The sequence below is a fragment of the Thalia democratica genome, unplaced genomic scaffold (assembly GCF_965202585.1).
Source record: "Thalia democratica unplaced genomic scaffold, ktThaDemo2.hap1.1 HAP1_SCAFFOLD_111, whole genome shotgun sequence".
NCBI classification, from domain to species: Eukaryota; Metazoa; Chordata; class Thaliacea; order Salpida; family Salpidae; genus Thalia; species Thalia democratica.
The window spans coordinates 1-57,588 of NW_028139272.1; the positions used below are offsets into that span (position 1 = coordinate 1).

General features: G+C 26.5%; 1 protein-coding gene across 1 annotated transcript; it reads right to left on the minus strand.

Annotated features, from left to right (window-relative positions):
* Positions 1-8,766: 8,766 nt before the first annotated feature.
* LOC145845656 (tyrosine-protein phosphatase non-receptor type 5-like) lies at positions 8,767-37,405 on the minus strand. The gene is made up of 12 exons (XM_082952773.1): positions 37,363-37,405; positions 22,128-22,251; positions 21,371-21,717; positions 14,774-14,894; positions 14,554-14,628; positions 12,833-13,017; positions 12,516-12,688; positions 11,542-11,640; positions 11,261-11,368; positions 10,949-11,115; positions 10,766-10,879; positions 8,767-10,685 (listed from the first exon to the last, which is right to left on the minus strand). The coding sequence occupies exons 2-12, from the start codon at positions 22,148-22,150 to the stop codon at positions 10,136-10,138; spliced, it is 1,962 nt and encodes a 653-aa protein (XP_082808899.1). The 5' UTR covers positions 22,151-22,251; positions 37,363-37,405; the 3' UTR covers positions 8,767-10,135.
* Positions 37,406-57,588: the final 20,183 nt, after the last annotated feature.

Genomic DNA, 57,588 nt, shown 5'->3' on the forward strand with positions numbered 1-57,588 from the left:
AATCTTTGGCCTTTTGCTGCTGATTACTCCTTAACGCTATGTTATGGATCGCTGTGGGAAACCCTTCTTTTAATTCATAAACTTCTTTTTTTTTTCGTTGTACAAGTTCCTTAGCTTTATAGTCCTCGAATAAGAAAAAATTGAAGCTTAAATTTCTTAGTGCACAAAATACTTACTAATAAAACCACAGCTACACTGAGCAAATCATGTAAATGTAAAGGCTATTAGTTAATACAAATAGTGTTGCTTAAAAGATACCAAGCGAAGTATTTAAAACATGTACAAATTTATTTTAAACGATCGTCTAAGAACCTGCAACATCGACCACCTTAATTTGTAGAAAAAGCTTCAGTCAGGTAATCTTAAACTTAACAAGATACACTTTATTCGGTTTAACTTTTATCTGTGCCTTATAAGAGGAAGAAAAATCATGTTTCTAAAATCAATTGTAACACTTTCGTTGAACACTTTTACTATCATAACTTCATTGTTACTGCCCTTAGTATGTATCGTCATTCTTACCCAAGACAAAAACTATAGACATTTTGTAAAATAAAAACGCTGTTAGACCAATTATATTATTGCTATCAAAGAGTTCTGAACAGGTTAATGGTTTAGTATGATTAATGGGTAAAGGATCTAACTTATTATAATGATATTCCTTAAACTTAAACTGATATTCTACTAGTATCCTGCTACTAGATCCTCTAAAGACTATGTCCTTATTTGATTCTAGTAGACTCGTGTTTGTTAAACTAACCTAATTTTGTAATACATAAACTAGTTTATAAACTAAATACAAGCAGTTCGTAAACAGGTTGTAATAACGATTTTATTACACCAAACATAAATGTATACTAACATTACAAAGCTACTAAACATAACTTCATAACTAAGTTCAAACCTACTATAAACTCATGAATCCCCACCCGAATCTGTTTCCTACCTTTCAATTTTAAACCGATTAATTTCTACCTGAGCTGATTCCCATCCGAGTAATTCCCATTAAACTAATTCCTACCCAAATTAATCATCTTTTTTGCACGGTTGGATTTTGCGAAACTAAAATAAAACTAAACTCAAAAATATATTAATTTAAGGTTAAATTCTAATTTTATCAATCTAAAAAAAAAATTAAGTCAATTAAGAGTATACTTAAAGTTCTACTGTACAAACTTTTAAATATATTTAAAATCGATTTTAATCTAAATAAAACAAAGCTAATACTAAATTTTAGAACTTATTTCTATTTATTAAAATTTAAAATAAAAAAATTTGATTAAGATTTATTCAAATACAATAAAAATATTTCATTACCATTCGGATAAATAATTTTCAAAGTATAACTTTTTAAAATAATTACTTTGATGTTCCTTATTTGTCTACTACAGGGGTCGGCAGCCTTATGTAACTCGCGGGCCAATTTTCTCGCGAAAAATTGCTCGCGGGCCGCACTATTTAGAAAAACACCTTCGAGGGCCGCATTTATTTAAAAAGGGTTCTAGTAATTAGCATAAAAATATTATTTAAGATTAAAATTATGACAAAATAAGAAATATTAGAGCATAAAAAGGAGTATTTTATGAAGTAAGAGCCTAATTTTAACTTCTTATTACAAAATCTTTAATTTTTATTGTTTAAAAAATGTATACTCTAGGCTAAAAAGGAGCTCGCGGGCCGCAGATTTTGACTTTGAGGGCCGCATTTGGCCCGCGGGCCGCAGTTTGCCGAACCCTGGTCTACTACAAGGTCCGAATATCCACAATGTGCTTCGCAAAGCTTTGGAAAAACTTTAATGACTTTTCAAAAAAAAATGTTATTTTTTCAACTCGAACATAATTAAAAAGTCCTAATCATTGCTTCAAAGTTAGTTTTAATTTAAAATTAAAACTTAATACTTCTTAAAACATTTATATAAAAAATAAAATACGCATATAAACTTTTTACAAGACCATTACGTACATGCTTGTTTTTTTTTTAATTCTTTCAATATAAATCAATTTAAAAAAACTCTAGTATGCTTTTAAAACAAAAATACAAAATAATAAAGAAAAACCATAAAAATACTAGTTTTGGAAACAGAAGTTAATTTTTATTCTTTTAAGTTCAACCAGACAAATGTCAATAATTGCATTTTATATTTTTTAAAAACACAACTTTACAAAAAAAAATATGTAAAAATTACTATTGGCTAGAAGAAAGAAAACTAAACTTAAGTTATAGTATATTCTATGTTCTAAATAAACAACAAATACTTCTATAATTACTTTTGACTTAAAAAAAGTGGACATAATATTATATGCAAGTAAAGTGTTTGAAGATCTTGGAGATTTTATTGCTTAAAATTTAAATTGAAGTACCATATTATTTAATTTAACCAAATTGCATCAACTTTATCTTTTCAAGTTTTTTCAGAATTTTAATTTTACGGATATAAACATCCTTAAAAATACACTTTCGTCCTAAGTTGGAGTAAAACACATCAATATGGGCTCGATACTTAAAAAATTATATTAACCATATAGAATCTATTCAAAGAAAGTGTATCAGAATAGTCTTCAACCGCTGCAATAATTCTTAATATGTTGTACCTTGATTGACTAACAAAACTTAATATTGGATATTTAAAATACAAATGACTTGAGTTTGACCTAATTACTTTTTTAAACTAATCAACGGTAAAAATACAATTAATTTACAAACCATTTTTGAATATTGTAAAAGTAAATATTTGCTGAGAGGTAATAACAAAAAAATTACATGCATACATCATTTCAATAATGATGTTTGGCATGTTTTTTTAATTCAGTTAAAATGTAAAACAAACTTAAAAACGAATTAGTTTCTTGCATAAAAGTTCAACAATTTCAATTAAAGTTTAAAACCTTTGATTTTATCAGAAAATTATCAGTAAAGCTTATAAGTAAACTGTTTTGTATACTTTTTATCAATTATTGATTTAATTTATATAAATTAGTTTTTAATCTGGTTTGGTTTAATTAAATAGCATTAGATTAATTAGCATCTTTTTTAGTGTGTTCGATAAATATTTCTTGGCAAGCTTATTATTAATGCAGTTGGGGCTTTAGATTTTGAATAATTTGGTTAATCAATGCATTTAAATTGCAAATTTTGATGTTTAGTAGAAAAAATTTTATTGAACGATGAAAAAAAGCGCTCAAAAAGTTCGGTCTAAGGACCTTCTGTACAAAGGAACCTTTCGGTTATCGAGTCTTACACCACATGCTTATAAAGTTTGTTACGAGCTATTACACATAGTTTTTTTTTTATCATTTAAAGATTTAAATCTTTAGTAATAAAACAATCAGTTAAAAAATAAGAAAAATGAAAGAAAATTAACTGAATTTTGTGTTTAATAATGAACTATGAATCTTGTTTAGTAACATAAGAACTAGAAAATATAAACAACTTTAAATTAATTTTTAAAAGAAGATAAACAATACTAATAACAAACGTGTGAATACTTGAATTATAGGTTACTATTCTTTAAAGAAAGTAAAATGTAACACGTTGAAATATTTTTACGAAAAAAATTCTATAACTATTTGTGCTAAAATGGTAGTTTTTACTTTATTTAATGGTTTAACTTGAGCAGTAAAAACAATTTCACATTTGAATAGCTAAATTATTTTTTTTTAATGAATAATTTTTACAATAACTGAACTTTACTTTTATAAATGACAATATGAAGATAAGTACTGTAAAATTTATGCTTTTAATAAGAAAAAAACAATACTAATTTTAACAATAATGATATTAAAAACAACTAATTTCCTTCTATTTTAAAATATAAAGTTTTTTTTTGAATACTTGTCCAAGTCTAAAACTGTAATAATAGAAAGCAAGCAAAATTTGCAAACATAAAAAGAAATATTTTTTTCTTTGATTTCCTCAAAAAAATATGATTTTTCAGCTTAACATTGCTTGAAACAGTTATCTTAGCTTACTATTTAGATACTTTATTTTCTGCTAAAGTAAATCTACAACTATTTTTTTTACATTTGCATGCTAAAAAAATTGTAAGCATTAGAAAAAAAAGTTTGTAAGTATTCTGAACTTTATTCAAAATAGTAATCTTAAAGAATAATCTTTAAAAATAACTAGATAGAAAATGCTAAAACCTAGACTAAACCAATGTTAATGTCACCAAGAAAATCAACTTTCGAACAAAAAATTCACAAAAATAGAACAAAATAAATAAAAACTTGGGTATTTAGTGAGAAATACTATTTACTCCTTAAACAAAAGTAAATAAACGAGTAGGTATGATCACTAATGACCTTGAGAATTACTATTTAAAAGATAACTTTTAAGTTCATCCTGGAACATTCCAAAATGACTTTTATTTTATAAACATAATGGTAGCTTAATTCATAACTTACTTTCTTGGTAGGATAGCGATTTATGACCTAAATTGCTGTTGAATCTACGTAGGAAAAAAATGTTTCTGAAGACTTCGTATGATAACTATGGACATTTTTTACACTTTTATAATAATTTTTAAAGTTATCTTGTAACAAGTTATTGTTAAACTAAACATAAACAGACGTATTTCATATAGATACAGACTTTTAACATCTATTTTTTTTGAGTTTTTAATTCTCTTACACTATAATCATATTTCTTAAAATGTTAGCATCTAAGTGCTCTGTTTATGAGAACATTGATACAATTTATACATTTTCTATTTGCTCTTCCCCAGCACAACAAGTCATATCTAACATTGCTCATAAACGAAGAAATAAAGATTAAATAAAACGCTTTTTCCTTTAAGAAGTGTCTTGTTTTATATAATACACTTAATGTTTTTTGTAGTTTTGTTTTTATAGCTTCTATGTTTTCTGTCTATTTTAAATTTTTTGCTAAAATTTTTCCCAAATATTTATAGCTTTCTGTGATTGTTATAACTGTTTTACTTATTCTAACATTAAGTTTTATATTTTTCCAAAGACTATTTTTTGATTGATGTAGAATCATGCTTCTGATTTTATTTAGGTTTGGTTCAAGTTTGTTTCCCATAAGACAATCTGATACCTTTTTTAGTTCTGTGTCAAAATTTTTACTGTCATTTGGGTATGTGTCTTTTGTGAATGTTTTGTATAACATTTTATTATCTGCAAAGTTGAGGACTTTAAGACTACTATTATTTTGTAAGTCATTTATGTGTATTAAGAATAACAACGGTCCTAATACTGAGCTTTGTGGTACCCCAACTTCATTTTTTTTTTCACAGGTTGATTCATATCCTCCAAAGCTGACGAACTGTTTCCTTCCATCTAGATATGAACTGATTAGTAGATGCATATTTCCTCTCACACCATAACATTCTGATTTCCTTAATAAGATATTTCTATCTACACTATCAAATGCTTTACTTTAAACCAAAAAGACTGCACAAACTGCGTTTCATTTATCAAAATTGGACTGAGCACCTTCAACAAATTGAGACAAAGCTAAAGTGGTGGAATGATTCTGTCGGAAGCCAAACTGAAAACTAGAACTGAGAGTATGACTTTTATGTGTTTTTTTTTTAATGTTAATTTATAAATTTTAAGTTTATTAATTAATGTTTTCTGATTTTAAACAATATGAGTTTTATGCGTTATTTTATTTTTTTGTGAGTTTTTTAGTTTAAGTGACCAAGGATTTGATAACACTATATAAGTAAAAAAATAAAGAGAAATGAGTATCAATTAACAACGTAAAATTCAAATGAACTATTATATCGGATTTTTAACGCTTCTATACAAATTAAAGTCAGGCTCAATAGCGGCATTCTAATAGCCTGTATTGCAAAAGTGTCTTAAATTTTTTCTGCCTATTTTTAAAGACTCTGATTTCTCTATTTTTCCTTTGTTTAAGGTTAATAATGCAAACTTAGATTATATTTAACTACTTAAAAAGAGATGTAAGACTTTCCTAGATGGTGTATCAGATCTACAAAAACCATTCTTTTGCGGTTCGGACTAATTAAAAATACCTCGCGGGCTGCATATTTTAAAAAAGTAATGATACAAAATAAAGTAAAAAAAAATATTTTAGAGCAACATTACCTTTTAATTATTAAGTATCATTAACTTTTTATAAACACTACTGTGTAGCAAAATTCAAGTTATTAACATGTTTTAATATAAGGTTTTATAATTGGATTACTTTTACTTGTTTTGCACAAACAGTTTTCAAGCTAAAAAACACATTGCGTGCAAAAATTTCTGACATAAAAAAATTATCTAAGATCCTTATTATTTTTACTGTAAGTGTATCTAAAACTGACTTTAAAAACAATAGAAATAATGAACAAATATTCTAATATTTAAATACTTAGCTATTAAACAAACTTATTTAAAATTTTAACAAAATTTTTTTTTTGAAGTACAAAACAGAACTATCGTAATATAAAAAAAGCCTTTGAAAGAGATTAATTATTTAGTTAGAACTAAAAAGTAAGTTATTTAAAAACAAGTACAAACAGAATGAACTTAGATTAATTTAAGTACTTTATCTAATCAACAATATAACAAAACAAGAGAAAACAGTCATTAAACTAGCCTGTGTTATTCAAAGAATATCAAAGAACCGACCTGATTAGCTATAGTAAATACAGGTTGGCCACTTGTTTTTGAGAAATTTGTTTCAGGTTTTTGAAGGTACACGTTTTTAGGTCTATTTTCAGTTTAAGGTAAAAAACTGTGTTAAATAGTATAACAACATTGAAAAGATACTGTAAAGCTATTTTAAATTTGTTTTTTAATAAAAAATTTTTTGATGATGACAAATTTTTTTTATCTACTTGGTAGATTTTTTGTTTTAAATCGAAATCTTACTACTTAACTTGTAAAAATTGTTTAAAATTACAGGTTTTTTAGTGATTTTTGTCAAATTCCAGTTTTTGTAACCACCCTGTGAATAGTTAACTATCTATAACTTATCTTAGAATTTTTTTAATAGTTTTCGAACAATTTGGTTTGTAAAAATTTCATACACTATGACTTATCTTCAATTAAGGAAATTTTTACAGCATATCTATAAACATGGAAATATTTGATTTTGTAATGAAATGATAGCAAATTAGTTGACTAATATGCACTGGGTTATATCTTTAGTACAGCGTACATCCATAGAAAATTTAAATACAGTAACCTCTTGCATCTTTACGCACTCGTGACGTTACGCACTCGTGACGTTACGCACTCTCGTTTAGTTACGCATTTTAGAATTCTAAAAAACTTAAAAAATAGAAACTTTAAATTTTTAAATATTGCACAAATTAGGTTTATTGTATATTTTTAATTTAAAATATGTTTTTGAATGCTAATTCACTTCTCTATATCTTTAGACTTTGTAAACTTATGTTCCTTGATTGATTGAAAAACATTTAGTTATACCTCAGTATATCAGAAATGTTTTTAACAATGAGAGATTAAATTAAAATTCTGAAAGAAATATGACTGTGTTAAATAATGAAATAATGAGAGTTTAAAACATAAATAAATAATTCAGCACTCTTGCCCTATATATGAATAAACATCTAAAAAAGAAATCTAATGAAACATAAACAATTTTTATTAAACATTTTTCCTATACTTTATATATTTTGTTCAAAAGTAGAAATCCATTACAGCACCAAATGCATATTTTTGTAAAAGGCTATAGAAACAAAGTTTAATATAGACATCGCACCATTTCTTAATTGTAAACAGATGCTTACTTATAAATTAAATTTGCTAAGTAGAATAGATTATAAATGTTAAGTATCAAATAAGTCATGTATAAATAAAGATAAAATCTTTTTATCATTGAAATTACTAAAATTTTTCTACAAGTATTATTATTTTATATAAATCTGTTTTTTAATATATGTATAGTTTTACCTTTTGTTTTCATATTTATAAATAAAGTAAACAACTTGTTAAAAGTAAGAAAGTCTCCAGTCTGCTTTTAACTAGAAGCAATATCAAAAAACAGCCATTAAAGTAAGTATATTTGATAGCTCTCGTATCTTTACGATCTCTTGTATCTTTACGCATTTTTTTTGTGGACACAATGTGCGTAAATAAGCGAGAGGTAACTGTACTAACTTTAGTGAAGGCAGTACATTTTTTAGAAGATGTTGAGTATTTAGAAGGTTGATGAGTATTCTTAAACTTAGTCATTAAATGTCAAATGCATAAAATGTACTTTAAATTTTAAAACTGTCTAATGTAAATAGTTTAATTTAAAAATATACTCCACAATAACCTTTACAGCATGTATTGTATGAATCGCAAAAAACATTTAAAATTCCATTCACTTGATTAACGTCTTAAAAATTATCAAAGGTGAAAAAATATAAAATATTTTAATGTATGCAAGTTTTTGTAATTCTCTGTATCAAAATAAAACTATATATAAATGACTAGATACAAAATTTTGAAACATATGTTTAAGGTATTTATTAACTTTCTAACAAAAAAGTTCATTTAAAATTATCAAACTTAAGTTTTACTTAATATAAAATTTTACCCTTTGTTAATGTGTTAAAATTGAAGCTTAAAGCTTTATTTAAAACAAATCATATTTAAACTTTAATAATTAGATATTATTACTTACATAAAACCTAATCATTTATAGTTAATTTGTATTAAGTATTTCATTTATTTAAATAATCAAAATAAAAACAACTAAGAAGCAATTATTTATTGTTAATAAAAACGAAATATTCAAAATAAAAAGGTCAAGCAAAACAAAATGGATTTCGTTTGACATAAGTGAAATGTTATTACGATGAATTACAAAATTTTACTTAACTTCTTGCTAAGACAACTAAATTATTTCAAACTTTTAACTTGATTATGCATCGACAATAAACTTTTTTTTTTAAGTTTTTTCTACGACAATTTGATTAATTTTTAGATTAATGACTTTTACTTATTCCAAAACTGTAAAAATGTTCAAAAAACTACGGTTAAAAGCTGGTTTAGATGTTTAAGAAGTAAACTAGCTTTTTCACTTTAAAGCAATGATTGAATTAAAATTTATGAGATAGTTTTGTATCATTTAAGCTATACTTAAAGTAAAACGATGAAAAATATTTTACAGCTAACTCCTTATACTAAACCTAATATCATCTTTTTCATGGTTTCTAAAATGTGAATTGAACAAATTCAAGGCTTAAAAACTAAAAAAAAAACACAATTTTAAAGATTTACAATGATGAGATTATTCTATATTAAAAGTTAATTTAGATTTACACTAATTTTAACTTTACCGAAAGATACCTTTTAGTTATCAATAAGCATTAAAAAATCGTCAACAAATACTTTAAGTGCACTTGTGTAAAAAAACTTTTCTTATAGACTTATTAACAAAAAAAAAATAGTAGGCTAGCTGTAAAATTAATAGCATCTTTGAATAGTGAAAGAAACTTAAAACAAGACAAATAAAACCTAAGGAGAAACACATAAGAAAAAAGCTAAGACAGCATGAAACGCCAAACAAGGTTACTTTCTTCCAAATAGAAAAGTGTTTGTCATATTGATTATGCTAAAAACAAAATATTTGGTCTGATAATTTCGTAAGTTACAACACAATTTCGTTGTTCTTTTGCAGTTTGCCAAATTTTTTAGTGCTAGTAACTAACTAAAAAATATAGTTATAAAACAAAAATTTTAATAACCTGTAGTAGAATTCTTTGTTTAAATATTTTAGCAATCCTTTTCATAAATGTACCGTATACAATTTTGCAACCTCCGTAGAAATAATATCTTAATGATTTGCTAATAAAAATAAAAATAGAAGAAAACAAAACTGTTCTTAAGAGAAGCATGTATAATAAGTACTGTTTCCAAATAGAAACAATATATAGTATCTCAATGAACTTTATTAGTAAATGAATTAACTTAAACTTATCAAACAACTTTGAATAAAAAATGAATGCCCTAAAAAATAATAATAACTTCAAGTTTAAATGTCTAAAACAATGTCAACAAACTCCTAGTTTAGTGAAATTTGAAAAAACATTATTAAACTTATTTATGCTAACTTTCTCAAACCACACATTCCATGTTAGGCTAAATAATGTAATTAAATCAGATACATATATCTATATTTGCTTCAAACTGAAATAGCTCAGCTGTTATGACGGAAACTCAAACCGAGACCTATCCATGTTCGGAAGGCCTGCTGAAGGCGGCGGAACGTATCCGTGGTCGATAGGGGAGCTGTTGCTTGCCGAAAATACCAGCTGCCTCGGTGACAAGGGTACGAGAAACGGCGATGGAAGCGGTTCAGTGGAGTTTCTATCATTTGAATTGCGGCAGGTGTTCAGTTCATTTTTCAACTGAATGCGCGTTTTTTCGACGGTTGGGGACTCTGACTTTTCTTCCGACTTTTCCGCCTGCTGCTTTGCCAAATGCTCTGTGGTTGGCTGAGAATCGGAAAAGTCAATGAAGTTGGAGGACAGTGGAAGGTTGCTGGCGGAAAAGGATCGCTTCCACTTTCTCATGGGTGATGCTTTGAATGGAGCGGGGAAGTTTACAACACTCGGCTGGAAAGAGCGTTTGACTGGAGAAGCGTCGTGGTTAGATTCAGGTGTCAAAACGTTTTCACCGCTCAACTGTCTCATATACCTACTAAGCGCTTCATGGATGAAATGATATTGTTGGACAGTTTGAACCAACCCTCCTCTGTAAAGTGATTTAAAACGAGTTTTTTTTTTGAAAAAACAAGTTCAAGCGATTTTACAAACAAAAAAATTAAATATTACCTGTCTAATCTCATTCTTGAAACAATTTTGAGAATATCAACAGATGAATTTTTCACTAATTGCTTGCAGCCGTAGGAAATAGCAATAAAGCAACCAGTACGCCCAATTCCCGCACTGTGGTTAGTTTAACAACATGATTTCAAGTTTGAACTTTCAATAATAAAGTTTAAAAAAAATAGTAACCTGCAATGAACAATAACTGGCCCGTTAATTTGAGGCTCGCTTTCAACAGAAACTTGTCTCACAAGCTCTAATATTCCGCGACTTTTTTCTGGAGTCTGGTGGTCCAACCAACCGGAATAAAAGTAGTGAATTACCTCATGCACTTCTTTTCCGTATTCTACTTTAAGCTAGAAAACATGTTTTGAATGAAATATTTTGATAGTAGGTTTGTTTTTCAATCAAATTAAATTTGAAAATTTAAAAATTACATATAACACTAAGAAACTAGAATCAAACAGAAGTAAATTTACTAAAAAACTAGCGCTTATCAACCTTTCTTGTTTCAAATGTTTCATTAGAAGATATGTCGACCAAAGAAACTGATATGTTTGAAAAAGTCTTTATATCACCAACATTCAAAGGAAAATACGGTGCACATTTCTGAAATAATGTTTTGTTATTTCAGGACTATCGGTTTATCCATCAAATGAACTGATAAGTAGTTTAATCAAAATGCTTTGATCAAGTTTCACATTGATAAACTAAAGATTGACATAAAAACTTTTGGCATATAGTTTTATCTACTAATAAAATAATAAAAAACAAAATCAAACTTCTCTTTCTTCCTGTAGTTTTGTAATCATAACAATCACCTTGGAATTGTTTTCGAGAACCATGTTCCAAAAATCTTCTTGAGTATTACACAGCGGACCCTTTAATTAAGGCATTTATGAGAAATTTTCAATAGATTGATGTAGATATAGTCACATACATTTACGTAAATAGTTTTAATTTAGTTTTTCTATGCAGTGCACTATTTCTAAACAATTTTTTGATTTCTATTTTACAAAACAACTAGATGAGTCAAAATCATAAAGTAACAGGGTTGTCTTGATTCTGAACTAGTGCAATTAAAACTAGTTTTAGTTATCAAAAACTAGTTGTAGGGTTTACAAGCTAGCCTGTGTCAACCTAAGTTTAGGAATTGAGCTTACAAAATTTTAAAAAATATATATCACTGTTAGCAAACACAAAAGGAATGTATTATTTATTTTATTTTAAGTTAAATTAAAACTAAGTAAAGTAATTAAAAGTATTAATCCTACATATCGCAGTTTGTTTCATGGTTTCATAAAGGTTGAAACAAAGCTTAGCTTATATTTTTTAGCCTGAGATTTGCAAAAAAAAACTTGCTTGAGTTTTTCTGAAATATAATTTAACTAAACGAGTTTTCTAAAAATTCAAAAGCCTAAGTAAGTTACAACCTTGAAAACTTATTATATACAGTATGTACAGTAAATTATGAACAAACTTATTTTTAGTACAAATTAATTTTAAAAACAACTGTTATCACGACAATTCAATAAACTTCGTAGGTATAAACAGTTTTGACTTTTTATCAGTGCTAAAAAGTAACTATCGTGTTTTTTTATTTCTTATAAAGCTTAGCAAACTTTGTACTAAGGTAAAAACTCTTATACTACTGTGCACGGGTTCTCTTTAAATAACATTGTTTGAAAAATAAAAAAAAATAAGCTCATAGAAGAAAAAAACGACAAAAACTTTCTATATAATAAAAATAGCCGACCTGGGTAGCAATAAAGTCAGCGTCTTCTACATTTATAACTTCAGTCATATCTTGTTTTTCATCGTTTTCAATAATATCGCACTTTCGAATGTAGTTAGCATTTATAAATGATTCAAGTGCATCTTTTATTTCTTTACTTTCTTTAGATTTCAAAAGAACACGACTGTTCTCATCTAAGAAAAATAATTTTGTTAAAAACTAAATCATACCTAATCTAAATAATTTTAATTTTATATCGAAAAATAGAAGTAAGACTAATATTAATAAATACAATAAAAATGTTAGCATACTTTTGGTATAAAACATACACTACTTACTAGGAATCATATTTTTGTATCTATTCTTGATCCCGAAACCCCCAAACTTAATATCTTCTCTACTTGCATGATTTTCAGGTATTTCATCATATTCTTCAGAAATTGCTTGTCTATCTAGAGCCTTTTTATGCAGCTCGGCTGCTCTCAGCAAACACGATGATGTAGTCAGTTTACTCCAAGTCATACTGTATATTAATTTGTTTTAGTTTTAAAACCTTGTTTTTCAATTAAATAAAATTAACTATTATGAGAAAAACTTTTGAAACACGTTAAAAATATTATGTAGTAAACACACAATTAAAATTGATTGCATAAGGAGTCCAGCACTTTTAAACTACATTTGGCGCTTAAATGAAAACTTAAACTCTAGGTAAATGTTAGTTTATTATAATATAAAAACTTAAATAATGAGTGTTAGCAATTTTTTCTTTCTGAAATTTCTTAAAATCAAAGACTTCTTTTTTTTTTTGAGCTATCAAATTTAAATTTTTAGGAAATGTTCATTTAAGCAATTAAACAGTTTGTAATAATAGTTTTAATAATAATAATTAAAAAATTGGCTAAAACGTTAAAACGTTTAATTATTTATATATTAAAAAATTAATTATACTTTATCCTTCTTTTATTACGCTGACATATGTTTCTGTGTGACGAGTCAACACACTTTAACTGAGCTCTGTAAAAAAATAAATACTGTAAGGAAAGAATAGAACCTAATTTAGGTATATAAATGTGTCCATTAAATATAAAAATAGTTACTATAGAATTTTAAAGGTTAATAATACATAAAATATTTAATGTTAAAACCGACTGTTATAAAACTATGTAACATTTGTAATTATTAAGTCTAAATTAAATAAATTAAAGTAAAAATAAAAAATAAGATACCAAATCATAGTACAAACTACTTACAGGAAAATGAAGAAAGAACTAATTCTAAATACTTACTGGTTACAAATCATTGAAAAAAATGTAAGTAATTTTTATTATGATTTGTTATCTTATTTTGTATTTTTACTTTAATTTAATTAATTTAGACTGTTACAAATGTTACATAGTTTTATAACATGCGGTTTTAACATTAAGTATTTTATCTATTATTAACCTATAAAAATCTATATTAACTATTTTTAATTTTAATGGCCACATGTATATACCTAAATTAGATCTATTCTTTCCTTACAGTATTTATTTTTTTACAGAGCTCAGTTGAAGTGTGTTGACTCGTAATACACAGAAACATATGTCAGCGTAACAAAAGAAGGAAATGTATAATTTGTTACTATTATACATTCCAGTGAACTTGTTTCGCTACTATCTTTTGTTAACAAACGCTTAAGTTTATATTTTTGAATAGATACATTAAAAACCTAGTTTTTCCAAACAGTGATATTTAACTTTTTTAATATTAGACTGAGAATGTTTGCAAACTATGGCTAAAAAACTGCAGTAAGAAATAAACATTTATAAAAATTTCTTTTTTTACCATTTTAGTTTGCACCTTTTACAAAAAGTGCTTGAAACTCTTAAACTTTGATCACTAATTTTTCAAAAATCAATTTAATTTCAAAAATAACAAAACAGACACGGTAGCTTAGTTATTGTGATAAAAAATAAGAAGAAATTAAAACAAAAAAAGTATTTTACTTCATCCTCTATGCTCTTAATTGCTTGATTATATTATAAATTCTTAATATCTAATTATAAAAGAGATAACTAACGCAGGAGTAGGCTGACCATCCAATGAAGAACCTTGCTCTTTAAATGATAGAGTGAGCTGCACACTGCTTCCCCTTCTATAAAACAAAATTTTAGATTTAATAACCCAAGCTTTCAAAAAACTGTTTAAACAGAAAAATTTATATCAAAAGTTAGAACATATGTATCTATTAAATAATAAAGTTTAAACTAATCAAAAACAAACTTATAAACATTATCAACCTTTGAAGAAGCCCAGCTTTTTGCATACTTGGTGTGACACCTCTTAAGGGATCAAAAGACAAAGGAGGTATTTTGTTTCTTCGATTTTGATGTTTGTCATCAGCGAAAGTCCTATTTATACCTGAAGTATGTTACAAGTATTAGCTTTATACTTCTTAACAGGAAAATAACTGTAATTAAACTTTATTTTTATTTAACATTTATTTACTACAAAGTCTTCTTTTATTTTATCACGTTATCAATATAATCTCTTTGATTTTTTCATTACTATAAAAAACAAGTTAAACATTATGTTTTAAAAATAAAATTTATTTATACTTGTTCAATGTTGTCTCATTTTAAAAGTTTTTATTTATACCTTTGAAACCAAACACATAGAACTTAAGTTATAAGAATAAACTTAATTGTTTAGATTAGAGGGATCAATAAAAGTCGTTCTAAGAAAATGTTTCAAAAAAAAAATTTTCTCTTTCTTTTTTAATTTAATAATGTTTTGTGAATTTTTATCTTAAATAACGAATTTTTTAGCTGTATAACAAATTTCGAATTTTTTTCTGAAAAAATTAAATAAAAGTTGAAGTTTAAGTAGGTTACTTTTGAAAAGTACAAACTGAAAAGAATAAAAAGCTAACTGATAATAACCTATATTCATTAATTTTAAACAATATTCTTCAAGTTAACTAACTTTAAAAATAGAAGCAATTTGATAATAGAAATAACATTAATTACCTAGCATGATGTCGCACCGATATTAACTAAATTTTATTTTATTCAAGGTCTATTTTAACAATAATATTAGGCTAAAAATGATATTTTGTAAATACATAAATAATAAAATAAAACTTTTTAACCATAAAAAAATAAAACTAAATATTTAATTGCTTTCATTTCACAATATAAAGCGATAATATTATACAATATCTTATATCGACTACAGTACTGTAAAATTAAAGCAATTAAATGTTGAGTTTTATTAATTTATAATAAGCAAATTTAATTCTATTTATGTGTTTATATAGCTTGTTTAAAACAAAACCTCGTTTTAGACTAAACATATAATTTTAGTCTAAAATTATGGTTAAAATTGACATCGAATATAATGTAATTTCAGTTTGATATTGGTGCAACATCATGCTAGGTAATTACCCGAAATAACTTAATAATAAAATGTCAATTTTTAAATAGATCGCTATATTGGTCAAATAATTGTTTTTTTTTTTTTTCAAAGATATTTATTGCACAATTGCATACTCTAGAAATTACTGTTTTAGTTACAAATCATAACTGTTTATAATATACAATGGTAGATTCCAAAAGAATATAAACTTTTCTCTAAGGAATCTTTTTAAAACCTTCTTTTATAAAAACAACATATTTTTAGCTCGAAAATAAATAATGCAAAACAAACAAACTTGATCTTTTTTATAACAACATGTTTTTAAAAAAAAAAAATAGGGTTGTTTAGTCTTTGAAGCAAAAAAAAATCATCCCGAGTGACCAAAAACTAATCTGAGTAGTCAGCCTGAGTTTATTTAAATTTTTAAACAGTAGTAAAAGCAAAAAACTAATTGAAATAATGTTACTAAATTTGTAAAACCTAAAGATATCAAGTTAAAAAAAAGAAGTTAATATCTAGGACAAAAAACACAAGTTTTAAATAGAATAATATTTCAAAGTCATAAAGCCTGACTTAGTCTTAGCGTATATCAAACCAGTTTTAATTTGATTTTTAGTGTACATTGTTGCATACTAAATAACTTTTTATAATAACTTTTTCTTTGAAGGATGTTTTAATTTTAATTGCATAATTTTTCAAAACTACAGAGCCAACAAAAATATTTTTCAACAAGTCAGGTCTGCTTAATACTTTTGTCATAAATCTAGAACTAAGAAAAGTTTTAAATCCCTGTTAAATGGCTTACCTTTTGTAAAGTTTATCTTTTGTATGAACCATAAAATGTTTTAAAGATATGCTAACTATTAAACTTAGTGTTTATAAATTAGTTTAATAAAAGTGTAAAATTAAAACACATGTTTAGACTTGCGATAAACAAAGTATAACTGCCTTTTACTAAACACATAAAATATCAAAACATTGACATTGAATTTTTTGAAAAAATAATTTAGAATAGCTCGTATTTCAGTGAAAGTAAATCATATGAATAAAACATAATGAATGTTTACAATTTTTTTTACAGAAACAATAAAACCTAGTTAGCTGCGAATAAAAGTTAAACATATTACTCTGAAATACATTGTTTTATTCTATTTTCGCCACTTACACAGTTATAAATTTTGTTAAACTTTATAATTTTCTATCTAATCAGCTTTTTTTTTATTAAAAGTTCAAAAACAAGTACTCTTAGTATGTACCTTCGACATCAATTTATAACTACAATCAAAAATTTGAATATAAAAGGAAAAAAAAAAACATACAAATTATTAAATATACATATTTTCTAAGTTTTGTTAGTTGTGTTCAAAAAGTATTTATCGTTAGAAATAGACTTTTTTTTAAAACGTATTTGATAAATTTGCACTTAAAAAATTAATTAAAGACTTCTGTTTACACCTTCTTAATTTACAAAAGCTAATATCTAAATCACTGTATAATTAAATAGCTGTTATCATATTTCCTCCAAAAATCCGAGCTTAATTACAAAATATGAACTTATTAATAACTCTATTTTGAACAAATAATTTTGGACAAATACTTATCATATATTTTGTTTTAAATAAACGGCAAAACGTAAGCAACAACATAGCCTCTGCTATTAAATAATATGAAAGTAAGCTCTAATAATCCTTTAACATACTCTTTATTATTACTTCAAAAAGTTTACAACTTTATGGTGATATCAATTTTAATGCTTTTCTCAATTTAAATACAAATTTTATCACCATTTCAAAATTGTAACCAAAAAAAAAGAGTCACTATGAAACACAATGACCACTATAAACAATAGTTTTATAAACGGTAAAAAATGAATATTTTTTGACTCAAATAAATATTTTGAAGTTAAATAATCATTTACAAACAAAATCAAATTTAAACACTTACTGTTATTTAAAAAAAAGACTAACTCTTTTATAAAACAGTTTTGAAACTTATACTCTACTACACTCCCACGCTTAAAAGCTGTTTACTTATTTTAACATTAAGCTTAGAAGAATTATACTAGAAAGTAACATTCTCTTTCAAAAAAAAAAAACAAACGTAAGTTTACCTTTTATTTTTGTTACCTAGCAAAAAATAATTTGGGAACAGATTTACTAAACTAATTTACAATTTATAAAATTTATAAATTTCAATTTTTTTCTAAAGCTTTTTAAAGACCTGGTAGCAAGATGGTCGATTTAAACTAACACTTTATGACGAAAAAAGCTAGGAAGTGACATCATGGCATTGGCAGAAAACACAAAGATAAAAAAGAGCAAAATATTGGCAAGAAAGTAAGAAGGAGCAAAGTGTGAGTAGCGCTAGTTGGAATTTGTGAATGAGCTGCAGATTGGAAAACTAAATGAATGAGCAAATTGGCTGTTGAGTAGACTGCGTGTTTTGTTTGCTCTTGTACAATTATTTCCTCTATAAATTTTAATCTTTTTCCTAATGAATAAATCATGAGCTTGCGCTGCCTATTTTAACATTTGTTCACATATCAAAAAAAAATACTGCCGATAAGTTAATTTTTAAATTAAATTTTGTTTACTATTTCTTTCATTTTATAAAAAGACAAACACTTTTTTAAATTATAACAAATCAATATACATCGATAATATACTTACAAAGAAAAATTTGTCTTTTATGACATAAAATTTAAATAACAGATCTTAACTTGCAATGTTTTATAATATGTATATAAAAATAATTTTCTATTTACATATTAATAAATAGTATGTATTGTACTTTTTTTTATAATTTACTTTTTTAAGTTATGTTTAAACTTAAATCTTCTATATAAACTAGTTTTTTTTTCAAAATAAAACAGCAAAGAATACTGATAAAGCGTTTTTATTATACGAAAAAAATAAATGAAATATTGTATACTTATATTTATGTTAACACGTGAAATAAATTAGTTAAAAGTTTTCAGTGAGTACATGCATAAGTAGATAGATAACATAAAAAAGTAAAGGTCATTGGGGTCAACTCAATAAATGTTTAAATTGGTCTTGTTTTTGACTTTAATAATTAAGTTAACAATTGCTTTTTGCAACTTTTTAAAATTCACGGCGGCTTTTTAAGATAAGAGCAAATAAAGTCGGCAGGATAAAAATGTATCTTATGGAAGGCCCAACTAAAATAGAAAAAACAAAAGACTGTTCTAGTTTAAATATATCTTCTACTACAGTTTTTGACTAAGTAAATTAAACTAAAATAAACCTAGCGATGTATACAGTAAAACAAGCAACATTACTTTTAAGGTCTAAGAAAACATAAGTCCTTAAGACTATGTAAAGAATTTTTACAAATCTTGCAATAAGTATTTTAAGCTTAGACCTCTAATCTTATTTACTAAAAAATTAAATTGCTCTTGCTAAAATTGTAGTACTACAGTTGAAGCTTGAGCTATCTTTAAAGGTTTAATCTTTATAAAAACAAACAGTTCAAAAAAAAAATTCAAACTTCTTCATAACAATTTTATATTTTTAGTCAACAATTTTTATGTATTTTAGTTTGATATAAAAAAAAATTAAAGAAATAGTTTTACATACTGCAAGGAACATTTCCTGAAAATTTTAAGTAAATCATTCTAAAAACAAATAAATAAATTTTAATAATTTTTAAAAATTTTCAAAAAATCAACCATAAAAAATCTTAATGTACAGTAACCTCTCGCTTATTTACGCACATTGTGTCCACAGAAAAATGCGTAAAGATACGAGAGATCGTAAAGATACGAGATGTACCAAATAAACTTACTATAATGGCTGTTTTTTGCTATTGCTTCTAGTTAAAAGCAAACTGGGGACTTTTCTTGTTTTAAAAATGTGTTTACTTTATTTATATATATGAAAACAAAAGATAAAACTATACATATATTAAAAAAATATTTAAATTTATATAATATAATAAAACTTGTAAAAATTTTTTACTAATTTAAATAATAAATAGATTTTATCTTTATTTATATGCGACTTATTTGATACTTAACGTATATATTCTATTCTACTTAGCAAATTTAATTTATAACTAAGCATTTGTTTACAATTAAGAAATGGTGTGGTGTCTATATTAAAATTTGTTTCTAAAGCCTTTTACAAAAATATGCATTTGGTGCTGTAGTGGATTTCTTCTTTTGAACAAAAATATATAAAATATAATAAAATGTTTAATAATAAATAAAAGTTATTTATGTTACTAAGCTTGCTGTGCAAAGCAATTGTTACAGAAGAAGAACTTAAACTAAAAAAAAACGTCAAATGAAAATTAGTGATATGTTTACTAAAAAAAACAATCGAGATTTGTGTTAATTGTAAGCTCTATATTTATTAAGTATCACTGCTACTTTTTGCTAGGAAGTTTCATTAGGTTTATTTTTAGATGTTTATTCATATATAGTGCAAGCGTACTGTAAAATTTATTTGTGTTTTAAACTCTCATTATTTCATTATACTTTATTATTTAACACAGTCATATTTCTTTCAAAATTTTAACTATATCTCTTATTGTTAACAAAACTCTGAAATAATGAGGTATAACTAAATGTTTATCAAATAGTCAAGGAACATAAGTTTACAAAGTCTAAAGATATATAGAGGTGAGTTAGCATTTAAAACATATTTTAAATTAAAAATATACAGCAAACCTAATTTGTGCAATATTGAAAAAAATTAAAATTTGATTTTTTGAAATTTTTAGAATTGTAAAATGCGTAACTAAACGAGATTGCGTAACGTCACAAGTGCGTAAAGATGCGAGAGGTTACTGTACATACATTTTTATTCGGATTTTTATTCTAAACTGACTAAACCTAAAAAGTTAATCAATTTTTTTATAATTTTTAAACTGTATCATATAGCATCATACATTTACAATGAAGCTTAAATCAAGCAATTTACTTAAAATCCAACAGCAAAAAACTAAAATACTACCAGAGTACATCAATAAAATTAGGAGATTTATAAATTTGCTTTAGATTTAGGGAAATATCCAAAAAGCTTAAGTTTCGTAAAAACTTTTAATCAAGCCTAAGTCTGTCTGAGTTTTAAAAAGTTTTAAATTTAGCCTAAGTGACCTGAGTAGCATGAGAGTGAAGCAATTGTGTTGTATACACTTAAAGCTTTTAAATAAGGTCTAATGTTAGTATTAGTAAATTTTGGACTGCCCCCTACAACCTTAACTGTTTATAATTCATTCTAAATAAAAAAATACTTTTCTAGTTTTGAATTTTGTAACAAATTTGTAACTAACTTTACACCTTAATTCACATAAAGTATTATATTTCAAATAAAACAAGTATTCATTAAATAATAAACATAAAAATATTTGTATTCAAAAAAAAAAACACAAAATTGTTTGTTATAATTTTAAAAACTCTTAAACTTAATAAAAAAAATGATAATACACAAAGCATTGATTTTAAATCAACTTACTGCTAGAGTTTGGGCCAAAAGTAAGTAGTTTAGGTAAAGTCGTACGAACACGTCTAGAAATTAATCCTAAGTTTAAGTTGCAAGGTCTTGTTGGGCGTTGAACAAGAGACTCTTCAGCAAATGGATTGCTGTAATTGTGCTCCCCTTTACGTTTCTTAATTTTTCTCTCTTCACTTTCATCTGAATCGTCTGGCACATGCTGATCAGATTTTGTTGAACTGTGATCATCAGATGCTGATTCGTTAGAGCTTACTGATGACTGTCTCTTACTTGCATCAGACTGAGTTGACAGTTGAGTGGTAAGTTGCGGTGGCCTTAGCTCATCAATGAGTAAATCTTTTTTGTTGCTAGAAAGAATAATTTTTTTGATTTGAAATTGAATTTTTTAATATATCAAATGGATTAATTAAAAGTAAAGTTTGAATAAAAACAAGATAAACTTGAAAAAAAAATATTTTCAACTTTTTTACATCATCAAACAGAATTATAGATAAAAATAATTTAGTCTTTTTCAATACTTTATTCAAATTAAACTACAATAAATATCTTTTTATTGCCATATTTTCTCAGTTAAACTTAAAAGCAACTGTTTTCATTTCAAGTAGACATGCCATTAAAAATAAACCACTTGGTAGTTTTACTTATTAAACATTTTATTTTACATACTACAAAACAAAGTACTATTTTTAACTACTCAATTTAAAAGGTGAATAAAGTTAAAATAACAAATAATATTTTTTTAAGTAAAAATACTTACGAGTCTTCTTTTGTTTCTATCATAATTATAGCAAAATTTGCTTATATGAACTTCTGTATTATTAGTGTATTTATAAAGTAGTAACGTTTTAAGCAGCTTATTGTTCTTATCTGTAATTCTCTATCTGTTAGAAAAGCTTAATTTAATTTTCAATAAATGCACTTGTTAAATTATCTATATTATCTTTTTTTAGGTTACAAAACACATATTATTACACAAGTTTGATATCAATATTTTTAGTTTAAAATAAAAAAATATTGTTAACTAAATCTATAGTAAATAATGAGTAAGTGTATTAATATGTTTAAACTATTGATCAGGGTTGGCACTTGTTTTTTAAAAAAATTTTCCAGGTTTTTAAAAGTACACATTTTTGGATCTAATTATAGTTTAGAGTTAAGTTAAAGGATATAAACTGTGTTAAATAGTATAAAAACATTGAAAAGATACTGTAAAGCTACTTTAAATATGTTTTTAATAAAAAAAAATTGTGATGATGACAAAATTTTTTGATTTATATGATAATTTTTTAAGTCAAATCAAAATTTTTCTACTAAACATGTGAAAATTGTTAAAATTCCAGGTTTTTCTAGTGATTTTTGTTCTAAATTCCAGGTTTTTCCAGGTTATTTTTAAAATTTCTCGAATTCCAGTTTTTGTCCAGGTTTTTTTTGCCTAAATTGTCAAATTCCTGGTTTTTCAAGGTTTCCAGGTAAAGTGGCAACCCTGTATTGATACAAGGATTTTTTTCTGAACCCTGCTAAAGGTTATAAAGGTTGACAGTAGAACAGTAACCTAAGGTAAAAAAGATACATATATTATGACCAAACCAAAATGTTATTTCAAAACATGACCAAGTCAAATAAGAAAAAAAAAGGAATAATTTTACAAAATTCTAAAAATATTATTACTTTCAAATTAATAATGAACTTTATTTATATATTTTCATTCAGCAAAAATTATTTCAAGCTGTTTTTGTAATAATTGCTAGATAAAATAAAAATTTTGCTGAAAATTTCCAGATAACACTTGTTATAAGCACCCTAATGTGAATGGATTAGGATCATATGTGGTTTCATTTTAATTTTTAGAAACTTATGTTTTTCATAGACTTTTTATAGTTTTTAGCTATCAAAAATATCACTTTTAACAAACTAACAAAATTTAAGGAAACTTTTGAGATATAACAGCAAAAGTGAGGGAGTTCAGTTGGTTTCTATGGAAGAAATATAACTATTTCATTTAAAAACATATGTTCTCCTTAATTTTGAAAATATCATTCTTCCAATTTAGTTGTTAGTCTTTACTAATAGTGAATAGTTTAACCAATTTTTTTTTTTAGAAAAAATGCATTTACATTATTTTGGGAGAAGAACTAGCATGATTTAACACAAAAAGTGCTAAGTTGAAACATGAAAACAGTATTATCTTATATTTGTCTAAATCAGTGCTTCCCAAATTGGGTAATATTGCTTCCTTGAAAGCTATTCTGGCTATCAAGGTGCAATAATAAATAAATAAATAATTTAGTGGGTGATTTATAAGTAAGTGGCATTAATTTTAAATGACTAACTATTATGAGTTTGGCAAACCCTGGTCTATACTTCTTAACAAATGTGTTAAGTGTGGCCTGTTTCCCATGTCACTTAAGTATTTTAAGGTAATTCCAATTTTAAAATCTTGTGAAATTATGAAAATGATTTTGGGAAACCTTGCTATAGACAAATTTCTCTTTTTTTTCCCTTTCTTACAAAAGTGTTTGCGCCTTTAGTTTGTGAGAGGTTAAACTATTTTTATTTGCTGAATGATGTACTACTGCCTAAGAATCAGTATCTTTTTAGGAAAAAATAATTAACTGTTATCAAATTGTTTGTGTGTAAGTAGACACTGATGAGAAAAAGTTGATAGATTTTTCTGTATTTTTGGACTTAGCTAAAAAATATAATACTGTAAATCAAATATACTTTTATTTAAACTTAAATGATAATATAAAAGGTTCAATGATGAAATTTGTAAAAAAATATTTAATTATTATTTTTAAAATAAAGCCAATCAATTGTAATAAACAGCCTTGTTTTTGAGCGTAAAATTGTGAATGTTAGTAAACTGCAGAATTCTATTTTAGGTTCATTATTGTTATCTTGTATATATCAACAACAGTTCTTTTTCAACGGAATTAATATGAGATTGTTTGCTGATTATACCTGCATGATTTACTAACATAGTGATCATGATTATAATTATTTCAAAAAGAACTGAGTGAAGTGGATAAATAGTTGAGCACATATAATTTTCTATGAACCATTCCTAAAAAAAATCAGTTTAACTTCAAAAAAATTAGCAGTTTAAATAGTCTTTTGTAAATGAGTAAAGTTTTAGTAGAAAATACTTAAGTATAGTTTCAAATGATAAACTAAGTTAGAGGACTCATTTCGATACCTCAAATTAAACCAGTCTGGGAGTTTTGTTATTATAAAACTGTATTAACTTCAGATAGTCAGAGTTTTTTTTATAAAAAAGACATAATAACTAACTACTAAAAACAGTATACTAAACACTTGTCAGCTAAGTTTAGCGCAAAAGCTTTTAAAAAAATTAAACTCCCTTCTATTTCAAAAAAACTTACTACATGAAATAATTAAAGTTTCATAAATAATAAGTATTGTTATAGTTATTAATAATAGTATTTGATATTTGTTTACTTAAATTGACAACATCTTATTATGGCTTCACTTTTGTGATAATGATCAAGTATCAAAATTGTTAATGATTTTTTTTATCACTTAGCAGATAACTGTTTGGGGATAGCTTTATGATTTTACATTAGTTTGTAGTTTTTAATTTGAAAATTATAACTTGTTATTATTTGCTAAACAAGTGTCACAAACAGTTTTTTAGTACTTTTTTATAGAAATTGAATGTAAACTGTTACATAGGCAGGTACAATCACACATGGAATATACAAATACTAGCTTGACCTTTAAAAAATGTTTATCAATGTAGAGAATGATCTTATTCTACTTTTGAAATCTCGAAATATGTACAGTGGTTATTGCTAATCCAGCCATGTTAGGCAAGCTTTTTTTGTAATTATGAATGCATTAGTCTTTGGCTGGATAAAAATAAAACATCATTTTTCTTTAAAAAATATACCTCTTTTATATTATGAAATGCAAATAAAATAAAAACTTAAAATTTTCTGCTAATTTTATTTATTCACATTTAATTCAGCAAACTCTACAACTAGAGCAGACAAAAAATAAATAAAAATTTTAAAATGTTTAAAATCAAATTATCAAAAACAAATCACACTTTAAACAAAAGTTTATATGTATTTAAAATTTTAAAGTGAAAACATTGATTTTTGATGAAATAATTAAATTTACTTCACCACTAAAACTGGCAGTACTAGCAAGGTACCACTTAAGAAAGAATGCAGTGTACTATAAAATACATCTTGTAATACAAAAAGTGTTTAATCATTTTTGAGATATAGTCAACTTGGTAAAATATTTCCAATACAAACTATGGAAAATAAATTGCCAGTTTTCTTGAATTACAAAATTGTTCTAAAGCAGGGTTTCCCAAATTGTATTTTAAAATGCCCCTTTAAAAAAAATAAAAAAGCTATGGCCCTCTCCAACAAGGTTTGTCATAAAGCTACCATTAAAAACGCCTAAGACCTTTTTTTTTCTTTTGCTCTTCATCATCAACTTCAGAATATCTAGTGTAAGTAACAAATTATGGCTTATGGCTCCCTAAATTTCCTAATATTTTTTCATATTATCTTGTAAAAGTTTCAAAACTATTAACAAAAACGCCTACAACCCTTATTTTTGCTCATTCTTATCAACTCTAATATGTCTACACTTGTCTACCACTTGGCCCACTTTGGGAAATCCTGTTCTGAGGAAATTAACTTTAAATTTTAATGATATATGCTTGTGCTAAAAAAAAGTAGAATCATATTCATAAAAATTCAAAAAATATATAAAAAATAAGGAATTTATGACTAAAAGTATTAGTCAGATTTTTTCTTTTAAAAAACTTAAATGTGTTTAATTTAAATCAAAAATTTTCATATGGTACTAATGTTTATTATTAATCATTTTTGCAAAAGTCAAAAAAATGCTTTAAAACAGTAGGAGCAGATATATTTTAAATAGAGTTGTAGTTGTTTGCTGTTTGATTTGGTCCTTCCATTAGCGACCAATTTATTAACTCTCCAAATTTTGTACTCTTACATGACAAAAACTTTTAAGAAGTGATAGAATTTAAATGCTAGGGTTAAAAAATATCTTTACTTAATTAAACTCGTTAAAAAAAAGTGCTATACTTTCCTCTATAGTCATAACTATGGTTGAAGCTTAGAGGGGAATAATGAAGTAATAATATCAGAAGCTTTTTGTACATGTGTAACAAATAAGTTTGATTTAAATTTTTTATATTTGAACTTATGAAATTTGATATTGGAAACCTAAATAATAAAAACGATTTAGTACCAAGTTTATTGAACTCAAAATAACAATCTATCTTGATCAGTGTAACAAAGAAAAACAAGCTCATTATAAATATGGTCATAGTTCCAATAAGATTAAAAACCTTTTGGTCAAAAAGTTATACACCGAATTAATATTACAAAAAAATTTATGAAATAATCCTTAACTTACTAATCTAAAACTATATTTTAATTAATATAATCTTATCATAAAATTTCTAAAGTAATAGTTAAGAATATATATATATTTTTTTTTATGGTAAAAAAACATCAGTCTCAAACTCTACCCCTTGCAACGATAAACGTTTTCTGGGGAAAAGTGAGTGTGTTACATCATATGTAATTTTACCTGCCCCATTAATATTTAACTTTAACTATCCAAAAACAAAAAAAAACAAAAAACTATCTTTTAAACAAATAAAAAAAACCCTTGGTGACACGCCATTTGGAGAACACTCACAAGGCTAAAATCTCAACACTAAAAACCACAAAGTGTGGGAAAATCATGAAGCTCAAATCCCCAAGTAAGTGTTCACTGGCGCTACAACAAAAAAATCACACCAACAATCCAATCATGAAATCTAGAAATTCAATTTATACAAAGACTAAAATTAAAATATCTTTCTTATTATTAAGATTCATAATGAATGCATAAAGATCATTCATAGTACATGAGATTAAAAAATGTGTATATTTAAACAGTAAAATTCTTGATTGTAAAACTGTATCAAACCATTGTAACATTTTTATTTAGTCTATTTTGTTAGCTAGATTAAAAGCATTTAATATTTAAACTAGCAAAAATAGACTGTTACAATATCACTGAAGTGTTTTACTACAGCTTATAATAACACTTTTTAGCTTGTTTACATTTTCTACAAAAGTACCAAAACTAAAATTCTAAAAATTCTTTTGTTAAACCTTTTTATGGTTTTACATAACCGGAATAAAGTAAACATAGTTAACACTTTCGCACGATATATACACTTTTTAATAAAAAGTTAAAAATAATTATTGTTTACCTTAATTCAATCTAGAAAAAAATTTCTTAGTTTTAATTATGTATACACTTAAAAAAAAAAAAGATTTGAGATAGTTTTTGGAACTAAAGCTAAGAGGTAGGTGTCAAAAATGTACGTAGTCATTCTTTTGCACGAAGACCTTTTTGCATCAAATGAAACTCTTTTTATTGTATTTTATTTCTTTTTATTATCAACGCTACCCTTGGTCAGTAACTTTTTTTTTAATGTTTTCCTTAACCTTTACTCTTGGTGGGTACTTTTTTTCTTATTTTGTTTATTTATTTGTTTTTTCCTCCATTTCTGTTGCCCCTAATTCTTGGTCGGTATTTTTTTACTCTCATGCAAAAATTACCCTTAATGCAAAAGTGACCCTTCGTGCAAAACTAACCAGTCCCTAAAATAAAGACATTAGTCTGGCTTTGGAAAAATTGAAATAAGTGTATGAAAAAAAATTAACCTAACCACATTAAGCACAATTGTCTGACAAAAAGCTCCTAATAGACTGAAACCCATGGTATTTTAACTTAGCATTTAAAATCATACTAGATATGTCAAAATGAGTTCTATTTATTTTCTCCAGCAATTTTTATATTTAAATTTATCTGGCAACTTCTTTAAATAGATGGCATAAGAATTTGGTTAAAAAACCTTTAACAATTTTTTTCAAATTGTAACACTTTTGAATATTTTTCTTAATTTTATAAAATCCTGGTAAAAAATGCTATCAACAAGTGAAAAAAGTATAAAGAAAGTTTTTTTTAAAGGCTAGGTTAAAGAAAAAAACTAAACAAGTGAAGAAATAAGCAAATAAAATTTGGCTGCTTATCGTTTTTAGGAAAAAGCTTATTTTAGCCAGTTGTGGTTATTAAGTACAGTAGACTACCGCTTAAGTACGCATTTTTTTGGTACGCACCCCGCCTTAAGTACGCACTTATCCAGAAAGACAAAATTGAGAATTCATTCTCATTTCAGCATTGAAAACCCTAAGAAGTTCCCTCATATTATCTCATATGTTGACTTTGGTGGTGCGACTTTACCTTTATCCTTAGACTTGTTCCATAGAGTCATTTTCTGACGCTTTTCATCCATTTTTCTAAATTTCTCTTAATTTTTTTTATTCAAAAACAATCAGAATATTTGCAAAGGAAAGGCTAATATTAATGTGACATAATATTAAACTACTTAACCACAAAAACTAGTTACTAATTTTATAAAGTCAAAATAAACATATAAAAAGAAACAAGAGCAACAAAAAAATAAAGGTAAAAAAAAAATTAATGAGCATCTTATTATTATGCACTTAAACGATAAATGTTTCTACTGATATAAACTTTCTTACAAAAACAGTCCTGAAACGTTTTCTTTCAAAAAAAAATTAAACACTTTTTAGCTAATGGAAAATTAAAATAAATGTAATACTATTTTATTTAAATTAAAAAGACTTGTTTATTTGGCTTAATTATTTGGTGGCTAGTTGTAAGAAAGAAAGCAAACAACTAAATTTCATAATATACTATGTCGTCAAAAAGTACGCACTACCCGTGCTAAGTACGCACTTTTTGGTTTGGTTCAATTTGCGTACTTAAGCGGTAGACTACTGTACTAATAAATTTCAAAGTTTGCTAATTATCATTTATTTCTTAATGATTAACGAGAAATGAAATTTAAATTTGAGAAGTATTTTAGTATTTTTAGTTTTACTTACATTTAAATCATAATTTTATTGTTTTTATAAACTTATTAAATACTAAAAATTAAAATAACACTTTTACTAATTTTTCTATGACTAATAGTTTATAACAAATATGTTTCTGTTTTTAATGATTAACGGACATAACTTAACTTTGAGTAGTTCTATAGTTAATCTTAGAACAATTTGGTCAAAAAAATTATTAAAAAATATCTTTATTTCTATGATTTATATATTTTTATTACTTTACTGTTATATTATCAGCTTATATTCTATTTAATCTAAACATTTTTTTCTAAGTTTTTTTTTTTTAACAGACTTAAAAGGAATCCCTTTGTATTATAAATTTTGTTAATTTTATTATAATAGTTTCACATTATAAAGCCAGAATTATTAAACAAGTTAATGTATCTAATTAAAATTTAATCACTTGGAAGTTTAAAATTTTTAATAAAAAAAAACTATAAATAGTATATTAAAACCGTATTTTTTATAAAGTCATCTACAACAAGTTTAGTTATACCTAAATAACATTTTTAAAACAAAACAAATACAATTTAATTTAAAGATGATGATAGTATTTGTTAATTTAAAAAATCATTTATTCAAAAGAAATTATTGTGATAATAACACTTTTTTATTTAGATGTTGGTTTTTTAGATGAAAGACTTCTAAAAAAATATTCGACCATTTATTAATACTTGTTTATTTACATAGTTTGACTTCCACTTGTAAGATACGGTTTTTATAACAATCTACATCTAATTAAAAAACATTAAAAATAGCTAATTTAAGTCTACTTAGAAAAAAAAATTATATACTTTAAAATTTACTGTTTTAAGAATTCTCACAAAGCAAAACGTATCTAAGCGCTTTGAGCTAATAGGTAAGCTATGGTACAAAGTAAAGTCCTATAATCTACAGAGATTAAATTTAAAAGTATGTGTCAGTTAATAATATACTCATATGCAGGGTATCCAGAATTATAAGGAGTTGCTATGCCAACTGAGAATAAATACTCAATATGAGTTAGTTTTTATTTTAGCATAAACGTCATGTTAAAGTATTTTTTGTAATTTCGTTGGATTGACAAACGGCATGGTCATAAGTATAGAAATATTAAAAAAGAATAAAACTGATTTTTCTTTTTTCTCACCTAGAAACGAGGGAATGTAAACAAATCAATAGTTTATGATACAAACTAGCATTAGCAAAATAACAAACGTTACACACCGTGAGCGAACCTAAATAGCAAAAGTTGAATTCAAAAAACATTACAAAGTAAAATAACATTGTGAAATTCAACCTTGACATAAATAGAGTAAATTTTATAAATTTTTGTCCTTAACATATTATCCATACTTATCGTTGTTCTTTTCTTGCATTTTTATATCAATTACTTTTAACACTTGCGGTTTACTATGTAACAAAACTTCTTTAAAACTTTCTAAAAAAAATTGTTAACCAATAAGGTTTAATTTAGTTTCGTTTTTTAAACATTTAACTAAATATATTTATATTATGTAGAGTTGCCAAGGTTTCTTAAAAGTTTTTTATCCAGGTTTATTAAGGTACAAGTTTTTCTTTCAATTTTAGTATTAAATAAAAAGGTTAAAAATATTTAAGATAGTATAAAATTAAAGAAAAGATTCTGTGATACTACTTAAAACGTGTTTTATAAGACACTAAGTTTTAAATATTACAAAAAAATTACTTTCTGTAAAAAATTCTTTGGATAATTTCATTTAGGCATGCAATATCATCAACATTAAATATCATCAGACATCACGGACTTTTATTTATACTTCTAATAATTATAAATCGTAATTTGTTAACACTTTTGTAGTGTTACTGGTGCTTTGTTAAGAAAGTTTGGTATTTTTGATTTCATATGTTTAGAAACAAAGCCAAGAAATAAACTCAATGTCTAAAATACAGGTCATATAAATTGCAATCCTTTTACTATTTGTGCTTGGTTTAAAAAGTTCTCGTTGTTTTCTATAAACATTATAGAATTTTTAATAGTGTTAGTGTCATTAAGACTATTTATTTAGTGATGATATTTCTCAAAACTTACAAAAGCAAAACTTTTGTGTTCTATTGTTGGTACTATAATTAAAATTAAAGATATAGTATACTGTTAACGAAAACATATTAACAACAGTAAACTATGAAAAAAAAAATTAAATGTAGACTTAGAAATACAAATCATAGAATCAGTAATACAAAGACAAAATAGACTTATTTTATTGGTCACAGCTACTGAAATATGACTAAAAATAGTCATTAGTTGTTTGTTTGAATAAGAAAGTCTTGATCTACAAAAACAACCAATAATATTTATGATACATTCAATAACAAAAAAATATTTTAAGTATAAATTAAATTTATCACTCAAGTTCTAGATTATTGTTACTTCATCTTCCTAATTTAATATTGCCATGCGTTTTGTTTAGCTATCTTTTCAATATACTTATACATATTTGACACCACAAGAAACCTTAGAACAAAATAAAATGAATTGGGTTTGTTTTCATTCTACTGCATGTATATTACTATTTTTATTTTAATAATATTGAAAAAAAAATTAGTTACTCATCGTTTATACCACTTAAAGACCTTTATTTTTATGAAAACAAACCAGGAGTTATTATTAAATTAAGTAAAGCTAATAAAAATAATTTTAAACAAAAATTTCAATCTTAATACAAATAACACCAATTATTTTTAAGTTTCTTTTTATAATTCTTTTTAAGTCTAAATATTGTAAAAGTAGTCTTCACTTTCTTTTGTTTTTATATACAACTGGTGTATTTTTTTGATAATATAAACAACATAGTTTAGTAAACAAAACATTAAGATAACTATTTCAGGTATAAAGTTTAAATAAAAAATATCGACAAATACATTGCATTTTTATTTACAGCGTTGCCAAATGTTTTGGGAAAATTTTCTTTAGGTTTTCAAAATTTCTTCCAGGTTTTTAAAAGTACACATTTTTGGGTCTATTTTTAGTTTAAATTTAAGGTATGAAACTGTTTTATATAATATAAAAACATCGAAAAGATAGTGTAAAAGCTACTTTAAATGTGTTAAAAAATAAGTTGATGATGAAAATTTTTTTTTATTTATATGATAGATTTTTTGTGTCAAATCGAAATTTTACTACTGAAAATGTTAAAATTGTTAAAAAATTCCTGTTTTTTTTGCGATTTTCTTCAAAATTCCAGGTTTTATTTCGAAATTTGTCAAATTTCAGGTTTCCGGGTTTTTTGGCAACCCTGTATTTAGTAGAAAATTTTTAAAAATTCACTTATAAACTACTGTTGTGTTTAAGTAAGCTTTAAAATATGTTATTAACATATTTTAAAGCTAGATAATGGATACTCCATAATGGATTTAAAAAAAAAGTATGAAATAAATACTATTTAGATAAGAGTTTGGTAAAAATTATAAATACAAGACTAGTTAGCAATAAGTAAGTAAATAGGCAACTTAAGATGGTTAATAGATATAAAATAAAGTATATAGATATAAATTTTAAAACTATATAAACGTAAATAATAATGATAAAAGGCTATGAAAACGTTTGAAATAAAATATAACTTCAAGAATTTAGTTAATGTACTTATTTAAAAGGAATAAAGCTATAGTATTAAGAAATTAAAGTTTCAGAACAGTAACACTAAAAAATACTTACGCAATTAAAAAAATATATTACTTAAATTAAACTAAATTAAAATATTAAAACAAAAAAAAAATCCTTTTGAGGTAATGAAGCTAAGTTCCTGGAAAATAAATCAAAATACACAATCAATAGTACATTTGGAGCAGTTAATCTTCAAATTAGTCACTTAACTAGAAAACCTCTAAATGATATATTGAAATATTTTTCTCCCGATCATAAAAAGAATAATGCTATATATCAATATAAGTGACACTATAACAGTGTATATATTGGTAGAACTTCTCAGAGATTAAATCTGAGAAGGGATCAACATGTATCAAAATCCCTCAGAAACTGGATGGCTAATAGAGGTAATAAACCGACCAAAAGTCCTTCGGCAATTGGAGATCACTTACTTAACTATCCGGAATGCTCCAAACATTATAATGGCAACAAATTTACAATTTTAACTATAGGACGTAACATATATCATTTAAGTGTTTTAGAATCTCTTTTTATAAAAAGCTACAAGCCTAAGCTTTGTAAACAAAAGTTAGTTTACAATACTAACTTGTATAAACTGTTATAGTTTTTTAATTTATTTATTTTTTAATACTTTTATTTTGTTTACTTTAAATACTGTTTTTTCCTTTTTTAATTGCGTAAGTATATTTTAGTGTAATTGTTCTGAAACTTTAATTGTTTAATATTATAGCTTTATTCTTTTTAAATAAGTACATTAAGTAAATTTTGATAACTATATTTTACTTAAAACGTTTTCATTGCCTTTTATTATTATTATTTACGTTTATATAGTTTTGAAACTTGTATCTATATACTATATTGTAATATCCTTTTACCATCTTAAGTTTTTTATTTACTTACTTATGCTTGAAAAGTCTTGTTTATTTAATTTTTACCAAACTCTTATCTAAACAGTACTTGGTTCACATTTTTTATTTAAACTCATAATGACATATCCATTATCTAGCTTTGTTTTGTAAAATTTTCTACTAAATAATTATGCAATGTACTGGTTGTTATTTTTTATTTAAAATAGTAAGAAAAAAAAAACAACTAAAACTTAAACATTTTAATTGAAAAAGATAGTTTTAAACTTCCCTTAAGCTACAATGTCCTGGATAAGACGTTAAAAGGTATCCGTGATGTGCGACTCGATAACTAAAAGGTTTTTTCGTGCACTAGGTCCTAAGACCAAGTATTTTGAGCGTAGTTTTTGTTGTTCAATAAACTATATATGATTATGTTTTACATAAATATGGTTTTGTTTTAGAGAATTGTTTGTGGAAATAGTGTGTAAAAAGTAGGAAACCATCCAACAAACAGCACAAGTTAAGAAGTCTGATTAAATATAACGATTAAATAATTTTTTTTAAACTTTATATGTACTTTTTGTTTCTTTTAATTACAAGTAAAGAATTATTATTGTTATTGTTTCAATTGTTATTCAATTCAAAAGCAAACAAAAATTATAACTTATTTAAAACAAATAGGTCAAAATTTAGCATACTAATTTGTGGTCCATCGGATAAACCATCAACCAATTAAGATCAATTTTTAAGTTAAAGTCAAGCTAGATATGGAAATCAAAGTTTTGCTCGATCAAAAAACTGTACAGCTTTTAAATAACATTTGTACTAAATTAAACTCGAAAAAGTTTTTTGTTATTTGTTTTTTACCGATTGAAATGTTTTAGCTAAAAAAATATGACCAATTGACCTTGTAATGCTTCAAAATGGCTTTTTTGAACAAGGTTTTTAATCCTTTATACTACTAGTTTGCATTAATTTTGATTTGTTTTAAATGGGCTAGCTTTGAGAATGTTGTAACAAAACCAAATATTGATATTAGTGTTTTTTCTTAACTACATATAATTTTAATTTATTACAATTATATTTAATTGCAAATTTATCTAAAGGAGGTTTAGGGAGCTAGCAAAAAATAAATATGTTCAAACTTTTTTCCCGGCAGATAAATGTTAGATATAACTATTCTAACTAACAACTAAATATAGTTAGATAAAAAAATTGGCTTATTTTTTCAGTTCAATCACCTTCTTTAATACAGAATACTGGTGAAGTACAGAGTGACACTTAAAAAACGTTCATTATCTACAATTGAATAAATGTTGTAATAAATAACAATTTATTTATATTTTCAGTTTTTTAGTTAAATGTTATTTTTTTAAACTACTACAAAATTTTATCTTGGAAATGCCATTGACTATTAAAAAATTATTTTTATAGTTAAAGCTTTTTTTCGGCAGAAATGTATCTGCAAAACTAAGTTACTTTTCAAAAACAGTTTTGGTGTCATAAACTTTGTAGAAATACAATTATCTAGAGATATATCAACAAGTTTAGAACCACTCGACATTTCACAACTTTAATCATCAACTTGTTAACCGAAAACTACACTCTAGACAACCTAAATCATCAAAGACACCCTACAGTGTTACTGCAGTCAGAAATTATTTTTACCCGCAGCCAAAGCAAATCAGTGCATTGGAAAAGTCGTTTGCTTGGAGTCAACCTTGAAAATAATTTTGGTCACTGATCTCTGTCTGCATCATCACAGGATACAGACTAAACCAAAACTTAAATTTGAGGTTACAAGATCATTTGCCACTAGTTTTGCGATAAAATTTTATCAAAAATTACTGGTTTACATATGAAACACATTTTCTGTTGTCACATTAAAACTAAAATAAATTCTTTTGGACAAGCAAATATTTTGCTGTCTGCAAAGGTCATTACAATCTCGAAAAAGCACAGCTTTGGTTGACATTTAAAAACATGGCACCAATGGACCTGTCCTGGACAAGTGTTTAAAACGTATCAGTGGTGTACGACTCGGTAACCGAAAGGTTCTTTGTGCACCAGGTTCTAGGACCAAATATTTTGAGCGTTTTTTGTCGTTCAATAAACTATTTAACTGGACTAGTTTGAACCGGGGGTACTAATGAGCAGTGTTAACAATCGACACTTGTCGATGTGTCTAGATACTTAATAGGTTCTGGACAACACTTTATCAATTGAATAAGTTCTTCATAGCCCACTAGTGTTTACAGCAGGACTATGCTGTTTTGCACGCCTCAAAATAATAATTTCTGTGTATAAAGTAACATTTTCTTACTGAATAAAGCTGAAAAAAAAGCTTAAATCATGACTCGCGGTGGTCTCGTGTTCACAAGACTTAACTTTTTATCATTTGGGATTTTTAAATAGGGTCTGTGCTCACAACGCCCAATGTATTACTGACTTTAAAACAGGAACCATATCAACAACAAAACTGACTATAAGGGAGGAAAGCCAAATGGTCATCATGAATGATAGCTGCAGGATTTAAGTGGGCTTGTAACGCCAAAGGAGCTCAATTTAAGCCCATTTATGAGCTCCAATAAATCATAAATTGTTTAAATTATAGACTTATATTTTTTCAGTTCTTTCATAATTAGCGTGTTCTACATGTTGGTTAAATCTGTATGAGTATAAATACAACTTCGGAAGATGTCTAAACTTTAGTGATGATTTTTTTGTGCCATCCTTATGTAAAGATTAATTGATTTAAGAATAAAAAGTATGAATTTAAATTAAAAAAAAGTACAAAATCAAGTTATTGGCATGTCAAGAAAAGAAGGGAGCATAATGTCCTTGAGCTAACTATTAACTTTATTAATGAACATATTTATTAGTAAAGTGAGAATTGAAAATTTACTTATATATTTTCATTAAATTTTTGATCTATAGACACGATAAAAAACTTGTGATGTCAGTAATCCTTTACATTAAGATTCTTTTCAATCTTAAGCACTATTTATTATAATGATTTGTAAGTACTTCATTGTTAGACTACAGCATATAGCTTATTAAATGAATTGAGGTTATTTAAATAACAATTTGTCTCATGCTCTTTTAAATTTATTGAAACTAGATCAGTTAGACAAGTAATAATTACATAAAGTGATTTGAACACTAAATAAATAATAATGCTCTCTTTTTATTAAGACCCTTTAAATTTTCTACAAAATTACACATAAAGTTTCAAACAAACTTAGTATTTATTGTCTATTTACTACAAGTTTTCAATAAACTTTGAGTATAAAATCTTTTGGTAAAAGAAGTATAATAAATTTAAATAAAAAGAATAATCAAGCTTTGATGTGTGCTAGTTTTCTATCCGGTGAAAGTAAGTATTATAAATTTATTTCAAATCAAATATTTATTCAACAAAGTATAACTTGTATAGATTTAGTGTACTTTTAATCATCTTATTTATTAATAGTCAGTTTAGCTTTATTAGTTTAGATCTAAATAAAGTAGTATACAAAAACAAACCTAAAAAAATTCAAACTATATTATAAGTTCATTACACTTTGCAGAAAGGAAAGTTCTATAGTTACTGACATCAATGGTTTTTTTATTCATTTTCGCCCAAATATCTTGATCATAAATAAGACATTTTAGCTATGAAATTTATAACACCGTGTAAATTTTCTTGTCACTAGAGTGAAGGGGGAAGGGCTACGCGTGAAATAAAAAACTGAACAACAGTAAATATTTCAAGTTTTGGTGTTTTTTATAACTAAATACGCAATTAAAGTAACTCAATGTAAGAGTTCAAAAATATTAAAACAGAATATTTAAGTCTAAGACTAAACTAATTTTAAGGTATTTTATGTTGGTGTGTCCCGCTATTTTAGCCATCGAATCGCCATTGATATGTACTTACTAAATAAGTTTTTATTTCGATTTAAGCAAAAATGTTTTAACAATCACACAAATCATCGAATAAAAATCTTATAAGAATCGGTGTTTTATGACGTTAAGAACTCAAGATTTTCTTGTACAACACCCTAGTTTTTAGTTTTATATGTTAGTTGTACTAGAGAAAGAGAAAAACTTGATTTTTATAACTAAGAAAGTAGTTCTCTATTATTTTCGTTCTTCAGAATTAAAAATTAGCAAATGGCCATTATTATATTGAATTTATGTATTAAATAGATCCCAGCATATTATAGTGAAACTTCTTTAAGTAAATATGTTTTGTTTATTAAGTTTTTCGAAAACGTCTATTAATTGTTCTATAATAACTATACTACAGTATGTCGTGATTTAAAAAAATTACATATTGATTACTGTATTTCTACAAGAACTTTTGAATCAATAAAGTTATCGTTTTATTAACTCTAAAAATGAAGTATTTTATAATTAATTGATAATAAAAAACCTCATATAACTTAAAAATTTTTTAGTTTAAGTAATCTTAATACTCAATTTTATATTTCGCTTAATTAAAAAAACCTTCATTTATTTTTATTATAAGTTTAAACTACTACAGCTATTTTGAGAACAACTATTTTTCAGTTTATAGTATGTTTGAAACTATTTGAGCTTCACATGTTTTGTGTTTCATTGAAATATGCTAATTCTTTTTAACGACTAAATGGTTGACAGTCTATGATGTTGTACAATTTTTTTAGTTTTAATTTAATTTTTATAAAAGAAGTAGGAGTATATTATTAAATAACAATTACTATAAAAGATTTAAGCCAACTTAAACTAAACGAAGGCAGAGTTGCAAGAGTTCGAGATATAGAAAGTTGTTTATATACCTTAAGTGTTGATACTATAGTAATTGTGTGGCTATTTTCTCATATAAATCTAGCAGGTACTCAAAAAAAAATTACAACTGCATTAATGTTAAATAAGTTTAGTATTTTAAAACTAATAGTTAATATTTTAAGCAAACTTTAACTTTTTTATAAAGTATATGATAAATTGATTATTGAAATTAAATATATATATTTTGGTTCTTTTTTTTATTGTACTTAAGCTACATAAATTACCTACGCTCCATTTCCTAACATATTAAAAATTTTATACATACTGTACTCATTTTGAAGGTTAAAAAAAGTATCTAATATTTTCGGTTAGCTCTCCTCAGAATAAAATTTCTAAAAACTAATAATAAAATAATAAAAGTTTTAGTATAATAATCTTTCGCTTGAGTTTGCTCTTTGAACACAGCACAAAAGAAACTGTGGTCATTATTTACCTACATTAAACTAAAATCAAAATTTTAAAAGCAACTAAATTTTACATACAATTGATACACAAAAATCCCCAGATCTAAACAAAAAAAATCAACGTAAAAACAAAACAATTTTTTTTTCAAGTTATTTGAAGTCTTGACTCTTGAGTGATTGTATTATCTATTTACTTTAAGGAAAGCAGTAAATATAGGAAAGAAAAATACACCAGATGAAAATGAGTCAATGGATGTTAGTTGCAATAGTCAAAGTTTACAAGCTGACAATTTTCTTGATAATGTTTACACTAAGTCTTTCAGTTTAGAAGTAGAGATGTCTTCAGTAGAAATGCAAGTAACTGCTACTAAAACCATTTGTAAAGTCAAAATCAGCTATCAAAAACTTTAACTTAATTTAAAAACAACTTATATACACCAAAAAGACATGTTTCGAAGTGCATCTAGTTATAAATAAATATTAATTGCATTATTCATTGCATTCATTAAATGTATAAATTTTAATACAGCTTTCTTATACGTTTTTTATATTTGTATTTTAATTATGATGCAGGTAAATGTCAATTCTAGTGTTTATTATTTTCGTTTACTTGAATTTTAATAGGAGTTTTTAAAGTTGTTTAAGTTCGGTCCCATGACAATTCAAATTCCGACATTTCAAATAAAAAAAGTTTCTCGCGCCATATCTCAAAAATTAGTTTATATATTTGAAAAAAGTATAAAAAGCGTTATTGTGTAGCTTTTAATAAGTTAGTGAAAGTAATAAAGATTAAAAACTAAATAATTAAAAAAAGTTTTAAAAACAACTAGAGTTCACTATACTTTTGAATTTATTTTAGCAATATCTCAAAAGATATTTAAAATTCTGCTATTAAAAGTGTTTGTAGGCAACTATTAAAATTAAAACTGTTTTATTTTTTCAAATATTTATCACTTTTTGAGGTATATCCTTATAAACAGGTTTTAAAAAGTATAAAAGATAGGAATATTAATCATCCGAGTTTAAATAGTCGTGCATCCTTTTAATTCCTATATCTAATAATAGGGTGTGAAAATGTCAATTGTACTGTTTGTTATTGCCTGAATTAAACTGTAATATGTTTGTTTTAAATAATACATTATGTATAAGTTTTGTGAGTTCATAGTTTTTTATCTGATTCGTTTAGTTTTCGTTTTGATTATAATTGAATAAAAAATATAATATCTTATTATCACAACTTTCAGGTAACTATTTTTTAATTTCAACGTAAAAATAAGCATTTTAACACAGCGTTTTTTAGCAAAAATGCGTAATTCAACCGGCAGTGCGTACTCAAGAAGTAAGTACTTAAGCGGAGGTTACTGTATAGTGTAAAAGTTTTGTTATGTTTAAAAAATACTTACGTTAAAAACTTTAAATACAAAACAAGTTTGTTTAAAGGTTTTAATTTTGAACTAAGTAATTATTTATCGACTTAAAGTTTAGTTTAAGATTAAATTAATAGAGTAGAAACATTTAAGATTTTAGAATAGTAGAAAATATAACATATTTTTTTATTAAATTCTATTAATACTACTAGTAGTTTACTAAAATTGAAAAAAAGAACGTACTGCAACGAAGCATGATCATAATGAAAACATTTCAAAGCCTATCAATTTTTTAAGTTGTTGTAAATTATTGATTGATAAATGTTTTAGTTTTTTAAAAGAATTTATAATTCGATTAATTGGTATTTGATGTTGTATAGTATTTTATCATCTTTTCGTTTCGCAATTTATTGTAAATACATTTAATCACCACAGACTCAAATTACGTTTAATAGTACTATAAGTAATTTATGTATTAAACCTTTAGTAAAAAGTAAGTAAGTCATATTAGGTTAGTAATCAAATATAGTTTAAGCGTTAGCTTGGGGATATATCTTATATAAGTTAAAGCGCACATTGAGTTATAAACCAGGCTTTAAAAATTTTAAAAGTAGCATATATCCTCGTTAGCAACAATGTTAACAAATAAAAAAGTAAACTTGTCACTAAATATAACTATAAGGACTGTAGATAACTATTCATAATCAAAACTAAATAAAACATTGGATTAAAAAGTTTATATGTCAGAAACTTGAACTGTCGTCATAGATTCAGTTGTCGGAATTTGAACTTTTGTTAATTGAGTTGTCGAAATTTCAGTTGTTATACCTAATAATAACGTGCATGACATTTTAAAATAGAACTTGAACTGTTGTAATTTCAGTTATTGAGATTAAAATTGTCGTAATTTGAGATAAAGAAATTTAAATTTTTGGAGCTTGAATTGTCACAGTTTAAAATAATGTTTATGATAAAAAATGTCAGATTTTGAATTGCTGAAATTTAAGTTGTTTGAATCGTCGTTGTTCCAAATTTTGTTAACTCTATTAGAATCTTTGTTTTTTATCTTAAGTAACTTAATGAAATATATTTAATTTAATTTAGTCAAAACTTGGTTAATATATCTATTTCTAAAGCTTATATAAAATCAAAACGTAAAAAAGCTTAAAAAAATAATTAAATTGTTCATTACTTTGTTTTTCAAATTATAGTACAATTGTTATTCCTCTGTTTTATTTAGTCAGTGACTGACTGATGAGTCCTAATAAGGACGAAACCGGTCTCAGTCTACCGAAACTTGTGGTCTGATAATCGAATTGGCATGATCAACCCTTCTGTTTTATTTAAGGATCACAGTTTAAAAATGTTCCATTTTAAGTAAAAAAAAAACTATAGTTGTTATTTATAACCTTTTTCGCCTTGTTATTCGAAAAATTTATAAACTTTACGTGCTTTCCAACTTAAACTGAGGTTTAATTTTAACAACTAATATGAAGTCTGTAAAAACCTAAATTACAATAAATTGTGTATGTTTCTTATGAGATCCTAACTTTTACATAAGCATACTAAAATTTTCCCTAATATATAGTTTATAAATTACAACTACAGTAAGTATATTATAGTTTTAAGTATCTCAAATCTTCCCTTCGTTGTGAATTGTTCTTCGTGATTTTTTGTCTTTATCAAAATCGTTTTAAATAAAATAACCCTTGTGGTAAATGTTTGTTTTGCAAAGATACAATGGTAAAGGAAACAAGCTTAGTAAAGTTAAAAAACAAAAAAACGATAAAATTGAAAAAAAACTTAAATTGCAAAAGTTTTGGGATATATGTGGCGAAATATAGTGAATGCGAAGAGTTCTATGTCGGCCAGAGAATCACATCGTTTTCGCAAAGATGGTGCTCACACAGACACATCTGGAAGAGTACAATCACAGATGATGTTAGTGATAAAGCAGCACTTAAACTACATTACGCCAAAAAACACAAAACATCAAAAAAAGATTTAAAAGAAGCTTTTTCAATTATCTTTGTATACATCACTAATAATTATTCAGACTTAGATTTTTTGGAAAATAAATGGATCAATAAACTCAAAGCAACAATAAATATAAACAAAACTATATTACCACTTTACAGATAATTGAATAAAATACTATTATTTAACATCTTTTAATGTTTATAAAGTTTTTGATTATACATTTCTAAATATCTTAACAAGTTAAGGTAATACGCACTACTACTTTTATCGACTTATTTATTGTGATTATTTACTCTATTTATTTTTGATTTTTTAACTTTAACCAACAATAAGCTCGATTACTATTTTTATTAGTACTTTTATTTTCTTATTAAATTTCAAAGTATTATAACACATTAAATCAAACACATCAAAGTTTAAAAATTTCATTTCATTTAGTCCTTTGTCTTTGATTTGATTTTATTTGTTTTTTTTATTTTTTTCATTTAGTTTTTGCGAGTTTAAACTAGAGATACTAATAAGATTTACTATTTGAAAAATTTTTCAAATTTTCAAAGCCAGGCATTTTAAAACAAAGTTTACTTGAAAACTTTAAAATTTGATTTATAGTTACGTCATAGTATTATTTTTCAAAACTTTTTATATGCAAGAAAATTTTGTATTAATTCAGTTCTAATATAATTGCCTACTGAAGACGATTTTTTTTTAAGTACTTAACGCAATGTAACGAGTACTTATAACTTTGTAGATTTTTTTTTTAATAAAAAAGACTTTTAATAAATTACAACTATAAATACTTATTTGTAATTTTTTTTTTTCTTATGGATGTTAGGAAAATAATGTTGCACCTTGTACACAAAGTTTATAAACAAAACTATTCAGATACTTGCGAAACTCTTAGTAGATAGAAAATACCTAGAAAATAAATTTGATATTTTTTTTTTTATCTTTAGTTTCAGTTTATATGTTCAATAGCTAAAACTTAACAATTTTCATGAAATACTCTAAAGTTAAATATAAATTGTGCATTTAGAAAAATATAACTTAAGATATCTTCAACGTTATAAAAATGTTTGTAGTCTTTAATATGAAGTAAGGTTTGTTACATGGTTCTTGCACTCAATATTTTGTATAAATATTTAAAATAAAAAATATTAACTTACACTATTTACAGTTTCAAAAAATAAACTCATTTTTAAATACCAGGATTATAATAGTAATTTTTTTATTTCTGCAAGCTGTGAATTTTATGTTTTAAGTAAATGAAAAAAAACAAATTTATAAAATTGATGATTATAAATTTCTTAAATAAAATATTACATCATATTGCTTGTAAAAAGGTCTAAAAAAGTTTTTTTTATTACATAAAACTTTATTAATATGTTTTTCAAAGAAATCTATATTATACAATTTTAACTGCATTGATGTTTTATTTTATAGCACACAACTTTTAAAGTAAGTAAATAGTGTGTTACTAAATGACCGATATATAATTTTTTTTCTATAATTCTTTTATATAAATCAGGAGCTTTGACCATACTTTTCAGCATCGATCTCTTTATGTTTTTCAAAGTATACATTATTGTTCAATGTATAATATTATAATATTTTTTTAAATCGAAGGTTGTAGTTGAAAATATCATTTGTTTTGTTGAAATTTTGTTGAAATTGTCAATGAGTTTATTGCCATATTTTAAATTCTATGTTGTTTTGTTAACTAAATTTTAAACTTTGTTTACAACAAGAAAAAAAGACTTTTAACTCTTAAAAGTAGTGATCTGTCGAGTCCAGATTCGGACTCGGATTCGGCCAAATACTATTTTTAAAATGAGATTCGGGAGCGGCCGAATCCTTAATTTCAAAATAAGACTCGGACACGGAACCGGCCGAATCCCAACTCAAAATAACAACTTTAAACTTTTTGAATTTTACTCAACTGTTTTTCAAAAGTTAAATAAAATGTTAAACTAATTAATGGTTTCACGCTGGAGTTAATAAATCATTGATTTTTCATACTTATAAAGGCCTTATTAATTTTGATTTATAGTTTTGCACACAGTATAAAAACTATGATAAATTATTTTTGTTAGACTCTTAAATAAAATTAAGTACATAGTTAAGGCGTTTAATCTCAGCTTTTTGGATAACCGCTCTTACTTATTCATCATATTTTTATTTTTTTATGTTTGCTCGAGAATATAAAAAATAAATATACTTGCTGGTAATTTAATTTATTTTATTTTAGTAAGGTTTTACTTAGGTCACTTCAGTTCAGTAAAGTCTTATCTGCATAGCTCAGCCCTTACCAGGATTTTTTTTTCTAATCATCTCTATTAAGGTTATCTTGAAAACTTATGACATATATTTTATAGATAAATTTATGCAGTTTTTAGTAGAGAGGTCTAGTTCACAAAGACCATGTAGTTATATAAAGTATCTTTTGTTTGTTTAATATGGTTTTCAGTCTCCATTAAGATGTTATTAATTCTTTATTCAATTGTGTCATAAATGACTTGTTTTAAAGATTGTTAAACTTATACTTTATATTTTGATTTTATCCTAATATCTAAAAAAATTATCATGTTATTGTGTCTGTTTTGGAGAACCTGTTACTTAAATTAAAATATCTCATTTATAATAAGGTTGTGTTTTTTTAGAGATTTTTTCCTATAAAAGTCAATTAATTATACAACAAAAATCTAACTTAAATATGTAAAATTAAAGCAGATTCTTGCATATTTTTAGCTATACACTTTTATGTGAATATTTTTTTATATGTTTGATTGATAATTTTAATTTATGACATATATGTTATAACTTCAAACATTTTGATGATTTATTTTCAAAACAATGTTGTTATCTTTCGCACGTTGCTTGTGGTTGGTCTGATGGACCAGGTTGGCTACGGCGCGAAGAGTGTGAGTCAACACCCCTTTTGTTAATCCCTCTGTTTATATTACGTTGGCTACAGCGAGTTTCGGGGTTGATGACCTTGTCTAAAGTATGATGTATGTTCTCTTTAGAGAACATACTATCCTTTTTGGTGGGCTTGGATCTGTTACTCATTGTGCTATACAAAGAGTTAGGTGTGGCCCACTAGTTTATTTTAAATTAATTAAAGTTGGTTTGTACTTTACAGAGATTTATAAGAGTACCAAAAGCTGCTTGCTAATTTAATTGATTATCAACAACAAAGCTTATTTATTCAATTTTATGTAAAACCAAATTACAGATAATTTCAATATAATTAAGTATTAACACCAAAGTTTATTTATTCAAATTTATGTAAAACCAAAGTACAAATAACTTCAATTTAATTTTATTAACAGCAAAGTTTATTTATTCAAATTTATGCAAAACCAAAGTAAAGTTAACTTCAATTTAATTTTATTAACAGCAAAGTTTATTTATTCAAATTTATGCAAAACCAAAGTAAAATTAACTTCAATTTAACTTTATTAGAAATATATCAATTTAAGAGACAGAACTAAAAATAAGAGATTAATAACAATACTCACAATTTAGCACATAGAAAAGTCAACCTTAAGCTGCCACACATCTAATAATCTATTTATAAGGCGGCAATTTAGAAATTAAACAAATTAAAAAAAACCCTAATTAGAGAAAACTCTTTTGCTGAATTTAATTTATAGCCAGAGGCGTTACATTTTTCCCTCTTATTAAATATTTTTAGAATTTTAACTTGGGTTTTTTAGATAAACATTAGTTTTAAGGTGTTAAACGTTTGTTAAACTGAAAAAAACTTTAAATATAGTCAAGGTGAAAACCATTATACACTAGAGCCCTCAACTTAGAGATATATAAGCAAGCAACATAAGTTTATAACTTTCTTTTTGTAATTTACATGTAATAATCAGAAATAATATTTTAAGAGATACTTATGATCATCAACTTTATGTGCTAGAAGGTACTTGCATATAACAACATTTATGAGCTAATTCAAAATCTGGATTTAAACACTCTACTAGCTATTTTTAAAGTAAAATTAAAACTATAAGTATTTAAATGTAGTAAATGCTTAAGACACTTTTTAAGTGTGGTAAAAATGCTTTTTTTAACAAAATAAAAAAGAAATTCTAAAGAAATTGTAAAGAAAAGACTTTTTTTAAATATAAATTTACAAATTCCTAATTACAATCATGAGTCAAAAATTTTTTTAAATTCAATGTTTACCGTTCATGATGATGGTTCCTTACTCTTCCACTGGAGGTTGAGGCTCGGCCTCTTCTTACTCGCCTTCTCCTCCTCTTCTCTGGTTGCTCCAGCTGCGGCCGCTCTTCTTGTAGTGGTTCCCCCGGAACTCTGGCGGGAAGTTTGGCTCCACTGACGTCATTCTCCGCGAATTAATCGCTGGCGACCTGGCGTTGTTCACCATCGTCATCAACGCCAACGGATTCGAGGGTCTGCTTGACATCATCAGCAGACGGGTTGGCATTGCCCCCATGGCATCCAAATGTATGCTGCCATGTATGCATTTCCAGACGAATCGACATCGTCACTACAATTCTGCTGTTCGTAGTGGCAGCCTGTTCTTATTAGAATGGTTCATTCTGAGGTCTCTGGGGTGTGGCAGTTCGACTTACCCCACCAAACTAGATGAGTGAAAGTTACTGAGCCATGATTTTTACAATTTGCTTGGCAAGCTTTCCCAGTGCATTTTCGAATGAATAATGAGCATTTAATATGGTCCACAAAGTTCACCATTACATGTTGTCATACACACAAAAAAAGTGAATATTAGAAAAGCTTAGATTTAAAAATTAACAGAAACATGCTTTTTAAATTTAAAACTATAAAGTTTTTTAAAACAATAGAAACCACCAAACTGTAGATAGCAGGTTTTCTTAAAAAGTTTTTTGTGTTTGAAAAAAAAAATAGTTTCATTAAACAGGAGACAACCAAAACTCAATGCAATATAGAAAATTTTAGATTTTTATATAAAATATCACACAGTACCTATTTTAGCTAAGATAATTACAAAAAAAAAACCTGTCTATAAGATACTAATTTTTAATGGTTGTACAAATAAATATAAAATCAAAAAACCCCATTAATTTTAAAATTAAAAAAATCTTAAAGTTAAGTCATTTAACAGTAATATAAAAAATGCAAGCAGCTTCTAGGTGTTGTACAAAATAATCAGTGAAAATCAACTGTTGCTTATTTGAATAAGCCCCTAAGTAGTATTCATCTAAAAAGTACCAAATATCTTTTTATGCTTGTACAAAAAAGGAAGAAATCTTGGAGTTTACCAATCAGAACCAACGGTTCTCCATTGTAGCAGTTGTCAACCAGTTTTGTAATTTCCTAGTTTTCGTCGCTACTGCTTTCTTCCTGGCAGTTAATTACTTTATCCCAGTTAATCACTTTTTTCCTTTCCCTTAAATTATATCTGTTTTCGGGAATTTCATCACATTTACTCTCTTCCAATTCCTCTCTTGGGTAATATGCCTTAACATTTCTAATTCTAACGGAGTAGTATTCTTACCACCCAGATTGATGTGGTTGACTGAAGCGACTATTGGGGTGGGCAACTCAGCAGGTGCGAACAGTCTAGCTGATTCGTTTGACCCCATCTTGCATAGTTGAGAGGTAGATGGCAGGATCGCTAGTTCGTTCTTTCTTAACAGGTCCATGCCAATAATGCCAAAGTGGCGTGATTCTTGAGTAACCCAGAACGAGTGGTTGATGGGTTCTAAATTCCCAAATTGAAGTTCGACATCCGCGCTACCAATGGGGTGGGTTGTTTTGTTACCAAACCCTTGGATGGTTCTACTTTGTTTAGGAAAATATTTGTCTATACCGTTAGTCAATTCCTTCGGCAGGATTGAAATTTCGGATCCGCTGTCAACCAAAAAGATAACATTTGTGTTTGAATCCGCTACAAATAGTAGGCCCTGAGGGAGGTTCTTCGGTTTGGGTGCAGGGAGTTTATTCAGTTGAAATGTCCATTTTTCTACACTTTTATCTTTGTTGTGATTGGTAGTGTCGAGAGATTTTTGTTGTGGTTCTGGCTGTGTTTGCGCAGACCGTTGGGACTGCCCATTGTGGTGCTGGCTAAGGTGGCTCAGATCGTTGGCGCTGATCGTGGAGGTGCTGGCTTCGGTGGCGCTGACCATTGACGCTGGCCCTGGTGATGCTGGCTGTGTTTGCGCAGACCGTTGGGACTGCCCATTGTGGTGCTGGCTAAGGTGGCTCAGATCGTTGGCGCTGGTCGTGGAGGTGCTGGCTTTGGTGGCGCTGACCATTAACGCTGGCCCTGGTGATGCTGGCTGTGTTTGCGCAGACCGTTGGGACTGCCCATTGTGGTGCTGGCTAAGGTGGCTCAGATCGTTGGCGCTGGTCGTGGAGGTGCTGGCTTCGGTGGCGCTGACCGTTGACGCTGGCCCTGGTGATGCTGGCTGCGGTTGCTCAGAACTTTGGTTCTCATCAGGTGTTTCTGCTGCACTACGTGAGGCTGTTTGCTTTATATGAAAAGTTATCTTCGGTTTGTTTGAAGGTGTGGACACTTCATTTCCTGGATGACTTATAGTGCAGTTTGAGGCATTTCTGGTTGGTCTCGGTTTAGATGGGGGTAGCTGTCGAGGGGCGATTTTATTTACAAATTGGACAGCTTTGGTGTGAGATAGTGTAGCCCCAATCACTCTCCCTCTCACTGCGGAGAGTTTGGGAGCTCGTTTTTTGCATGAGGCGGAGATATGGTTTGATGGCGCATACTACATCTCCTGTCTAAACAAATATGGGTATTTACACCAAATCTCTGATGGTTTCTGCATATAATTTCATTGTTGTTAATGGCTGTCCATTGCTGTTGTGCTTGGGCTGGTCTGTTTTGATTTGAGCGCGGGGCATTGCTATAGTTTATATTTCTGGCTCGTCCCTTTGCCTCTTGCTCATTTGTGTCGAGCATTACTTTCCAAGCAATTTGAAAGTCTTTGTCTTTTAGATGAAGCTTCTCCCGTAAACGATTTTTCAAAAGAGGAGGTGCTAAGTGTATTGTGAGAAATTTTGTTAATACACCTTCATTTCTGAACTCAGCTAACCAATGATTAATCTCATCACCTAGTTCCCTACTTGACATGGAGTGCCTGTCAGTTCTTGCCAGTAGCACGTTGCTTACTCGCGCTTGCCCACTCATTAGGAACTCTTTCAACGTGTCGTAGTTCCTATCTTCTGGTTTATATCTGTGGTAGTAGCTCTCTCTCTCTTTCCAGGTCACTAATGTTTCAAGCAGCCTGTAAAGATCTTGATCCGATCGAATGTCATAATCGTTGGCGATCTTCTCAAAGTGTTTTAGCTTTATTTTTAACTGCTCTGTATCGCGCTTTAAGTATCCAATTTGACTGACAAGATCGCCCTTTTTCTGCATTAGTTTGTACAGCTGGCTTGTTGTTGTGCGGGGCGTACTGCCACCTATGTCTACTGTGACGTCATACCTACTATCTTCTGGCTGGGGTTGGCAGTTGTAAGACGGACTGCGAACACATGGTTGGAAGTTTTCTTTCACACCTGACCCTCCTTGCTCTACTGAAGGTCCTCTATAGTTCGGAGGAGAGCGACTGGTCACCTGGCTCCTTGGTAGGTCTTGAGCCTTTGAGGTGTGTGAAACCTGGTGGGGAACCTGGATTTGAGGATCCATGTATGTATTCTGTCTACCCTGAGTTGAGATGTCGTGATTTGTCCTTGTGGATGGATTTGGACTTCTCAATTCATGTAATTCTTCTTGTAATTTTCGAAATTCCTCTTGAAGTTTAGCCTGTCGAATTTGTTCCTTCAAATCTTTGATCCCCTGTACTATCTCCTCGGCACTCAGTTCTTGAGGTGGCACTTGAATAGGGGGTCTCCTGTTGTTTTGGAGGGAATAGTCCATGTTTAAGTTGTTAGGTTGGAGTTGTTGTTGGAATGGCAAAGGTGAGGTTCTTGCTGGAGGAATGGAGCTGTTGCTAGGTGGTCCTGTCACCCTTGGTGGAGGCCCATAGTTTCTAGGTGTAGAATTTTGTTGGGGTGGGTAGCTTTGTCTTGGCAGACCACTTGGATTAGGCTGGTCTCTAGGTTGTTGATAACTGCCCATTGCTGCCTGGGGTTGTTCCTCCTCCTGGTTACCTCCTGACTGATCCCCCCTGCGTTCATGTCAATCTCGGCACTGATTTCTATACCCTGTGTCTCAATTAAAGCGTGTTCACTCTTAGTTGGGTCACCATATCTTTCGCACGTTGCTTGTGGTTGGTCTGATGGACCAGGTTGGCTACGGCGCGAAGATTGTGAGTCAACACCCCTTTTGTTAATCCCTCTGTTTATATTACGTTGGCTACAGCGAGTTTCGGGGTTGATGACCTTGTCTAAAGTATGATGTATGTTCTCTTTAGAGAACATACTATCCTTTTTGGTGGGCTTGGATCTGTTACTCATTGTGCTATACCAAGAGTTAGGTGTGGCCCACTAGTTTATTTTAAATTAATTAAAGTTGGTTTGTAATTTACAGAGATTTATATGAGTACCAAAAGCTGCTTGCTAATTTAATTAATTATCAACAACAAAGCTTATTTATTCAATTTTATGTAAAACCAAATTACAGATAATTTCAATATAATTAAGTATTAACACCAAAGTTTATTTATTTAAATTTATGTAAAACCAAAGTACAAATAACTTCAATTTAATTTTATTAACAGCAAAGTTTATTTATTCAAATTTATGCAAAACCAAAGTAAAAGTAACTTCAATTTAATTTTATTAACAGCAAAGTTTATTTATTCAACTTTATACAAAACCAAAGTAAAATTAACTTCAATTTAACTTTATTAGAAATATATCAATTTAAGAGACAGAACTAAAAATAAGAGATTAATAACAATACTCACAATTTAGCACATAGAAAAGTCAACCTTGAGCTGCCACACATCTAATGATCTATTTATAAGGCGGCAACTTAGAAATTAAACAAATTAAAAAAAACCCTAATTGAGAAAACTCTTTTGCTGAATTTAATTTATAGCCAGAGGCGTTACATTGTAAAGAAAATAAATATGTTAATAATAAAATCTTAATTAATTTTTAATAACTTTTTATTTTATTTGATGATATATTTTTTGGAGTGAAAGATTGTTATAAAAACAAAATCTTAAAATAATTGAAGTTATATCATTCTCTTTAGCAAAAACTGGAGACCTTTTATCGTTTTTTATTTTTAAATTTCTTAAGCATACATTGGTTGAATGAAAATTTTGAGTGCTAACATCGTGTTTGGCATTGCCGGGAAATGGAGGGTGAGCACACTGGCCAGAAAACTTGTAATTACATTCAGGATATGCTTAGTAATTGGAGTATTACCTTGGATCATGTTCACGTTTTTTTTTTTTGCGAAACAATGCAAGAAACATTAAAAAGCACATACAAAACAAAAAGCCTTGCTTCTTGTTCAATATGTGAATACAAGGTGGAACTCAACATATGTTATGCTAGAGAGACTGAAAAACTAAAATCAGGTGTCCGGTATTATGTGGCTATTTATAAAAACGATCAAGATTCGATTATTACAGCTAAAGAATGGCAAATGGTAAATCACATTATTTTACTGCTCGAACCTTTTTTTGTAACCAAGGAGTGTAGTAAAAACAATGGATTGCTCTTAAGCATGATGCCGCATGTAAGATCACTGACGAAGTTTGTTAACACTAAAGAAAATTAAGAAGAACTATCAAATGTTTGTAAAGCTTTAGCCAAAAATATAGGAGAGACTTGCGAAATAAGGTTTTTTATTAGGGTGGGCAACGTTTTTGGTCGGGCAGGATCCGGAAACTTTTTGTCATTGGCAGGCCGGAGTATTTCAAATTAGTGATTTACCAGATCCAGTATCCAGATAATGCCTTTTAAAATCCGGATACGGCCGGGTCCTAGTTTGAAAAAATTATCCGGATCTGATTGGATACTAATTTTAAATCGAGATCCGGATCCGGTCGAATTCTAATTTAATTAAAAGTTTCGGATTTGGCGGGAATCTAATTTTATAGATACAGTTGATCAGTTTTCTGAATCCTTGTAATTAACAAAAAATTATGGTATAGATTGAGACATGTCAGATGTTTATGTAATGTCTAAAAAAAGAATTGACATGGTAATTGACAAAGGTTGGTATGTAAAATATCAGATTAAAACAAACAATTTGCATTGGGTAATTTGACAAAAATATGTTCCAACTAAGTTAGAACAACACAAAATATTAGGACAAAATGTTTTTTTTATCAGTAGCCATTAATTTGAAAAGCCATTTTTAAACATGTTTTTATGTCAAAATCTTACAGTTCTGTTTTGTAGAAATATGGTTCAAACTTTTATAAACTTTTTGTAATATTGACCTTGCGGGCCGAATACTTCTATCGCGAGCCGGTCATTTTCATCTGCGGGCCGTACATTGTTCACTCCTATTCTATACCAATAACAACAACTAAAACATGAAAGACAACAAATTACTACTATCCACAACAGCTGTTGATCCACGATATCAACTTTCCGCTTTCATTTCATACCTCAAAAATAATGTTAAAAAGCAGATCTCTTTCGAGGCTGATAAAAAAGGTGATTCTCCTATATTGCCACCAGAGAAACCAAAACCACAACACTTTGTAAATTTTTATCCGAAGAACATTTTAATTTACTATTCTTTGTTTAGAATAGAATCAAACACAGCTACACAGGAGGACGAGCAGCAGAATTCTATTGATGAAGATATTGAAGCAAATATAAAGTTTTTTTTTGCTACAGAAAATTTTAATGCAGAAACTGAAGAGGATAAAGTCTTAAACTGATGGAAACTGAACAAGACAAAATACCCACACCTTGCCTGCTTTGCAATAAATTATAACTTAAATAAAAAATTTAAGATGGTAATTTGTACGAGGGAAAGCGTAATTGATTGCTTTCAAATACCGGGGAAAAACTTTATTTCTTTATCACAACTTGAAAAAACAAGAATAGTCTTTTGTAGTATAAAAAAGACATATTTTGCAATTGTAGTTCGTTGTATATTTATAAACAGTTGCTAGGGTTTTTTTTTTCTTTTTTGGTAATGGTAAAATTGTAATCCCAAGTGAAAATTAATTTTTTTTAATACAATTCCTTAACTTTCTTAGGCCTTTACTATAGTTGGCAATATATTTCAATATATTACGGCTCTATGTTATTTGCAATTGCACAAAAGTTTATGTTCTAGTTCGTTTATGGTCACAATAATAACTAACTTTTCAGTTAAACGTAAATGTTTTAATTTTGTTTGTGATTTGTTTTCTGCTATAAGTGTTTAATAAAGTCGATGATTTATTTATTTTTCATAACAAAAATACAAGTTAATTGTCAATCTTGCTAGCATGGATATCAAAATATTGAAACTAAGTTCGTGGGCATCTAGCTTGATTTTTTTATCAGCAAGACATTTGCTTTTTTTTTTTTTTAGAATAAATTATTCTTAAATAAAAATGTACTTATTTTTTAACACGTTAAAAATATTGTTCAAACTTAATTTACTAAATAATTAGTAACATAAAAAGTAATTAATATTTATAAATTTGTATTGTATAAATATTACAAGCAGGTTAAATCTTTAGGACTTCAATTACTAAAGTATTCGGACTCAAATTCGGCCGGATCCCAGTTTAAAAATAAGACTCGGATTCGGATTCGGCTAAATCCAAAATTTTTGGTTTCCGTAGATCACTACTTTAAAAGTAAATCTGTGTTCAGTCTTTTAATATAATTTTTTTTCAGATTTAGTTATTTATAACTTACACTGCCAAAAATTGTTTTCGGCCTCCGTTGTATTAAAAACCTTAGTAAAACGTTTTCTAATTTTCTTAAATTTAAAAAACAAATAGTTCAAATATCATTTTGGAAATATACTGTAACAGTTATGTTTTAAAATCTTTATATTTCCAATTTTAACTATACACATTAAAATTTTTTTTATAAAAATAAAGTAGTTTATAAGTATTTTACTTTTTTAATACTTACTTTAACAATCAATAGTAAAAAATACTTTCTATGTATTAACTTAAAAAAGAAAAACAAAAAAAAAAGCAAAACGATTATCTTTAATTTTTTCAGAACTTATTTATTATCATAAAAAAACAATTAACTTTTCAAAGAATATAGACAGAATAAAATTGTTTAAAGTTTAGTAAAAACATTTAACAAACCTTCTTAAACGAAATAATTACAATACTAGCTGAAACCTAAGTGAAATATTAATTTCGATATATCAAACAGTTTTGTAAATTTTTTCATTTAAATATTAAACCTTTTATTAAGTCTAAAAAAGGTGGTTATCGGTTTTCGTTGTTATAGACTTTTTTTTAAATTACAGATAAAATTTAGAATAAAATTACTACAAAAATAACTTGAAACTTAAAACTATCTAAATAATAATGTACCTGTTTAATTGTTATCTTGGCAAATAAAAATAAAAAAGTTTTGTTTGTTTAGTATTTACTGCAGTGGCAATGCAGTATTGCAAATAAAAAGGAAAACAGTAGTGCAAAACAGTATTTACTGCAGTGGAATAATGCTTACTATGGAATTAACTGATACATTAGAATATGCTTTTTTTGTATGTTTTAGATATATATATATATATATGTAGTTAATACTAGGTATTTTAGTTATGAAATAAATTAAGAACGACTAAACTTTTAACATTTTAAATCATTAATTCATGTTCTACAAAACGTTTAGAACAGCTATTATATTTTCTGCAAAGAATAAGACAGATTAGTTTGTTTTAGTTTTATAAGTATAAACGATGTAACATAATTTTAAATTAAATCTTTTTAGCGAGTTCAAGTACAGTTTGTTTAAAGTAAAATAGATTCAAAATTCAAAAAAATGTCCACAAAAGTGTTTAATAATTTATTTAAACCAATAAAGTGAATAACATGTCTTTCTTTGAAAAAATGGAAGTTTTAGATGAATTATTTTACAAAATGTACAGATGTAAAGATTATAATAAAGTAAATACTTTTTTTTTTTATAATATTTTTTTCTTTCATCTGAAAAATAGTAGTAATTTGATTATTAATAAACGGTAAAACCAATTATACTTGATTCATTTTGAAAATATTGTTAATACATTGAAAAAAATATTCTATAAATTAACGTTTACAAGTTTAATAATATTAAAATAGATTCTAGTAAAGAACTAGTTGTAAGTGATTTTTATAGTGTATACTTTCGATCAGAAGTATTTTTTTTAATTGTAAATAATAAATAGAAAATAATCCCTTATAAATATCAAACAAACAGGATTTTAATAAACTCAACTAAACTTACCTTTAAATATCTAAATAGACTTTTAAATCAAATTTTATTAAAGTATTTAAAAGAAACAGAAAGTTTTAAAATGCATAAGATACACATAGAAATTAAAACAAATTAACGTGTAAACAAACATTTTTGAACAAAAAAATTTGTGTTCAAAATGCGATTTCCATCTAAACTTGTAGATCAAGGGTCGGCAGGCAGTTGGTGGTCGCGGGCCAAATTTCAAGTTTACAAAGTCTTCGCGGGCCGCAGTTTTAATTTTAGTGACGTTTGAATAATCTTTTGGTTTTAGTTTTAGTCAGACTAGAGAAAAGTTTTAGCTATACATAATTTGACTATTTAATTTAAATTAAATAAAATTAGAATAAAATTTACATTGACTAATATACTTAAGTGTTAATAAACTATGTACTTTCATAACCACTTACTAAGTTAAATTTAAAACTTTTGTAATTTTACATACAACTTAACTCTCTATAAAAACCAAACTTGAAAGAAAATTTATTAGTTACTTTTATATATTTGTTATATTACCAACCCCTTTTTTCATATTTCTAAAAATATTAACTTCAAAAAAAAAATTTTGCGTGTTAAATAGTTTACATTCATTAAAAAGTTTAGTAATTCGTTATTTAATAAAATTAATACCTGTTTGTATTATAGAAAGCTAGAACAAATTCTTTAACATAATTAATTCAGAATAGTTAAATAAAATATCTTACTAGTAACTAGTCTTTTACATTGTTGTCACTTAAAAAGCAAAAATGTCTGAGTTCTATCAAACCAGCCTAAGTTCATTAAAAGTTTAAAAAACTAGTAAATCGTTGTAAATCAAGCTTAAGTACCTAGTAAAAATATCATCATCATTAAAAAGTACACAAAGTGTAAAAAACAAGAAAAAACTACAATTAGTAAACTACACTACAGTCATAAAAACTATTCTGGGAATTCTAAGATTTATTTAAAGTGTTTGAAATAAAAGTTTCACACACATCTGAGTTTTCAAGCTTTTAAAATAGCCTGTTTGTGTAGCAACCCAGTTAAAACAAAGTTCACAACATAAAGAAATAACGAAACTTATTTACAGTAAACAAATTACATGCCAAAAAAATATAAGTCAGCTGGAATGGACAATTAACTTTCTCAAACATTTTAAACAAAAGTATAAAACTTAGTTGAGTCATTAGCGAAGGGAAAAACCTCTTTTTTACAAAGCATTACAGCAATTCTTTATCTGCAATAACAAATTAAAAATAATAGTTGTAAAATAAAAGACAAGCAACAAAAAAACAAAAACGTTAGTTAGGAGTTATTGCGAGAAACGATAAAAAAACAAATCACCTAAGTCAGTTCCAACAAAGCACATGATTATCTTCAGTAACTACAGAATTATCAGAAAAAAAATGTTAAGGCAAGTTATAAAGTAGCAAAATTTATTATTAATAATAAGATAATGTTTATAATTGAAAACTTTTTTTAAGAATTTTTGTTGGCAGTAATGGAAAACTTTTGTTTATTTCTTCAATGACAACAAAAAGTCCTATTTAGGAAATGCATTGAGGTTATAAAGTCGCATAAATCAAATTATGACTTTAATCAATATGTTAAGATGAGAGCACTGATAGAAAAACTATTGCTCATCTGAGAATTTTTATTAGAGATGTTTTTTTAACTTTGACACTTTAGTATAATTTCTTCATTTAATGCAAGCACGAAGCACAACAATCGGTGAATATTTACAAGTAAAGGTGCAATGCACAAAAAGTTTTTAGAAGTACAATTCCTTCTTTTATTTTTAGTATAAAGTTTAATTAAAGTTTAAAAAGTGTCTTATAAAGTATATCAATATTAAAAAAACA

Excerpts from the sequence above, each read along its gene's own strand:
- LOC145845656 (XM_082952773.1), bottom strand. The coding sequence starts at position 22,150 with ATGATAGAAACAAAAGAAGACTC. Across the intron at positions 11,641-12,515 it reads CTGACTTTATTGCTACCCAG|GGTCCGCTGTGTAATACTCA; the intron begins GTCGGCTATTTT and ends CCTTAATTAAAG. Across the intron at positions 10,880-10,948 it reads CCAGTTATTGTTCATTGCAG|TGCGGGAATTGGGCGTACTG; the intron begins GTTACTATTTTT and ends AACTAACCACAG.